The following is a 72,089-nucleotide window of genomic DNA, read 5'->3' on the forward strand; positions in this document are numbered from 1 at the left end:
GTTCAACTCTTACAATACAACATACAATAACATGGAGTAGGATTCATCCTTTCATGTACATTACAAAACTACAAATTTCCATAATACAACATATGTCACCTTTATTAGTTTGAAGTTCCCTAGAAGGTCCTCTTCAAAATATAGTGGTAATATGAGTTGGAGAACAACTACTGGCCATAGCTTGTTTGGTCCTCTTAATAGTATGTTTGAGTCACAGGAAGATGTGGACAACTTTTTTCATTTTGTGGTCCATTGACAAATATGTTAGATCCATTAATGGGAGTGAGGAGCTCCATAGGTAGCCTAAAAAGCTTACACATGTCAGGTGATAGTTGTGACTATTATGTTGACACTCCAAATTCACTAGAGGAAATCAAATCTAGCACACCTATTGTAAATATAGTTGAATTGTAGTCAACATTATAGGGCCACCATAATTGGATGTCCCATGTTGATATAGCACTAATTCTTTTAGTAGAAATAGCATATGAAAATGATGAAGACTTTTGAGATCATCTTCCTTTTCTATTGCATTTGATTTTTGTCTCTATGGATAACTCAGAGGATATAGTACTTGAGCATTGCCAGCATTTGCTTGTGAACCTATTTTAATCACTTACACAATAGCACCTTAAGCTTTATGATGTTGGGAATTATGGTGAAGGTGAATACAAGAAACAACTAGTGAGTTTAATTGAATATGTCTAGTCCAAAAAGTTCAGCATGAGGTGGGAGAGTGAGGAAATGACTTAAACCAACTCAAATAGAACTTTGAAGTGCTACATTATTGTTTATACTTGTACTTAGTGTTGTTGATGCATTTTTTTCAAGGTAATCTTTGGGAGCATTGGAGTGTAGAGGCATTGAAGTGGTCTATGGAATGTACCTCTCTGCATTTAACATGTCACTCTCATCAAATATATCATGCTTTACACCTAAGTGTTACAAGTTATACTTATGTGTCAGTATTGTAATGCTTATATTGATTTTTTAGCAACCCCACTCCACAAGTCCTTGGTTTCATTATGAAAATATTAATGAATTTACAAGTGGTGGTTAAGATTATGGAACCTAAGAAGGTCATTCTATACCCATAGTTTTTCTAGAGTTGTGTGACAATGATGCATATTGATTTTGTTCATGTTTATACACAATTCCTTGAGTTTTTTTCTTGTGTGGTTGACAGATTATCACTTTGGGACCAAATTGCTGAAAATGTGTTATTATCCAATATGCCTAGAGATGACTTTGAAATCAACTAGCAAGATAAATATTTAGGTAGGTTGGATTCCAAAGGCTTTGAAAGCCAAGGACATGTTGAGAATGGAGTAGAAGCAATGAAGGCTCTAGCTTTTGAAGAAGTTCAACCTCTAGTACTAAAAGGTCTTATTTCCATTGCCATCCATGCATCAACTATTGAAGTTATGTCATGCATAACACTTCAATCATGTGATTTCATATTTGGTGGTTTTGAGACCATATTACTCATGCATATTGTCAGTTTACTTCCCTAGCTTTGTTTAAAAATTTAGAAAGCTACCAATTTGTCCAAAATTCCTAACATGAAATTGGAAATCAGATCTGGTGCCATTAGAGAAAGACCTATATGAAGATGATGCTACCTCTCTAGATGTATAACTCCATAGTGGTTTTACTTGATCATGAGAAAAGATAGGTAGTTTTTAGGAATGATTTTCCTAAAGAGGATAAACACTTTTGGGCCCTTATACTGGCCTAACAACATGTGAACAACCCTTTGTGCTAGATCATTGATTTATTGGATACTAGGGATAACAAGCTGGGTTTTTCTCCAAAGGATTCTAGAATGGTATCAAAATGTGCAATTGTATAGTAGTAGTGAATATTTGAGGGTTAATGATGCACAAAAGTATAACATACATGGATCTATTGCAGTGCCTATCTTTGAGCCTGATGGTCAGTCATGCATTGCAATGGTGGAAGCTATTACAATAGTAAATAAAATTAGTTTCAAAATTAAGGTTGATAATGTTAGAAAATTACTTCAAGGGATCAATTTAAAGAGAAATAAAGAAGATTGGGATCATTCTAAGATGGAGCACCACTCATAACACCATGAGGCTTCTTTAGCTAAGATACTAGAAGTTTTAATAGTTGTTTGTTGGACACACAAACTTCCACTAGAACAGACTTGGGTTCCATGCAAACACTACAATATGCAAATAGATAAGCACATGGATGGAAAGAGAAGTGATACTTAAAGTGGCAGATTGAAGTAGACTTTCTTGTCACTTTAGGATCAGGCATGTTACATAAATGATCCTATTATGAAAAGCTAGAGAAAGGGCAAGGAGTCCTTGGGAAAGCATTTGAATCAAACCAACCATCTTTTTCAAAGGATGTAAATTCTTTTAGCTAGCATAATAGAGTACCTGTTTGTGCATTATGCACACTTGTTTGGTATGAATATTTTCATTGTTGTTCATTTACTAGAAATGTTGACTATGTTCTAAAGTTTTTTCTCCCAACCAATTGTAAAGACATTTCTGAGCAGCAACTCTTGTTGAACAATTTATCTATTACCATGCAGAGAGTAAGTAAAAGCTTAATAACTATAGGTGATGATGAACTAAAGGAAGATGGAGGTAAGGGGAAATAATACACACAGAATAAGTGTGAAAATTTCCCATCTATCAGCAATATAAAGAGGAATTGTAAACCATGCCAAATGCCTTCACTTGACACTCTAATTTTCAGGATAATTTTTCTATGGAGTGAATGGATAATCAAGATTTACATCAGCAGTAGGTGCCTAAATAAATTTAGTATTCAAATAGTATAAAGTATGTTAAATCTTCAAAAATTGGTTTCTTTAAAGAGAGAAACATAGTAAAATGCTACTCTAGTTATAGAAGCTATTTGTGTGCTTTTGGATCCTTCTTTCCAAAAACAAAAATATTAAGAGAGAAAGTCTCATATTCTAATTTCAATTTTTGTTCATTAATTTTTTGTATCCCTAAAGTTATTTATGTAGGTAATTACTCTAAGAATTGTAGGATTGATTAACAATCTGGTTAGTGAATTTGTTTCAAACTATAGAGTACAAAATCTATTAATGCTGTACTAAAATTTTATATCATAATAATGAAAATACTTGTAACAAAATTAGAAGTGGACAATGCATATTATGAAGCAACTATATACACACATTTTGGAGATTCAAAGCTTCTTAAGAAAGAAAAGCCATTTTCTCAAATGTTTTAGAAGAATTTTGCATGGAAAATTTTAGAATGCCATCTAAACTTGTTGAATGCTATTCACTAGGGTGGCTACCTTCCAGATAGTATAACAAATCTTATCATTCAGTATTTGAGCAACAACATTTCAAAATCAAATACATATACAATTTAAAAACCAAAACTTGATATATAATATGCTCCTTAAAATTATATTTCCTCTTAAGTTCTTCAATGGTAATGATGAAGTACTTTGGCATGAGGACCTTCATGAATATGTCAAAAAAGGTAATGATGTTATTGAAAATATATATAGTCCCCACACTACATCCATTGATTTTATTGCAGAGTTGGGTCAAAAATGTGGGAACAAAAACCTCCAAAGATTCCTTTCCTATGTTGGGAATTTTTTTGTTTTCTATGAGGAGGCAACTCTAGGCTACAAACCTTATAGGAATAAATATGGTGCTCTTTTAGCCATTAGGGTCTTATGTGATAAGATAAAGTAGGTTGGGCCTTACAATTATGTTAGATGGGTAGCAGGCCAGTATGCAAGTATCACATTTGCATACAAGAGAAATTTTAGTGTAGTGTTACATAATATTGTAGATGGATTGTAGGGTCCTAAGTTACTAGTATGTGTAGATTGTATTTTTAATTTGATATCTTTTGTGGAGGCTTATAAATATTTGAATGAAATTCGACCAATCCTACCACAATTTCTTGATAAGTTCTTCGAGATTACAAATGAAGTTGAGAATGATGATCTTGTGTACACTCTTAAAATTATTTTTGTGTTTTTTTCAAAAATGAACTCAAGCATTCAAAGTATTCAACTCCTAAATGTTGTGAAAACTAAGACAAATTACCCGTGGCATAGATAAAGTTTTAAAACACTATTAGAATCACAAGAAAATTAAGTAGAGAGATACATCTCCAAAACAATGTTTATTAATTCAAAAATGAAAATATTCAAAAGAAAACCCTTGTAGCTTTTAGGGTATAGAAAATCCTTGAAATTTCCAAGAACCAGCATTAGTAGGGGCATAAAGAGGCAATAAAAAGCCAACGAGCCTTTCCTACATCAGAATAGTGACCCACACATCTATAGGACCCACCTTTTCAAGTTGGTATACACATTAGCATGAATAGGGTGAGTGGATGTGAGGTTGGGTATCTAGGTTGCCATTCTATCATGAACATGGTATAGACACCCTACCCTACCTAGTCCTCATCCTCTAGCTTGATAACTAGGCATAGGTGGGGGTTTCACCTTCTTTCATGGTGGAAGTAGCCAGAATAGAGGTGGGAGAGGGAGAAATGACCTTGTTGTACCCTACTCTCATCTCTGATGGGGTCCACTCTTTTTCTTCTAGGGGAGTATGTCATCAATTTAGAGCTTGAATGTACCTAAAACTTAATGAATCTCTAAACAAAAAAGGCATGAAGTCATTCCCCAAACCCTTCCCTCTCCAGAGTGGTGGTATGACATAAAGGAATTCTAGGAAAAGTGCCAAATGTGAAGCAAGATAAAAAGATACATTGGGATTGTGAATTTTTTAATTAGGGTTTAACGGGTTTCATAGTTCTTTTCTACAATCTATTTTAATCATTCGTACTATATATTTTTAATAATATACATTATGTGTAAGTCACTTTATAATACTCAAATCATGATAATTTAAATATATTTAATTCCTATTTCTAATTTATATTTGATAGCTAACATAATTATCAATCAAATTTAACTTATAAATAACATTAAACACATATTACTAAAGTCATGATTCTATATTAATATATTTAATACCATTGTAAGTTTTTATTTATGAGTAGGAGATATATTTCCATGACAAGTCAAATTGTGATATTTCTATCAGAATCTAATTTTGTAGTTTTTCTATCAATGAGTTTGTCTCAAAAACTACACAGTTAAACCTAATAGAAATATCATAGTTTTTTATTAACTTAATATTAAATATTAAATAAAATTTGTGTAATTATGTTTTATATATTTCATATTGAGTAAATTTACAAAATATTAAATATAAATAAGGTATTGTCAATAAAATCTTGCAGCATAAAATATTTAGTAATAATAATATAGGGATTTATTGTTCTTGTCATTAGATTCATCTTTTAAGGATAAGGATTTTTTATTTTTTATTTTTTAGGCATGCATGAGGCCAAATTTATATGGGTGGAGCATTGCTGCAATCTAAGAGTTTATTTTTTAGTAGTTGGAAGCTGACTATTTAAGAGTGGAGGTGCTTTGACTTCTATTCTAGGTAAGGTGGGGTTTTATTTTCTTTGCGAATTTTAAGGGAAACTGATGTTAATTTTCAATTTCAGATTTGTTGAGATCATGACATTTTAGTCACTACTAGTTCTAATTCTTATTTTTAAAGGTTGTTTCTTGCAACTAAGTTGCATGGTCTTGAGGCTATTTTGAGTACATATTTGGTTATTTGAGTTGAATTTTAGATGCGCAAGACATATCAAATAGTTTTCATTGAGTTTCTTTATATTTTGTGCATTTTTCTCATTTCTTTTCATGCATTCTTGGTTCTATCTAAGTTGGGGTTTTTTAATCTATTTATTATATTTTTACCTCATTATTGAGGGTTCTCTCTTTTGGTATATTTTTGCACTTTGCAAATTTAGGTCAATTATTTTGAGCACACTAGATTGTAGAAGATTTCTTGATTGCTTATTAGAGAGACTGATTCATTCTTGGCCATCTTTTTATGTTCAAGTATTTATTGTGAGTTATTTAATTTAGATGTTTTGTATCTACCTTTGTTCAAATTTTGGTTTTTAGTTGGTATCTTCCTTAAAGAGGGAAAGGGACCAGTTAGGTGAATGGTAGAGCATGAAATCCACAACCCTTTCCAACTTTCATAGGAGTTTAGGAATAGAGCATGCAAAACCTCTTTTAAAGAACAAAGTAGGAATTTTTCTTGATATTGCAGCCGCAAATGGCTTGGAAGACATGTATAAAAATAATGGAGGCATGGACATGTATGCAGACTACCTGGAAGAGTTTCTCGTGAATTGCAATGCTTGCAGCATGTGAAAAATTGCATTTGTTGAATAAACATTAGAGATCTCAAGGAAATGCATTTAGTAGGTAAAAAGCCTAATCACCACAACATTTTTAGAAAAATTCACATGTCGAGTCCATAATAAATCCAATCTAGAAGCTACACAATCAAATCTAGAAGCTTATACTAAAAAAATTCTTATTGAATGTGGAAACCTGATTACAGTAAAAGTCACATGGTCATTATTCAGAACATCTTGAAGGAGGGGTGATTGGATTAAAATGTATGAAAATGGAGTTTTTTTGGGTGACTAAATATTAGTGACCACTTTTTCAGTCACTTATTTGATCATTTTCTTAGTCATTTATCTTTGCCTAACTTATGATTTTACCCAATGAAAAACTAAGTCATTTATTTAATCACTTATCAATTCTAAAACATTACTATAATTTGATCACTTTTAGTCATGTGACTAAATTTTTTAGTCTTTTGACTAAACATTTTAGTCACATAGTCATTTATTTTCCAAAATTCTACTAGTGGTAGGAGTTATTTTGAGCCAAGAAGGTAGACCTATTTCTTATTTCAATGAGAAGTTGAATGATGCCAAAAAGAAAATATTATGTTTATGATTAGGAATTTTATGCTATAGTTCATGCATTGAAGAAGTGGAGATAGTATCTTCCTAAGGAGTTTGTTTTGTATATGGATCATCAAGCTTTGCAATATTTGAATACTCAAGGAAAATTAAACCAAATGTGTTTGAAGTGGGCTAAGTTTCTATAGAGTTATACATTTATTTTGAAACACATGAGTGGGAAGTCTAATAGAGTTGTATATCTTCTCAGTAGAAGACAACTTTTGCTGATAGAAATGAAGATTGAGGTGGTTGGGTTCAAGAAACTTGATAATTTGTATCCAGAGGATCCTAATTTTGTAGAAGTGTGGGAAGGCTTGTATAGAACCTGTTACTCTTGATAGGATGAAGTGGTTAGATTTCAAAATCCAAGAAGGTACTTTGTTCAAAGGGAGCCAATTATGCATTTCAAGAAGTTCAATAAGAGAGAATCTCATCAAGTAGAAGCATATTGGAGGCTTGGCTAGACACTTTGGGAGAGATAAGACCACTGCTTTGGTTGCTAAGAATTATTTATGCCTATAGTTGTAATAAGATGTGAATAATTTTGTGTAGGGTTGCAAAGTATGTTATAAGGGAAAATGAGTGAAGCAGAATATGAGGTTGTAGCAGCCATTGCCTGTAATAGAAAAGTTGTGGGAGGATGTCAGAATGGATTTCATTCTTGGATTACCAAAGACTCAATGAGGGCATGATTCTATTTTTGTGGTGGTTAAAAAGTTTTCAAAGATGACATATTCCATTCCCTACAAGAAAACTAGTGATGTTGTTCATGTGGCAAAGTTGTTTTTCAGAGAAGTGGTGAGACTACATGGTTTTCTAAAGAGTATAGTTTTAGACAACGATACCAAATTTGTTGCATATTTCTAGCATACATTATGGAAGAAATTGAATATAGATTTAAATTTTAGTTCATCACATCATTGATAGACTAATAGATAGACAGAAGTTGTGAATCATAGTTTGTGAAACTTGTTGAGATGTTTGGTTGGAGATAAACTAAAAGGATAGAATCTGATTTTACCACAGGTAGAATTTGGATATAATAATTCTATAAACATGAGTAGTAGTAAATTTACATTCCAAATTGTATATGAGAGCAGTCCCAAAAATATTTTTGAAATGCAGTTGTTGGATAAAGGAGTGATAAGTAGTGTTGAAGCAGAAGAATTTAAGCATTTGAAGAACATCCATGAGGAGGTGAGGAAACATATTATAAAGATGAATAGATAGTACTAGGCTAAAGAAAATGTGAAAATGAGGTATAAGGAATTTGATATTGAAGATGAAGTCATGGTTCATTTGAGAATGGAGTATTTTCTAGTAGGTACATATAATAAATTGAAAATGAAGAAGTTTGGACCATGCAAGATAATGAAAAGGTATGATTTTAGAAATGCCTATGAAGTGGAGTTGCCTGTTGAATTGAATATTTCACCAATATTTAACATTTTAGATTTGACAAAGTATTATGAAGGAGGTGAGAAAGATGAAGTTCTAGGAGTACAATAGAGCATTCCAACATCTAGTTCAGCTACAAAGGAGATTGAGGAGATATTAGACAGTCATGTTGGAAAATGTACATGGAACAAAAGTTATGAAGAATACCTAGTCAAATAGAAAGGGAGGCTAGTAGAAGATTCATCATGGCTAGAAAGGGAGGAGTTTAACCATCTTGGTTTTCCTCTAGATACCTAAGATATGGTGGGGTCACTCCTCAAATTACCTTGGGGGTCTGATGCAGGAGCATCCTGGGTGTAAGAGAAATCTTGCATTAACCAAAAAATATTTCATTTTAGTTGTTTGAATAAGGGTTGTCTTAATGTAGAGTTGTTGTCTATGGAGGCTTGCTACTTAGTAAGGCAATCATACAAAATCATAATGTCCTAATTTTTTAGGTGGATGTTCATCTTGGATATATCAGTCTACCAATTGAGGCTCAATGCTATATCATGCATATTCATGGATTTATTGCATATTTTTGGTGTGCAATTTTGGTATAAAAACTTTAAGTTCACCATTGAAGTCTTAAATTTTCTTGAATGAGCCCTAAAAACTCAATAGATGGGTGCTTGTATGAACTTGAGCCTATAGATCAGAAGCTGAGGATTCTAAAAAGTGGTTATAATAGCCAATCATAGTAACAGTTTGAGAGTTATGGCCTCCCAAAGTTGGGCCAACCAAAAAATTCCAAATTAAATGTCAAAAATGAATTTGGTCAATTGTATATGTATTTTTAGGGATTTTGGGCCCTAGGTATTAAGTTTGAGTGTCTAGAACCTTCCCCAAGTGGCATAAAATTGCCTATTTAAGAAATACCTAAACATTATCTAAGATAGCTATGGGTGTTAATTCACAAGTTTGTCTTGCATATTATTGTAATTAAGGCACCCATGTGGGTTAGCATATTGTAATTCTAAATTTTGTAATTCTACATTTGTGGTAATAATAAGAATCCCATAATTTGTTCTTGCAAATTATTGTGATTTCTTTGTTTATGTTATTTGTTTATGGTATTAAGGGAAGCACCCATCATTAGCAAGATTTTGGAGGTCCTAAGGTTTTGGTGGAGCCTAGGCCAATGGAAGGATCATATATGATTAGTCCTAAGTTCACACCTCAACTAGAAAGGATAGAGATTATTCAAGGGATTCTTGTCCTGGGTAGTTGTCCAAGCATGGAAAAGAAGGTGATGGTCAACTTAGAAGATCTAAGATGGAAGTTTTGAGTATCCAATGTGGAGGATTTTTGGGGTCCAATCAAGAGGATAGTATTATTAGGGAGGTGGTTTTTAAAGATATTCAAATTTTTTCTGTCTAGGGGAGATGTCATGGATGATACTAGCAATGAAGGAGGTGAGCCACTTATAGAAAAGGAAATGGAGAATCCAAATGAGGAATTAGAGTTCAAATCCTTTGATGAGTAATTTTTTCTTTCCCCAAGAACACTCAAGAAAGAATAGGTTGGTAGAGGTAAAAGTACTAATGGTGGGAAGCAAAAGAGAGGTCAAATTTGGTTTAAAATTTATCGAAAAAAGTTGGTAGTATGAAAAGATTGAAATTTTTGAGATCTAGGAGGGATATTTTCCCTCCTAGGAAATAATGAGTCTCCTTACATGGAATGTTAGTGGTTGCAATACCCCTTACAAATGTCATTTGATCAAGCATTACTTTGATCAAACAAAACTAGATATTGTATGTTTGCAAGAGACTAAGGTATTTAAGGAGATGGTATGTTACAATATATAGTCTGCTGATATAACTAAGGGGGGGTGAATCAATTATCCAAATATCATCACAAACATTAACCTTTAAAAAAAAAACATGTGATTAATATAAATTGAAACCACAACAAGATACTCATATGCAATTAACACCAAATATGTTAACTAGGTAAACCCTTGATCAGAGAGAAAACCCTGGTGGGGAAGGTACCCACAAGATGATGTACTAATATAAATATTCCTTGTTTGAGGATAGACCATGTTAGGAGACTTTGAATCCTTTTTAGGAGATTCCAACCCTATTACAAGTTGTGCCAACCTTGTTAGGAGTTGTGGAAGATAGCTAGACCCACTGCCCAAATAGCTTCAAGGTTAAGATCAAAGAAACCCACTCTCCAAATGATCTTTGTATTATTCCTTGTAGAATAATAGAACTAAAATGTACTTCTTCCTCTATCTTTTTCTTATCAACCATACTTCTTCTTCTTTAGATCTTTTAACTAGATCTCATACTACGCATACAATGATCCATTAGATCACTTATTGTATTCAGCAAGCATTTCTCTCCTTCTTGCACTACTCAATAATACTTCATATTCCACTTGATCCTCTAATGTAAGACTCATTATAAATGAGGAAAAAAACTTTTCATTATATTTTATATTCATAATAATTCCTTGAGTTGGGCTTGAGGATTTCTCAATTAATTAAAATAATATAATTAATTAATTCACAATTACAACAACATTGTCAGCTCACAATCTATACAAAACTTCACACGTGTGAAACCATGTCTTGTGAACATGTTGGCATCACCACATGACTATCTCTATTACTATGTGACTATGTTTCTCTTCATTACATCTTAGATGAAAGTTAGCAATAGATCATTAGAACTTTTTTTTCTAATGCTTTGTTTCTACTCTACTTCTAGTAAATAAAGTGTAACATCTATAAAACATCAAATCAAACTTACTCCTTCAAACCAAATCATTGGGATGACCTCATCAAAATTTCCTCGACTATGTATCCTCTAAAACTTCCTCAACTTCTATGCATACTAATATTACTAACTGCAATTCTACCAGTCTTAATAGAATTACTGCTATGTTGACATACATGACAAAAATAGTTATGAATGCAACATATCAATACTCTCTAATGCTTAGGATACTCCCCCAATGTAGTAGCATCAACATTCATGCTAATAATATCCTCCTTTGGCATTGATGGAAACATGGATGAAACACATCTAAGTCCAAGTATACCAAACTGTACTCTGCTATTGTCATCTTCTCAAATCATCTTCATTAATCAAATCTTCTGGAATAATGTATTGTTCTTCTTCTTCTTTTAGGATTGGCAAAATTTATTCCTAGAAAATAACTTCCAATAATTTATGCTTGCATTTGTGCACTTACATATTCTTCTGTGCACTTACATGAATCTTTCTAAATCTCCCTAAAGAGATAACTCTCTCCCATTGACATCTCAACAAGTGCTTCTCTTTGCATTGCTTATGTACATTCTCTCAAAATGTTTTTCATGTACATTATCTCTCCCATTGACATCAATGTCAAAGGTGCCAATCATAATATCTTAGCTGAAGTAGGAGTAGCGTGAGCACAAAATAATCATGATGTAGCACTATTCAACATAGTATGCACTAATGTGTGCAACAATTTGAAGGGACTTGATCGAACATCAAGGAATTGAGATAGTGTATTTATGAAGGTAAGAAGATGTATGGACAGTGTGAAATGTCCTATACTTATGTATTTGATTTTAATGTAAAAATCAAAGGCCATATGAGTGAGCTTTAGTCACTCACTACAAGATTGCAGCAACTAGAGATCAGAATTAAAGATTTTGAGAATAAGATTACGAAGATCCATAATGCTATTAGAAGCATTGAATTTGACAAGGAGAAGGTAATAAGAAGATTCTCTCTTCTTAGAGAATATCTAGCACCCAAGGTCATAAATTTTTAGAGGAAATTGGAGGAATGCCTTTTAGCAAAGAATTCCAATAAAATTTTTGCCTATACTGACTTGAGTGCAATTGAAGTGGCATCCTATGCACTTTGTGTTAAAAAAAATTGATTAATTGTGTATTGTCTTTGATGTTACACAAAATTTCATATCATTTCCAATTAGTGTATACCAAGATCACTTGGGTAATGAACATAGTTTCCAATGTCTCACAAGCATTCCAACATTTTCCTAGTTCAAAAGAAAATGTCTACTGAGTTTACTCAGTTGTCAAAGGAAAATTTGTAGAAGTTTAGTGTTAACTAAGCTCACTCAGTTAATAAAGAAAATGTTGGATGGAACCAATGTTAACCAAACTCACTTTGTTACCAAAGGAATTTTATGAATATGTAGTGTCAACTAAGTTCACTTGGTTAACACAAGAAAATCATTTCTAAGTTAGTGTCTACCAAGCATGGTCAGCTAACGAAGGATTTTCTTATTTTGGCATATTAAGTTCAATTAATTTAGTTGTTGGTTCTAGCTAACTGAGAAGATGGATATTAAGTATTCTAAGTTATAATCAAGCTAACTTGACAATGTGTAAGATATAAATATAAGGTCAATTTGAGGATTGAATGTATGGAACAAAATAGAAGATTTGGTGATGCTTAGAGGAAGCAAATTGGAAGGATAAGAAGAATATCCTTGTTGACATAAAAAGATACATTTGATCAAGAAGGATCAAGTATACAAGCCAAAATTGAGATCTATAATTAGTAATTTAGTTTTATCAAAAACCAAGTCATCTTATTGTTACTTTCTAACCATTGTAGCAATGATCTAAATCTCTTAACTGAGTTGGCTTAACAGTTATTTATAAATCCTCTAACAAGGTAGCATTTCTATTTGAAGTGTCTCAAGGCCTCTAACAAGGCCACTCCTAATAGGATGATTAAATTCTCTAATAGGTCACACCTAACAACATATTTTGTAAGCTTTAATAGGGTTGGCTCCTAACAGGGCTCACTTCAAAAGAGTGAAAATCAGTAACTAGATGCAATTGGTTGATTTTCCCAAATTGGATTTCCATGTTAAATCTTGGTGTCAATTGTGTTCATGTTATTTCTTTATGTGTTTTGCAACTAAGTTAAGTGAGGATAAAAAAAGATAATATCTTAAGATTTTCATGTTAAGTAGTTACTGAGTTATTTCACTGTTTACCAAATTACAACATTTTCTAGAATATGTTGAGTGCATGTGTGTTTGTCGAGTTACAACAGAATACAATTTAATCAGAGTTCTTTTTGTTTTGACATCTAAGGGATTTGTGATTTATTTTTGTGGTAACTAATTCACCCCTCCCCTTTCAATTACTGCTCTTATATTTTCAACAATTGGTATGAGAGCATTTTTAAATTAAAAATTGATTAATTATGTGTATTATCTTTAAGCTTACAAAAGATTTCATATCGTTGTGGTCAGAAGCTAACGAGCTAGTGCCAGAGAAAACTAAGTCTAATGGACCCGAGTCACAGATAGTGGGACTCGAGCTTGTTATAGAAGATCATGAAGAGGTTAGTAGAACGAATTCCAAATCTAAAATACCTATATTAGTAAAATATGTCAAAAAGAACCATGCACTTGATTAGATCATAGGAGACAAGTCAGATGGAACAATGACAAGAAACAAACTGAAAGGTACATGTTTGCTTACTAAATTTGGACCAAGAAATGTTAAAAATGCTTTGGATAATGAAAGTTGGATTGAAGCTATGAATGAATAAATAGATCAGATAGAGAAGAATAAGGCTTGGAATGTGTCATGTCCCCTTTTCAAATAATTAAAAAATAATCTTTGCTAAGGCAGGCAGGCCCAAGAAAGTGAAGTTTCGAAAAAAGGGGGTTAATCTTTGGAAACCGTTGGACTAATAAATGAAAATTATTATTAAAATATGTTTCATTAACCTCTCTTGGATGTGAGTTACAATTATGCCCTCTTTTAAGGGGTTTGGAGGCATTTTGGGCTGGGGGAGAACTTGATTTTTGCTCATTCTTTGTTATTCTTCAGAGGCTGCCAAACCTGTGGAGAAGGAGACCCAAGAACGGGAGTTTGCAGGTTTCTAGGGAGACCCAAGAACAGGAGTTTGTAGGTTTCCAAGAAGGCTAAGCATGGGAGTTTGAATTCATTCCATGTGCATGCTCATACAGAGTTTGCCTTTGTGCTGAATAGTGCAAATTTGTGGGTTTTCGGGTGTGTTTTTGGTATGAATTTGGTGTTTACAGTTGAGTGTTTCATATCAGTTTGGGTTGCTGCTGTATTTCATACTTTAAGCTTTTAAAATAGAGCTAAATATATGTATTGGTTCGTGATTAAACTTCTGAGATAGTTTATGAGTGTTTTTGTGGTGTTTCCGGGCATTGTGTGTTAATTTTGGGAGCTCGATTGAGCATAGTTTGTGTTCTACATTTGAGAACTGTTGTGTAAAAGCTATACGGATCTGGAAATTTCATTTTGTAGGCTGTTATGCTGCTGAAATTTCTGTAAAAATGTCCACTTTCAGATTTATTAAGAATAGGTGAAGTTGTGAAGCTTTTGGCACTATTTTTGGCATACCCGATTTGGGGTTTCTTGAGAAATTTGGTGGATCTTTGTGATATTAGTTTTTTGATCTTAAAGATCTGATTAGAGGTTTGAAATCTCATACAAAATCAGAAAAGGGACATTTCAGAATGTTGTTCCAAGACCCAAGGATAAAAATGTAATTGGCACAAAGAAGGTATTTAAAAATAAGCTAAATAAAGATGGAAAATTCTCAAGGAACAAAGAAAGGTTAGTTTGTAAAGGTTATTCTCAAGATGATGGTATTGATTATGGTGTAATTTTTGCTTCTTTTGCAAGATTAGAAGGTGTTATAACTTTTCTAGCATATGCAAGACATAAAGGATTTAAAGTATATCAAATGGATGTAAAATCTGCATTCTCAAATGGAATTCTTGATGAGAAAGTCTACATAGAACAACCTAAAGGTTTTGTAGATCTTAGAAAAAGAGATATGATCTACAAATTGCACAAAGTATTATATAGTCTCAAGCAAGCTCCTAGATCACGGTATGAAAGACTTCATAACTACTTGATAAAGATTAGTTTTCTTCAAAGAACAAATGATAACAGCAATTTGTGTATCAAAGAAGGACCAAATAAGAAAATTGTGTTGGCGGAAATATTTGTGGATGACATTTTATTTATAGGAAATGATGACTTATGCAAGGCATTCTTAATGGAGATGAGTAAAGAATTTGAGATGTCTATGTTTGTAAAGATAAAATTCTTTGTTGGATTACAAATCCAGCAAAAGAAAGATGGTATCTACATTACTCAATCTAAATATATCAAGGAGATACTAAAGAAGTTTGGAATAGAAAATTCAAAAACTATTGAAAAACCTATGTCTACTGGACATAAGCTTTTCAAAAATGATGATTCCAAAGCAGCAGATCAAACCACATATAGATCAATGATTGAAAAATTGCAGTATGTAGTGTACACAAGGCCTTATATTGCATTAGCAGTTGGTATGGTAGCAAGATTCTCGGTGAATCCCAAAAAAAATTACATGATGGAAATCAAAAGAATCATGAGATATCTAGAAGGTACTAAAGACTATGGATTATGGTACAAAAAAGGAGGCAATTTGGATTTGAAATCATTCATAGATGTTGATTGGGTAGGAAGTGTTGATGATAGAAAGAGCACAAGTGGTGGAGCATTGTTTCTTGGTAAAAGACTAGTGTCTTGGAAAAGCAAGAAGAAGAATTGTATTTCTCAATCCATAATAGAGGTAGAATATGTGGCAATAGTAGTTAATTGTTCTAATATTTTTTGGTTCAAGCAATTGTTGACAGGTATGAAGATAGAGATCAATGATCTAGTGGTTATCTTATGTGATAACACTAGTGCAATTAATATATCCAAGAATCCTATGATGCATACAACACTAGTACATTTTCACTCATTTTCCTACCAAAATTTTGAACCAAAGCTATGAATCCTAGTCTTTTGTTTTCATTCTCGCATTGCTCACAAAAAAAAAAATCGCACTTTGGTCAAAATTTCAACCAACAACATGAGTTTTCCCAAGTTGAAAATATTCAAAGTTAAAATTTTGATAAAGATACTCAAGTTTGCATTTGAGTTTAATAAATTTTTCATTACATTTGGTGATTTTGCAGGAGGATGAACTCTGGTGATTTCGTGGGTTTTCGCATTAGCTTAGTGATTTTGACCATTTTTTCTCATGAGATTTCATGCCATAATTGTGAAGTGGGAAGTAGCTGGATGCTTTCAATGGTTCCTCCATAATGACTTTGTTATACTATTTAGCCTAGGAAATGAGAAGCGGTGGGGGATCTTCCTATAATCTAAATGGTTCAGAGCTTGGTCATCATAAACAATTAAATGCTTGATTTGTCAGCTAGTTCTTGATAGGTGTCTGGCCTAGTCCCTTCTTGGGTTCCCTATCTCTATGTGGTTGAGAAAGCTAGGTGCTTCACATGAACACTCATACTACAAAGGCCAGAGAAGATATAGTCAGGTAGGCCCCAATACGGCTATACTATGGTAGGCAGATGAACAATGTTTCCCTTATTAGATCAGTGTTACCTTCAAGGCTATTTCTCATGATACCTTCATATGTCATATTAATTTAGGCTAATCTAGGTGGCATAAAAAATAGGAAGGAATAGCAATTGGTAGATTTTTTGGGCTCATTAAGAACTACCATATTGATGGTAATAAGGAAATGATTGACATTGGCATGATGAACGTTATAGGTCCATCTTTCTCTTGCTACCTCACAACGGGTAAGTCTTTGGGCTTCTTATTTGTTTGGACTCCTAAACCTTTAGGTTTTGAACTTAGTATGGCACTAAAATTTTTTTGTTTTAGTACTGAATAGCCTTGCTTTACTATAGATGAGGTTTGTTCAGGTGTCTTTTCAAGGTCAGCTATAAACTTCAATGTTGGTTGCAAGACAATAGTATCAAACATTGTGACGAGCATCGGAGTGATGTTAACTCTCCTCTTCTTGACTCCACTCTTTCACTACACTCCCCTTGTAGTCCTTTAATTTCAGCCATGCTTGGCTTAATTGATATCCCTAGAGCTTATCATTTCTAGTAGGTGGACAAAATTGATTTCTTAGTCTACATGGGAGCTTTTTTTGGAGTGGTCTTTGGAGATATTGAGATAGGTCTTATCAAGGTGGTATGTTGATAATTCTTATTATTTCATTGCCAAGGACCCATAAAAAAAAGAAGTATACATTACATTTGTTTCGACAGTGTTAGTTTTGAATTTAGTACCTCTTAAAATAAACTGGTAAAATAAGTAATGAAGTGCTTGCTTTACTCAACAAAGTTTACATCCTTTCACTGTAGGTGGTCATTTCTATACTGAGATTGATAATGGCCATTTTAAGGCCTCGTATGTAGCTCTTGGAAATATTCCAAACACCACAATATACAAAGATACTGAATAGTATACAGATGCCATAAGAGTTCTAGGAATTATCATTCTACACATAGATTCTCCAACATATTTTGCCAACTCAAACTACTTAAGAGAAATGTTAGTTATCTATTTATCAAACAAAAATTGTAAATAACATCTTCAAGAATGAATTCATTTTAAGTAATTTTTGAATCATTCATAGTAATGATTTAAACCCACAAGTTTCCAATAAAACATAGTACATGATCCTACAGATTTCATCTTCATAAAGTATATTTATAGAAAAAATGGCCATATCATACATATTTACATGCCATGATCTGCCATTGAACATAGGCTAATAAGATGGTTAGAGGATGAAAAGGATCTTTGGGTTAAAGAAGATATTTTACAGTATGTTATTCTAGATATGTCTTGTAAGTTGTGAAATCCACCCATTTCTTCTACTTGAAAAAATCTCATTATTTGTTATCACCCCATGAAAGAGGCTGCCTTCATATGAATCAATTCCCCAATTCAATATTTAGTGTCATGTGGGTTAAATTTAATTGACTTGTTTAAGTAGTTCATATGAAATTATATTAACTTTGTAAGCTTCATCTACTATTTTATGTGATTTTAAATGGTCTAGTTGCACAAATGAAAACATGTTTAAATAGTTCATATGAAAATATGTTAACTTTTTCAACACAATCTACCTTTTGATGGGGATTTTAGACAATCTAATAAATTCTACATACTCTAAATTCTAGCACATTGAGTTTAAACTACATTTAAATGATGCACTCCTATGTTTTCATTCTTGAAGTTGTGGCTAACATTGACACCGACAAAATTAGAATGTTGCAAGAGCTTAAGAGGGTCCTTGATAACAAGCATCTTCAGGTGACAAATCATATTTATTTTTAACTTCAATTTATATATCAATGTTACAAGGTTCATGGAATTACATAAGAAACATACAATTGATTTTAAAGTTGGTAAATAAGTTTTTTCAAAAGAGACAATATTTTCATAGGAGAGTTATGTCCTTATATAAGACAATATTCTACTTAGTTGAGCTTATATGGGTTTCAGCTAGCATTGGCCAATCCTAGTGTGAATTTGATGGAAAAATTCAATAAGGAAAATTTAACAAAGTTTCTAGGCCAAAATTGGTTGTTTGTCACTGTTTCTGATGGTGTGACAATCTACAATTCACTCCTAAATTCTCCTAAATAAGAAATGCATGGTGGCAAAGATGAACTAAATGTTCTTAATACAACAGTAGCTTGAGTGATAAAACTTGATCTAAACTCATAGGAAGATAATATGTGAGACTTTTTAGTTTTTCCTTGTTCATTTGAAGACAACGAAAGAAAATAGTTGAGATAACAAGGCACTCCAAAGCATTACATTCAATTTTCATGGACCTTACCAAAAGATTTGATGAATTGTATATCCACTATCATACAAAAGTACCTTACTGGTCTAAATGTTAAAGAAGGAATGTTCATAACTTCAAAGAGGCTGAAATCTTCTTTGGTTTCATAATGTCAACTATTGAGAATCAAATGGAAGGACTCATATTTTTCTTCTAACTCCATGCAATAAATTGGGTCTTATTTCTTCAAGATTGATGCCATTTTAGGCAATCAAACTGAGTAATTTTGTTTGTTGTATGCCCATGTGTATTGGAGAGGTTGAGTGTGTATCTTCCATAGCCAATAAGTAACAAAAGTTTCAAAATTTTCTATGTTGTAATTATGCTAACTGAACTAAAGAAGGAGGTGGTATTTTCTCCATTCTCCAACTTGACCAATCAACCCAATGTTGTAGGAACTTGATGGCCTTAGTGGCTTTTGCAAGCTTGTCACCATAATCCTTAATGAAGTTCTCTATATTCACTTTCTTTCTAATCAATACCGTTAATGTTGCCTTAATGCCCCCATATTGTCTCTAAGAATGCTAACCATATTGTCTCTACTTGGTGAATGGAAAATAATTCAGTGAGACTAACATTGCATGTTTTCATTAGTAATTAGATCCTCTCTCATTGATACCAATGTTCGATAAAAGGTCTACCACCTTGTTATCTTCATGTAGCAATGGGCAATAGTTTATTTGAGAAAGCTACCTTAAATATCCCAAGCTTTTCCCATAATGTTATTAAACCTCCAACTTGTTGAATTCCTTTTGTGCATACAAAGGATGATAATAATCAGTAACTTTCAATATAAATCTTTTGAATGATACATGATTTAGCCAAAAGGAGAACATGGAGAAGAGTATTTGCCTCTCTTTTATGGTTTGTTCTAGGTGGGAGTTTCTTGGAAGCTACCTTTATTATTGTACTATGGTCATCCCTAATAACACTACCAACATTCAAATTTCATGAGTTGCCTCTTGCAGTTCCATTTAAAGTTTAGTGTGAATTCCCCTTTGGAGCCTGGACTCTATTTAATTTGTGCTCTATTGATGGAGGAGAGGAAGTTGAGGGAAGAGGCGGGCGATTTAACCCAAAGATCTCATCAACTGGAAAAGTGACATCAAATTCTATGTAGATTTTGAAAATGCAATAGCAAACACAAGATAAGCTCAAACAATTATAGAAAACATAGCACTAGTAAAAAACAAAAAAAATATCATTTAAATTCTCCAAGATTAATTACATTTTAGTATTTTAGAGACTCATAATATTTTCAATAGTGAAATAATGCATTGCATTATAAATGTTGTAGCCTTGTAAACAAATCGTTCTTTCCTACTAAATGAATGATTACCAAATATTATTATGGTTGATAACATTCCATGCATTCAACGTGATTTTTTTTGGAAAGTTGTTGTAACTAGTAGATCCAAAAATAATAATGAAAACTACCTCTCAACTAACTATTAAAACATCACATGACAACAAATATTAAAAGGCGTTTGCATGGTAGTGTACATGGCTTCCTTTGATTGGTAGAATGGGACAAGGATCAGATCAACATTAGTTACGCACATAGTCATCCTTGATTCTAAGACACACTTTGATTTTGAAGTTTTGAGAACTAGAACTTTGCAACTTGATGTGGTACAAGATAACTCAACGTGGTGTAATCCAAATCTTTGCAACTCATTGTGCAACATTTCCAACCAACTCACTATGCAACACTTTTTGTAGATGTCAAGGGTCCATTTACTCATTTTTCTTCTCCATGAGAGATTGCTAGATTTTCTAGGTTTTCCTTCTTAGATTAACAGAGAAAATTCATGACATTTTGACTTGCCAATCATAAGAAGCAGTCATCAACTACTTGACTCAAACATCCAAATCTTGACTCACCCCTATTTTTGTTTACATGCAAGCATTATATCATATTAATGAATGTTAGTATTATGCATTAATGAATTTTATATCATATTAATGAATATTATGTGATTGTATTGATTAAATGTTATAGTTCATAAATGGATGAATGAATGAATGAAGTATGTAATTAGATGATAATGGGTAATTTAGATTGGTGTTAGGGGGAGGGGGTGAGGCTAGATGAGCTTCCACCTTCATGTGATTGGCCTTGTTAAGTAGAGAATATTATAGCATTCTCAAAACCAAGTGAATCTCAAACTAACATACCAAGGAATCACAAAACCCAAATCCATCTACCTCTCATCTTCTCATCCCAATAAGTCATCTTTTTTGCCACTTTTTGCAATTTCAATATTCTATTATTCACAATCTTGATAATGATAGCCTCCATCTTGTCAGTAAGTTGTTCCTATCCTATCCTTTTATTTTTAAAATGTGTCTATTTCTCTCCTACCATAACTCCAATATGACAATAGATGGTCTTGCAGTCCACAAGCCACCATACAAACAGTCCTTATTTTGAATACATGTCTGTTTTTGGTCTTAACTATTTTGTAATTAGGTAATTATAGCCCTCCTTAGTGTTCTAGTTTGTAGTAGTCATTGGATAGTTTCTTTGAACAACCTTGACCCCATAAGAAATCCACAAACCATAGTGGATGAGGACTACTGGAGAAACCTTCATTACTACATCCAAACCAAGGTAACCCATTTACTTTGTTTTTGTATACCATGGAAAGACTTGTAAACTTATCTCCATATTCCAACTTTCTTAAAATAATTTCTCCTCTATCTCTTTCAGTGCTCAGAATTGGTATTGCTATTCAAAGATGGTAGCAGAGAAAGTAGCATGTGAGTATGCGATGTTTAAATGTAGCCTTCATTTGATAACAGTGCTCGAGTATGTTTAGTTTTATTTTTTAGTTTTGTATCTAATTTTAAATACCTTTCTAGGTTTTCATATATGTTTATAGAATTCAATAGAATGGTCTTACTCAAACATAATTCATGTTCATTTTCTATGGTTTCTAATTTCATAGTGCCCTTATAACTATGTTCAATGTCATAGATTTTGTAATAATAGGTGGGGATGTACTTTCTATAGCATGATCTTAAATTCTAGATCATGAAATCTCATCTTTATTGATGCCTAATTTACCCTCTTGCTTAGAATGAGCAGTCAACTATTAAAAGGTGCTACTATTAGATGGTTGTGGAGGCCATTAGTTCAAAGTTTTTATATGTGTTTGGTTAGTTTATTATACTTCTAATATTTTTCTTCGCATATTCATTTTCACAAGTGGCATTGGTACTATTGATGGGCAGGGATCTATTTGGTGGGATTGGTACCATAATGTGAGTTTTTCCCTTCCTAGTTCCCTTTCGACGTAGGTCTTCTTTAGAATCCTCCAATAGAAAGGCCTCCACCTCTTTTGTCTCTATTTATGAGTCACACATAATTTTAGGTTATCTTTAAATCAATTATCATTCTTGAGCTTTCAGACATCAAGACGAAACATGAGGAAGTCTAGGTTCCTTTGAATGGTTTACTTGTTTGCCCAAAATACATGAGTTTTCACAAACTAGAATTGGGTGGGTCATAATTAGTATACTTTTTTTGTCATCAACATATGGTATATTGGTTTGGAGATTGTGAGGTCAACTTCTATATTTATCTATTTATCCAAAATCCATCTTAGTCTCTAGGAATTAGATTTGGGTGGGTCATAACTACTGTATTTATGATGATGAACACATCATAGTATATTGGTTTGAAGATTGTGAGGTCTATTGATATATATACCTTGGAGATTGTCAAGTATACTTGTATATTGACCAGGATCTAGTCCAACCAACTAACATCATGACCAATCTATTATTGCATACTAGAATTTGCCTCAACTTCTCTATCTAATCTTCTTGTCTAGGGCCATAATATGCCTTTTAACACTACCTATTTTATTGGAGTTCCCATAGCAAAGAGAAAACACTATTAAAAGGAGATAGACAAATGATATTAATATCTTCATGATCCACCCTCACTATCATATAATGGTATTTATCTATAGTCAAATATTTCTTTTTTCAAATAAATAACATTAATGTAAGCATGGTATCATAATATTTGTTAACGTGTAGTTTAAGTTTTATGTCCACAATTTGAATCAGCTATAGTTACTCTAGTTCTCATCTATATATCCTTCTTTGTTATCCTTCAACATTTCTGGATGCATTTGAGTAGGGTGGTGGTATTCAAAACACAATGAAAGTTGGAAATTTCAGAGGTTTAGGTACTCTAGCCTATTAATCATATCAAATACTTCAAGGATCTGATTTGTCAAGATTATCTTCAAGACTCCTAAATGAATGGTTTGGCTTTATAAACTTTAAAACACTTGGACTCAAGGGTTCTAAGGTTCCAATTCAATTTCAATGCCCCCAATCCACACAACTCTTCCTCAAATTATTAAAAAAATCTAGTAGGATGTTTAGTAGACTAGCAATAGAACAAAAACCCAAATAACTCATACTTTTTCCAAGACACCTGACAAGGTGATGGTATTTATGGATACCCTTTTCAATGTTCCATGACATAAACAAATTTCATATGCTTGTTTTGGGTCAATAGAATTATATATGACTATACCCCTATTTTTAGTGCATGGAAATGACTAATTTTCCAAAGGATGTATCAATAAATGACATCCTATCAAACCCAATTACTAGATAGTAACTAGTTATGCATTAAAATGGCCATATGCAAAAGGAATTAACTCCAAAGGGTCTACAGTATCAAAACCCCCAATTTATGCCTTAACACCCTTGTTATCTAAGGCTTCCAAAATCTCTTAGTTCTACACTCTCCTAAAACAAATTGAAGATGGATTCACCATCTAATTAACATCACATAATGTTCCCAAACATTAAACACACTCCTTGTTTGACCAATTTGGCCACTGCTATACTCGATCCACCATGTTCATTATTTTTGCTTCATTGTTCTTCACTGTGATCACTTTTATTCAATCCAACTCTACAAATGCTTGCTCAGTAATTTATAATGAAAGTTAATAGTTTTCAATCCATGAATTAGTTTTCTGTATTCATGTAATGACTCTAAATTATTCCTAAACCCTACTACAACAGCAAATTTCAAACACAAACAACTAGTTAACAGTAATTGGTGTGACAATTAGTCACTACAATGTTTGGAAGCACATCCAAAGTAAAATAAAATGATTTAAGAGCCCTATCAATGAATTTAAAATTCAATCAATCAAAATGAGAATTAATAGATCAAGGAAATTGCAAAGTTTGAATAGTTTATTGCTTGTTGTTCACCCAAAACTGTATACACTAATTTCAATACCTTTTCTCCTATCTCGTTATAGAGACCCTTTTCTATTAAAAAGACTCCAATATAACTCCTAAAACTAATCCAACCAACTCTTATTATTGAGTTGAATTTTTAAACCAAAACATAACAAAACAATAGTTCGCTGAGATAGCCATTATTATTTGAAATTTTGAAATTTTTTTAAAACCATAAATGGCTTTATTTAAAAATGTGACTTCTTCGTAATTGTTTCCTAAAGTCCTAGACTCATCCCCAACCTATCTTAGACTTCTTAAAACTTTATTAAAAACATTATTGAAACTTGGACAACTTTGGTCCATTACAACCAACCATTAGTCCTTTTTGCATCCATAATATCTAGTTGTATTATAACTTAATAGAAGGAGATTTATTTTAAGGACTTGATACTATAACATTTTTCTGAATCATTTTAGCATTTCATATACATAATAGAAGGTTAAAAAGATGAAGGTAGTTTTTAAGGTCACCTCCATGCAAGACAACAAATTGGTGTATGAGACTCTCTTTATCTATTCATTCCACAGAGCGATTACTTCTTCAATTTACCTTATATATTGTTCATTAAGGTGTACAGAACTGCCCTCTTTGATTTATCACCTGACCTCTAATAATAACTACATGTATGCAACACTGTCATATTGAAAACTTTGAAATCCTATCCTAGACTAAGTGCATATTTTATTGACAACTCTGTAAGACTACTGAGAAACATGCTTCACAAATAGTGACTAGAGATATTTTAATCAACTCACCTTATATTTAAAAATGCCACAAGGCCAATTCTTTTGAAGATGAATTGCATTATTTTAGTTTTATTATAGGTCTTAAGATCCTCCAATTCATTTGATGACCCTACTTATACACTCCATCTTCCTAATTTGTATTGAGGGTCTTTGAGGTCTCCATAAACTTCAACTTTGGCTTGGTTGTGTGTGGTGCTCCTACACCATTTCTTCTATTGGATCCTTAAAATTTTCAACATTTCTTCTATTGGATCCTTCAAAATAAAAGGCACATGAGCCATTTTGTTGACTTGATCTAATCTTTTTGCTTTACTGCATGGATGTTAACATTGTTGGAAAATTGTAGCCAGCTAGGCAATTGACTTGTTAGGGGATATCATCTCTCTTAGCATTCCCATCAATGGACTAAATAAAGGTAATATCATGGAACTCTAAAGGGTTATAGATCATTTTTTGAGTGGCTGTTAAAAAACAACTTGCCCTAGAGAAGCCTAGTTGGATATATTTTGCAAGAAAGAAAAGTTGACAATGTGAATTTGTTGCACATACTTGTTAGATCATTGGGATTTTATAGCCAATTAGGTTGTTAATTTTTTATTAGTCAATAGGTTTGTAGATCTTTGAAATTTTATAGCCAACTAAGCTATTATCACTCTTTGGAAGCTCTCCTTGGTCCACTTCCAACTGAGTGTATAGGGCTTAGGCTAGCTAATTAACATGTATACAAAACCATAATCATTTCTCTGGATAGTGTTTGTGGACATTTAGGGTTGGACAAGTAATATTTTGCTTGGAATCTTGAAACAAAAGGGGAAAATTGGAAATTTGTTGGACAATAAATGCTATGGTTAGAATTTTGAAACAAAAATAACTGAAAAAATAAATAATGGGACTGACAAAAACCATAAGCTTGAATGATATCCATAAAATCATTGTAATATAGTTACATAGCCTAAAATTAAAGACCATGTACAAAGGATGCTTAAGAATGAACCTTGTATCTGATACAACCATATGTCATTAACAAATATCTAAGACAAATGGTAATAATTTCTTAGGAAAAAGACAATTATTTGAATGTACGAGTCTTGTTCAGATCCTAGTAAACAAATAAAGACAAAGAAATTTATGTTTGAGATATTATAAACATTTCCTCATATCATATCTAGCATTCATAAATTATGAAATTCCCCTTTCCATAAGGGAAATATTGATAAAATGCTTTTATAAGATAGAAACAACTTTGAAACTGATATGCTCATTTGTCAAAATGACAAAATCTTATTTGCAATAAGAACATTATCATGTGGTGTCAAATCTTTATACACAATGATTCAAGTGGCATATGAAGGAAAGTAGATTACACAATTCCCATATTTTACATAGTGTAGCTGATTATGAATTTATATATGGATCAAATGCCTTAAAAACTTGCTCATAAACTAGTCTCTTGTTATCTACAGCCTGATCCAAAACACAAAGGAGAAATATTAGTACTCTTCAAATTAAGCCAATTAGAGATCAACCACAAGCCATTCCTCAACTAAACTCTAGATGTCTCACATGTTCAATAACTTGCTTGGGTTGCATCCATTTCCATTCAAAAAACTCAGTTGCTTCTATCCCATCACCTGCTAGATTGATCTCATTTTCATTGCCAAAAAATTTTAGGAGGAACCTACAAAATTCTCTCTAAAGGAATCAGAAGGTATTTGAAATAAATTAAAGCATAATAAATTCAAGAAACTAAGGGTTATAAAGGATGTTTTCTATGAATTGTGTGATTTTTCAAACTTTCAGTGCTAACTTCAATAAACAAGACTTGCAAATCAGCTTATCTCTTGTAAGAGATGCTACATTTAGAAGTAAACATCCCTAGCACTAGATCATGTGAGTATGAAATTCACTACAAAAATTTCTAAACATTTAAGTCCAAAGCTTCCAACCAAATGAAAATTATCCAAAACTTAAAACTCCTCCAAGAGATGGAGTATCTAACATAAACCCAAGATCATAAGAAAATAATGTATGGTTGTACCTAGGTTTCTATCCAAGTGCAAATATATTAATATTGTTTAAACATTTTTGGAGCATTTCCCTACAGAACAAAAAGCTCAATTGAAACATTATCCAAGACCCCACATTACAGCTAGCGGATCATGACATGCCCAAAAATTTCAAAATCATAGCAAAGCATGGATGGCAGGATTCGAACCTATGTGGGTAGAGCCCACATGATTTCTAGTCATGCCCGATAACCACTCCTACACGTCCACCTTTAAAAATTTCAATACATCTGTTGTATCATGTTCTCTACTAGATGGAACCAATACATCTGCTTCTATGCAGGATAATACTATCTCGTCTTCAACTCAATGAATACCATCAGTGTTGATCTAATTGCTACTAGAGTATAGGAAATTATAGACCTGATATGTTACAATAGAAGAATTAAACACAAATACTGAGCTTATGTAAATAATAGGGTAAATCCATTAGTTAGAGGATAGTTCTGTAGGTTACATCAAACTAATCCTTCTTGTTTATTTTTCTGTTGTATTCTATAAGGAATTATTTATCTCCTTTAATGATGGTTTTAGGAAATAATCACTCACATATCTATAAAATGATTAGATGGTGGATGACTTGTAGAAGGTGCCTGACTTGTATGGTTGTATTCATTTTGCATTGAATTTATCTAGTTAAGAAAAGTTAATGATAATACTTTCTTTAATCTTCTTGCTAATAAATGTCTGCTGACATTAATTTCCTTATACTGATTGAACATTGGATTAGTAAGTGAATTACTTTTTATTTTATTTTATTATACTAGACCTAATGGTATAAAAGGAATTGTGTGCTTTACAACTTATTCAATAGATGTTCCATTGACTGATTTGCAAGTTGAATCAGTTGAATAATAGTTCAGTAAATATTTAACTTTTTCATATAAAACATGGCTTGCCGGCATGTCCTCCTTTGTGCCTTTGGCCCCCCTCTGAGAAATCTAGGTATGGACAATTAATAGTCATAAAACTTTAGGACTACTAAACATTCATGTTACTTAGAAGTGCAGAAATCATGATAACATGACTTTTAGGTATAATTCAGCAATAGAACTTTTAGAAAGCTAGTATTTTCAAGTTATCAATGTGTAGACAATTGTAATGGTTTCATATTACTTTGTAACAGGCCTTGAAATAATCCTATTGGATTAGAGAAAGATTATGGTGCTTAGAAGTTCATTTTATGCTAGTCTCAAATGGACTTTGTACTTTAATTTTACCTAATGAAAATTTTATTAGATCTTTTGGAAGAATAGAAATCAGCATGATCTCCTTCTTGTAGGCTCCCAACACCCCAATCAACAAATAAATGTTATGGTGGAAGAGAGTGTGAAGCTGGCCAAAGAATTTAGTGGTCAGAAATGGACAATGTTGGCATTTCTTGACACTAATTATTCAGACAAGCCAAAGCCTCCTTATCCTCCTCATTACATAGTAGGAACTGATGAAGCAAATCTTGTTCCAGATTTGATTTAGCTTTTTAGTATTAATATTGTGGAATTTCTTTTCTTGTTGAAAAAAAAGTTTTTCTACTATTTGAATTGTTCTCTACTAGTATTTGACCATTTCAAAATTTTTGATTGGTTTGAAAATATTTGGTTTGGTTTATTTGCATCTTCTAACTAGATTTTCTTTAGCTTTGTGAATAAACTATCATATGGCAACCTCATTTGTTGCATATATAAGTGCCCTCTTTAGTTTTTCTATAATTATCTTGATAGGTTCACTAGATAAACCATTCTTTGAGGGCACAAATCATGTCTTTCCCTTTGGAAGTTTTGATGATAATTGCACTAGCTATGTTTAGTTCTTTTTTGCGGTACAATTATGAGGTGGAATGGTGTGGCACTGTTGGCTCTTGATGGCGATCACACCACCTAAAGTTACACACATTTGTTTTTATTTTTAGCCTATGGAGATATACATTGACGATGAGGAAAAATTAACACTTCATGGTTTAGTTCAGGTAGTGAATTTATTTGAGTTTAATAATGTCTAATAAAATAGTAAAACATTATCTCTTTTGTTGTGTCTGGTATTTATGTCTAGAGATTCATCCAACAATACATCAAACTAAATGAGTTGGAGAAGAACCGAAAGCTAAATGATCTGCTTGATGCACTGGACTTCTTCAATCAAGTTGTGATATTTGTCAAGAGTGTTAACAAAGCTGCAGAGCTGAACAATCTTCTTGTGGAGTGTAGATTTCCATCAATCTGCATTCATTTTGGAATGCCACAAGAAGAAAGGTATGTTTGATGTTTTTTTTATTTTTGAATCTATCATGGTACTTAATGTAACAATTCCCTTTGCTCTTTAATCTGGGATATGCAATTGAATTTAATTTGCATAATTCTATTGTCTCACATTGCTAGCTGCTTCATTCATAAAAAAAGCTTTTTGTAGTTGTTGCATATACATTATTTATGGAAATATTTGGGATTAAAAGGATTGTTCTTTTTTAAATTCCTAAATGGTTCATGAAAATATCTCTTAAGCATTTGATTTAATTATGTTTAACAAATACTAATGTGTTTCTTGTGATAGTTTTAGAAATAAGATTTTAATATGTGATTTTTCAAGTAGATTAACTCAATACAAAGGTTTCAAGGAAGGTCATAAGGTAAAATGAAGAACTTTGACTACTAGAGGCCAATGGTTCTGTGACATTGGTATTATGTAGGAGCTTTGCTATAGTTGGTGTTAAATTAGTAGTAGCTAGACCTCCTATCAATGATTCCTTGAGGTTCTCCAATGTCCTAGCCACATCTCTCATTGAAGATCATTCTCTTGGTGATTCACTGCTACAAAGAAAACCAACATTCTTTGTAACGATCTCTAAACTCTCCTATCTTTTTAATAGTTATCCCCTAAAAATTGGCCTTGAACCAATATCCCGACTGGTAAAGTTGTTTTCTTTCTTTCTTTTCCATGCACTATAAGTATTTTACTGCTCTTAAAAAAAACATAGGATGTAATGCACATCAAATATTAGCATTTTAAATTTTCAACTAAATATCAATGTTTTTAATTTTCAACTAAATATTAGCATGTTTATTTAGAATGGCAAGACAATTTGGTATTTTAAATGTTCCACATCATTTTCTATATTGGTTTCTAAATGTACAATGATACATTTGTAAATTCATGTGCCTACAATATGACTTTTATTCTTAATTTTTTCATGTAAGCATTTTATGTTTGCAAAATAAGAATTATCTAGTAAATCTGACTGCTACATTTGTTTTATTCCATAAATGTCCTATGCATAAATGTCCATTTGTTCCATGTTGTATCAAGCAATTATTTCTTATCCAAGCCATTTAATTTGCAACCTTTTAAATCTCTGCAAAGATAAAGTTGGAGCAGGAGATTTTTTCTTCTCAAAGGTGTCCTCTAATTGTACACATCAAGCAATTATTTATTATCCAAGCTATTTAATTTGCAACCTTTTAATCTCTGTAAAGATAAAGTTGGAGCAGGAGAATATTTCTTCTCAAAGGTGTCCTCTGATTTTACACCTTTGAGAAGAAAAATTCTCTTGCTCCAACTTTATCTTTGCAGAGATTTAAAAGGTTGCAAATTAAATGGCTTGGATAAGAAATAATTACTTGGTACAACATGGAACAAATGGACATTTACAATTAGAGGACACCTTTGAGAAGAAAAATTCTCCTGCTCCAACTTTATCTTTGCAGAGATTTAAAAGGTTGCAAATTAAATGGCATGGATAAGAAATAATTTCTTGATACAGTATAAAAACAAATCGACAAAATATTGGTGGAAATATCAACCAATTCTTGATAGTTTTCTACCAAAATTTGGTCAAAATTCCCACCAATTATAAAACATTTTCAACCAAACATTGGTGAAAATTTCAACCAATTCTTGATAGTTTTCTACCAAGACTTGGTTGAAATTTCCACCAATTATTTAAAAAAATCAACCAAACATTGGTGGAAATTTCAACCAATTCTTGATAGTTTTTTACCAAGAATTGGTCAAAATTTCCACCAATTCTAAAAAATTCAACCAAACATTGGTGGAAATTTTGACCAACAATGACAAATTAGAGCTAGCAAAAATTAAAAAATTTTAATGAATGTATTGGTAAAAATTTTGACCAACCTGTAGATTGGTCAAAATTTTGACGAGAAATATTACCACGAATGGCTTGGTCACAATTTTGACCAACCTGGGTTGAAATTTTGACCAAAATTCATCAAAAATTGAGTTCAAATTTACTAGTACCAAAACCAAGCACATTGCTATAAAATATCATTTTTTAGGAGAATTGGTACAGGACAAAGAGGTAAATTGGAATATATGAATACAAAAGAGAAAATTGTAGACATATTCACTAATCCATTACCTAAGGATGCATTTTTGTATCTAAGAGGTAAGTTAGGGGTCATTACCCTATTTGAAGCTCACTAAATGAAGCTTAGTGATGCATCAACCAGGGCATGTTGAAGATCAGACAATTGATGTTGTATTGACAAGGCACATTGATATCCACTAAATGTTGTCCTTTGCATGAGATGTCAAAGAGGGAGAGTTTGGTTGTCATATCATAGAAATTTTTTTAGCAATGTCAAAGAAGAAGAACTTGGTCTAATATCAAAAGGGGAGAGTTTGCTATCAGAAGATATTGAAGGCAGAGCTTTGCTAATAGAGGGAGAAACTAAAGGTAGAGGGAGTTCTCATGGATGAGAATCAAAATAAAACTAAGGATATGTTCCTTATTTTATTCTTACTCTAAAATTTCATTTTATTATGACATGTTGTGTTGCCATCAATGTCAAAGAGGGAGATTGTTGAAAATAATTGATTAATTGTGTATTGTCTTTAGTGTTACATAAAATGTCATATCATTTTCAGTCAATGTATGTCGAGCTCACTTGGGTGATGAAGATAGTTTCCTGTATCTTCTAAGCATTCCAAAGTTTTCCAAGTTCAGAAGTCAGTGTCTACCGAGCTCACTCGGTCATCAAAGGAAAGTTTGTAGAAGTTGAGTGTTAATTGAGCTCACTCGGTTAATGAAGAAAATTTTGGATGAAACCAATGTTAACCAAGCTCACTTGGTTACCAAAGGAAATTTTTGAATATGTAGTGTTAACCAAGGTCACTTTGTTAATATAGGAAAATCATTTTTGAGTTAGTGTCTATCAAGCATAGTTGGCTAATGAAGGATTTTCTTGTTTTGGAATATTAAGTGCAATTGATTTAGTTGTTGGTTCTAGCCATCTAAGGAGATGAATATTAAGTATTCTAAGTTATATTCAAGCCAACTTGAAAATGTGTAAGATATAAATATGAGGTCAAGTTGAGGATTGAACGTGTGGAACAAAATAGAACTTAGAGGAAGTGAATTTGAAGGATAAGTAGAATATCCTTATTGAGTTGCAAAGATACATTCAATTAGGAAGGGTCAAGTATACAAGCCAAAATTGAGATTTTTAATCTTACTTTCTAACTATTTTAGAAATGATCTAAATCTCTTAACTGAGTTGGCTTAACAGCTATTTGTAAATCCTCTTACAAGGTGACATTTCTATTTGAAGTCTCTCAAGACCTCTAACAAGGCCACTCCTAATAGGGTGATTAAATCCTCTAATAGGATCACACCTAATAGTGTGTTTTGTAACCTTTAACAGGGTTGGCTCCTAACAAGGCTCACTTTAGAAGAGTGAAAATCAGTAACTAGTTGAAATTGGTAGTTTTACCCAAATTGGGTTTCCATGTTAAATCTTGGTGTCAATTATGTTCATGCTATTACTTTATGTATTTTTTAACTAAGTTAAGTAAGGATAAACATAGATTATTTCTTAAGATTTTCAAGTTAAGAAGGTATCGAGTTATTTTAGTGTTTATCAAATTAGAACATTTGTTAGTGTAATTTGAGTGCATGTGTGTTTGTCAAGTTACAGCAAAATACAGTTTAATCAGAGTTTTTATTTGTTTTGACATCTAAGGGATCTAGGATTTATTTTTGTGGCAACTAATTCACCCCTTCCCTCTTAGTTATTCCTCTTATATCTCCAACACTTTGTGCGCTCATTTGTATATCAGATATAGTCAAAGGTAACTAGAAGAAGGAGTTTGACAGACTGAAGATTGATTTTGCAGATTGCATATCCAAAATAATGAGCTAATCAATAGAAAGTAACATTTTTTTGTGATACAATTTTATTTTTATTTTTCTACACCTTTGCCATTGATGTCAAAGGGGGAGTATTATCAGAGGAAAATTGTATAGATATAGATGTATATGTAAGGGGAAGTTTATGTATGTATCAAATGTAAAGAAGTGATAAGGAATGTAATGATTCATCAAAACATGAATAAAATTGTTATGTTTTGAAGGCAATTTGTCTGTAGTTATTTTATTTGCTTTTGTTTTGTATGACATCATTTTGGGACTTAGCCAATTTTTTCAAATGTTGTCATCAATTCCAAAAGTGGATATTATTGGAAATATGGTCAATTATATGTTTTGATGGTTGTCATTTATGACAGCATATACTCAACATTTCATTTATGTATTCAAAGCCAGAGAATTGTGTAAGTATAAGATAGTTTATAGGAGTATAGTGAACGGATCTTAATAGTATGGATGATGCATAAAGAATTAGCTTATGTGTAGTTGAGGAAAGGTGTGTAAGATTTTTATGATGATGTGTACTAGTGTGCATGTGTATATAGTCAATACAGTGCAAGCTACAATAAGTTTAACTGTGTTGGTATTTAACAGTGTAGAACAAAACATAGCAGAAAATAAAGTTGTACAACTTTAGGAATTGTTATTATTTCAAAATAATTACTATGTCATGTTAAACTAACTATGTGGATATTATTTTATATTATTTCAATGATGTGAAGACATGAAAGCTGACTGAGAAACAATTTGTGAATGTGTAAAGTATAAGTAAAGATCTTATGTTGCACAAATAATGGGAAAATGTGTTCTACAGTGAATGTGTATAATGCGTAGATATTGTGAAAGTTGCATGGTTAGATGTGAGATGTGAACTATTGTGAGAACCATCTACAATCCTTATGTGTTGTGAAATCTGATATAAGATTAGAGCAAGTGTGAGTTACAACAGTAAGCAAGTATTGTATGTATATCTATTCTATGAAGGAACTGAATTATATAATTGCATGTTACGGTAGTGGGCTATTCTTGCATACTTTGTAATTGATCTACTAACTCCTAATAGGGTTGTAGAAACTCCTAATAGGGTTTAGGCTTCTAACAAGGCCTAGTCCTCTAACAAGGACTTGAGACACTAGAGACACTATGTGTACTTCATAGATTCCTAACAAGGTCAATATCCTTAACAAGATCCTATTGTTTAGTGAATCATCTAGTGGGTATCATTGTTAATCATCTTCTTAAATTATCAACCACCTTGAGTGTCCAAAGGCACTATTCAATACCAAGCACTAATTACCAAGAGTCCTTCATGACTTAGTACATATCAAATACTCCCCCATATAGGAGAGATTGGCATTTAGTCTAGTCTAACCATAGTTCTCTGTACCACTAGACTAATGCACTCCTGGCATCAACTACTCTAAAGTAGGTAGGGGCATAACCCCTAGCATACCTCTTACATACTAAAAAGTATCTTTAGACAAAAGGCTTAATAAAGATATATGCTATATGATCTTTAGTGCTTTCATACTCCAACCTTATTTCTTTCTCTATTTTCTTCTCTCTCAAAACATGATACTTTATGGATATGTGCTTTGTCTTAGAATTCAATACTAGATTCTTAGACATGCTTACTATACTTGTTATCATAGTAAATGATAACAGGTTTTGTAAACTCAATTCCAATATCCTTCAACATTTATTTCATCCACATAACTTGATTACAATTTTTATTTGTTGCAACATACTCTGCCTCAGCTATACTCTGAGATATACAATCTTGTTTCTTGCTTAACCAAGAAACCAATCTTCCTCTAATAAATAATGCTCCACCATTGTTTCTCTTTCTATCATCTATACTTCCTACCCAAGTTGCATCAGTATATGCACACAAGGTGAAATCATTTTATCTATCATACCATATTCCATAATCAAATGTACCCTTCAAATATCAAAATATCCTCTTTATTATTACATAATGATACTCTTTTGGATTAGCTTGAAATATCCCATCTTTGTTTTCCACAATCTGCAATCCTAGAAAAAACTTCATTTCTCCTATCATGCTCATTTCAAATTCATTTTTCATCTCTTCAACAAACTTGTCACCTTCTTCATCATCTCCTCCAAATATTATGTCATCCACAAATATTACAAGATAAATAGATCATCATCAATTTTCCTCAAATACAAATTACCATCTGTTGTACCTTTGATAAATACCTATCCAACCTTGTATACCAAGTTCTAGGTGCTTGCTTCAAACCATATAGTTCTTTCTTTAGTTTTCATACAAAATCTTTATCTTCTATTAGAGGGAATCCATCAGGTTGCTCGATGTAGGCTTCTTCTTCAAGTTCTCTATTTAGAAAAGCTGACTTGACATCCATCTGATAAACCTTGAAATTCTTGCTTGTTGCATAAGCTAATAACATCCTTACTACTTCCATTCTTTCCAGGAGTGCATAGGTTTCTTTATAATCTATGCCTTCTTGTTGTAACCTTTGTAAATAATTTTGGCTATGTTTCTCACAACTTCACCTTGCTCATTCATCTTATTTCTGAATACCCATTTGGTTCCGATCACATCCTTGTCTTTAGGTCTAGGAACTAATTCTCATGTCTCATTCTTCTCAATCTGATATAGTTCTTCTTTCATAGCTTGCATCTAGTGATCATCCTTGCATGCCTCATCTATGCTTTTGGGTTCCACTTGAGAAATTAGATGCAATTCCTCATTCACTCTATTCCTTGTCATCACACATTTATTCTTGCTCCCAATTATATACTCTAGAGGGTGATTCCTTATCATGTTTTTGCAAGAAGTAGGAGTTGACATCTCAACTTTGATCTCTTCCCTAGGTTTAGATCTCTGATCTTCTCTATGATCAATAGATACTTCATTCTACAAATCATTATTAGTCTCAAAAAGAACTTCAACATTATGTCTAACAATTCTAGAATTATCCTCTTCTTCATCAGAATAATAATCTACCATCTTCTCTTTAGTACCAAACTTTTCATCAATCCCTACATTTGTGCACTCAACTATTGTCTTAGTTCTATAGTTGAAACATCTATATGTTTTTCTTTTCAATAAGTAACTAGGAAACATACCTTCATTGCTTCTAGGATCAAACTTGCCAATATCATCATCTCTCTTTATGTAACACTTAAATACTTCCAAATATTTTGAAATATTTGATTGATGATGAATGACCAAACTAGAACTCATAGGGTGTCTTGCTCATACCTTTTATGATATGTACTCTATTTAGAGTATATATTGTAATGTTAACTACTTCTCTCCGAAATATCTTTGAGACATCATTCTTAAATAATATCTCTCTTGTTGCTTCTGCTACTAAATTGTTTCTTCTTTTAGCAATCTCATTTTGTTTAGGCATTCTAGGTAAAGATAATTGTCTTTTGATTCCATTCTCTTCACAGAACATGTTGAACTCTCTAGAAGTGAACTCTCCTCCTCTATCTAATCATAAACACTTAATATTGACACCAAATTCATTTTCAACTCTATTCTTGAATATCTTAAATAACTCAAATGTGCAAACTTCTCTTTAAGAAATGCTACCCACATCATCCTAGTGAAATCATCAACAAAAATCATAAAGTACCTTTCACCATAGAATCCTCTGGTTCTTGTAGGACCTCTCAATTTCTCTATTTTAGAGAATTTCTTGCTAGAAAAAGATACTTTCCTCTGCTTAGCCAAAATACATTCCTTGCAGACAACATTAGTAGGCTTAATAATTTTAGGTAGATCTCTCACTACAAATATACTACTAACTTTCACAATATTATCAAAGTTTATATAACAAAACCTTCTATGTCATTACCAACAGTTATCAACCTTTGCAACCAAACATGTTATTAAGTAGGATTTAGCTGAAATGCATTACCTTTGGATCTAGTTCTAGTACCAATCATCTTACCATCTTTGTCTTTGATAATACAAGTCTTCTCTATGAACTGCAATAGATATCCCTTGTCTACCAACTATCTAGCACTTAACAAATTATGTTTCAAACCATCAACAAAGTAAACATCATCAGTGTTAGTTTTACAATCAAGAGTAATAGATCCAATCCATGTAATATGAAATGATGCATCGTTACCAACTCTAACAATACCTTCATCATGATTTCTAAACTTAACAAATTTGTTCCTATCACTAGTCATGTGATGTGGACATCCACTACTAATTATCCAATCTAATTTCTTCTCAACTTGGGTAACTAGAGTTCTCTCTTCTCTAATTTCTCTATCAATTTTATCTTCCTTAATAGCCACAAATCCTAATTCATCATCACTTTCACTCTAATCTTTTTCATTAGATTCTTCATCCTCATTAGCATATAAACAATTTCTATCCTTATCCCTTCTAGGCTTAAATTTTCCTCTAAATTTTTTCTCTATTTTAGGACATTTAGATGCATAATGACCATATTCATCACAAGTCTAACACTTAAAATTTTTCTTACCATCTTTTTCTCTTCTTACTAGAAGGTCTATTCCTTCTTTAATCTTCTTATTTTCTTCAAATCTGATACTACTGGCAAAGTCTCCTTGTGCACTTGTACTTCTTAACAAATTAGGTTGAATGTTCATAGCACTAAAAGCTATATCAACTCTAGTTGATTCTCCAAACTATCTCATTTCTACTTCTACAGATTCTAATCTTCCAAGCAAATTTTTCTTTGTGAAATCTTTGGTGCAGGGCATTACTAGCTAAATCATCTAAGTTGTTTTCTTGAATGGTGGTGATAAACTTTTCAAGATCTTCCATATAACCTCATTATCTTGTTTAGTTCCACCAAGAGATTGAATACCTACAATAATTTCTAATATTCTTCATAGATAATTTATGATGGATTCATCTTCCATCATCTTAGCATCTTGAAATGCGCAAATTCAAATTTGTAATTTTATTCTTTTTGCATGATCATCACCTTCAAAAAGTAACTTCCAATGCTTTCCAAATTTCATGAGAAGTTTGAAATGTATTTACCTAATTGTATTCATTTAGCTAATAGTTGGGCTTCTCTAGCTCTCATGTTACACATGAATAGATCTCTCTCTCATTTATTTCATTCTTCAAGCTTTCCTTCTTCCACAATTGTCTTCTCACTCTTTCTCAAGATCCAATAACCTAGAACCATGCACAACAAATGAATCTTCATCTTTTCCTTCCAACTATCATAGTTGGCCCCATCAAATCTTGGATTATCTTTCCTGGAAATATTTTCCATTGATCTCCCAAAGTTGTTAAGACTTATCTTCGAGGACTTGATGCTTTGATACCAATTGTTAGAATATATAGTCTACTGATATAACTAAGAGGGGGCGAGGAATCAATTATCCAACTATCATCACAAATATACCTTAAACAAAATTAAACATTTGAGTAATGTAAACTAAAACCACAACAAGATACTCATACACAATTAACACTAGATATGTTAACTGGGAAAACCCTTGATCAAAGGGAAAACCCTAGTGGGAAAGGTACCCTCAAGATGATCTACTAATGTAAATATTCCTTGTTAGAGGATAGACCTTGTTAGGAGTCTATTACAATATTTAGTACATATGATTCCTTGTTAGGAGACTTTGAATCCCTACTAGGAGATTTCAATCCTATTAAGAGTTATGCCAACCCTATTAGGAATTATAGAAGATAGCTAGACCCACTGGCCAAGCAGCTTCAAGGTTAAGATCAAAGAACCCATTGTCCAAATGATCTTTGTATTATTCCTTGCAAAATAATAGAACTAAAATGTACTTCTTCCTTTATCTATGTCCTATCAAGCGGACTTCTACTCCTTTAGATCTTATAACCAAATCTTATAATATTCATCCAATGATCCCTTGGATCTCTTACACACATTCAACAAGCATTCTACTCCTTGCACTATGTACTAATACTTCATGTTCTACTTAATCCTCTAATTCAAGACTCATTACAAATAAGGAAAACAACTTTCCTTTATGTCGTATCTTCATAATAATTCCTTGAGTCAGCCTTGAGGCTTTCCAAATTAATTAAAATAAGATAATTAATTAATTCACAATTACAACAACATTGTCGGCTCACAATCTATAAAAAATTTCACACATGTGAAACCATGTCTTGTGCACACACTAGCATCACCATACAAATTTCTATATTATTGTGTGACTATGCATCTCTCCATTACATCTCTAATGAAAGATAGTGATAGATCATCATAAGTCTATTTTCTAATGCTCTATTTCTATACTAATTCTAGTAAATCAAGTGTAACTTTCGTACAACATCAAATCAAACATAGTCCTTTAAACCATGTCATTCGGACCACCTTGGGAACATGTCCTCCACTATACATCATTTGAAACTTCCTTAGCTTCTATGCATACTAAGATTATTGACTACAATTCATCCAATCTTAATAGAATTACTATCATGTTGACATCAATGACAAATACAATTATGAATGCAATACATCAATACTCTCCAACACTCAGGATACTCCCCAATGTAGTATCATTTGAATTCATGCTAACATGATAGCTATATTTTTTAGAGTTTAGGATTATATGGTTAGGATTTTTTTGTGGGTTTGATTGGAGATTTAGGTGGTTTGGGGATTCTATGGAATCCTAGGATAGTAAGGAAGAGTTGGTGGATCAAGGTTAAAATTTAATTATTATCAAGGCTCACTTATTCTTGCAAGATGCCAACCTTTTTTAAATCAACATCTATGGTTCAACTAAGAATAAGGAGAAGAAGGTTATATGGAGTAAGCTCACTTCTATTATTGAGTCTATTCAGAAAGAGAATTTCATCTTAGATAGAGACTTCAATGCTATGTTGGAGTTAGTTGATAAGTAGAGTGGAGAAGGAAGGCTTAGAAGAGTACAATATCATTTCCAAGATTTAGTGGAGATTAGTGGTCTCTAGGAGATTAAACCAAAGCATAGCAAGTATAATTGGACAAAATTGCATGCAAGGTTCTCAGGTATTGCTAAAAAATTAGACTATTTCTCTAGTGATGGTGACTATACATGACTTTAGCTTTTGTTTGAATCAAATATTCTCACCTTTTTGGCCTCAAATCAATTCCCATTTTCCATCAAAATGATCAGGTTTTTCACTCCCCCAAGAAACCTTTTTAAATTTAAGCAAATTTGGTTTAGGGAGGAAGGTTTATATGACATGGTTAGAGAGTGGTGGATCAATGCCCCAGAAGTTAAAGGTAATAGAAGTTTTGTATTTTTCAAGAAATTGCAGCATATTAGAAAGTTGTTTAAAATATGGAATAAAGATCATTTCAAGAATATATTTGAGGAGAAGGAGATCTTAGAAGGTTATTTAGAATATCTTAATGAAAAAATTATAGATGAGGGGATGGATGAGACAGACTCTGAGACAAAAAGCACCTCAAGTGTAAGTATAGGGAGATCCTAGCTAGGGAAGAGATCTTTTGGTACCATAAGTCCTAGGAAGTGTGGCTTAGAGAAAGGAACAAGAACACTAAGTTTTTCATTGATCTATCAAAATAAGGAGATTAGTTACTACAATCTTAAATTTATGTATTCCAAATGGTGGTGAGCTTTCCATGATAGATGAGATTAACACCCATGTGTTATAATTTTTACTCAACTTTGTAGTGTAGGAGATGTTGGTAGGGGTTTGAATAGAAACTAGACCCTCAAAATTATTTAGATAGCTATTACAGAAGAGGATTGTCACATTCTTATGAGCCTATTAGCATAAAATAATTTAAGGTAGTTGTCTTTAGGTTAGCTAGAGATAAATCTTCAAGCTCAAATGATTTTCATGCATTCTTCTATTATAAATTTTGGAAGGTTATTTTTTAGGAATCGCTAGGGGTGGTGGAAGAGTCAAGAGAATGTGGTTTTGAATTTCAAGACTTTAACAACACTTTGGTGGCATTAATCCCATAGAAAGAGAAGGTGGACAGATTAGAGGACTTCATGCCAATTTCCTTATGTAACACAATATACAAGATAATTTGAAAGATTCTAGCTAATAATTTGAAATTGGTCTTGGAGAATCTCATCTTCCCTAAAAAAAGTGGCTTCAAGCCTAGGATACATATTTCTATATATATACTTTCATATGAGTTTTGAATTTTAATATTTTAGACATATATATGTAAAATTTGTAACTCACAAGGTGATTCACTAAATTTCTACAAGCAAGATAAGCACAATGTTACAAAAATTGAACATTAGAAAGGCATATGATAGGGTTAATGGGGATTTCTTGGTGAAGACTTGGAGATGTTTAGATTCAATAGCAAATGGATAGCCTGGATTAAAATTATGATGGTAGCTTATAAGGTTTCAATATTAGTTAGTGGTAGTCTGCAAGGATTTAACTCGACTTCCAGGGGATTGTATCAAGGCGATCCAATTTCTCCTTTTTTATTTATCATCTTGGTAGAAGTTCTAGGTAGATTCATTACTAAAAAATGCATTAGTGTCATTGGAAAGGTATAATGATTGAGAATGGTTTGGACCCTTCCACTCGCTCTTAATTTTTTGATGATATATTCTTAGATGGAGAAGCCACAATGAGGGAAGCTAGAGTTATGAAAAAAGTTTTGGATACCTATAGAGATGTTTTATGGTAGTACATTAATTGAGAAAGGTAAAAATGTTATTTCTTTAATATGGAAGATAACCTTCAAAGGGACATTGCATGAGTTTTTGGTGCTCACAAGGGTGTTCTCGAAAGTGAGCTTTTGGGTGTTCCTCTATATGCATGGGAAGGTAGATCTAGTATGTGGAATCATTTATTTGATAGATGTTTCAAGGTGGTGGAAGGATAGAAGTTATACCGGTTGACTTTGGAAGGCAGGATTACTCTACTCAAATCAATGGTTTCAACTCTCCCAATTTACTCTATGTCATGTAATTGTTCACCTCAAAAGGTTTTAAAACAAGTAAATAAAAGAATGAGGAAGCTCCTTTGGATTGTAAATAAAGAAAAATATTAGGTACTACTGTTAGCCTCAGATAAATTTTACAAGCTGAAATAAAATGATGGGGTAGAGCATAGGAAATTTAAGAAGATGGATGAAGTGTTGGGAGATAATTCAATGTGGGAAATGTATAGAAAACCTATGTTGAAATGAGTTGGAATACTTAACATGAAGTATTTAGGGGGAGGAATCTGCAGAGGTATTTTGGAAGTGGCATATTCCCCTAAGGGGCTCAACTCTTTAGAACTTTGTAATTAGTTGTAGATCTATTATTTTAGATCATGTGTCATGTCTTATTAAGGATGGATGGAAGATGGATTTTTAGGGAGATTTATCGGATGGAAAGGAACCTATATAACCATCATTGAATGAAGAGATGGTGATTAATGTAGATAAAGAGAGGTGGTCATGCAAGCTGAGATATTGCATAGACTTGGATGATAGCGTAGATAGAGAGATGGTGAGATGGAAAGATCTGCATATGTTGGGGCTTGATGTTGATTTTTCCCTTCAATTTAAGAAGGTTTTGGATTAGCATGATATCTCTTTGATAGAGGTGGAGGATAATATTATTTGGTACTTGTCTAAGAGTGGTGAATATTCAATAAAATAGGGATATAAGTTTTGGAACTACAATTGGAACAATTTTTATGTTGTCATTGATGTCAAAACTTACTAGTAAGACATTTTCTAATAGTGCAAAGTGCCATGTGATTTGATTAATGAGGAGGATTTGAAAAGAAAGATAAAAAGAAAAATTATTGAAGTGGTTGAGTTAAAAAGAGTATGTACGATGGAACTACAAAAGGAACTTGATCAATTAATATATGACAAGGTAATATGTTGTTAGATCATTGTATTAAGTGAAGAAGGAAGGAGAGCTGAAGTGTGGAAGAGATGATTGATACAAGTCAAGAAGTTAAGTAAAACACTAGTTTGACTGAACAATAGGTTACTAGGTCAATGAAAAAGTTAAGAATTATCAAGTAGAAGATTAAAGAACTTATCAAGTAGAAGATTAAGGAACTTAAGTATAAGTTGAATGATGATAATGACCAAGAAAGTTGAAGGAGAAATTGAAGTAGCAACCAACACAAAGATGGATGAGTAAGCTAGTGTAAGCTAAGTGAGATAGACCAGTAATGGCCAATCTACCTATTGATGATCAAGTTGAAGAACATAGTGATGACCAAGTGTCTGTAAATTAGCAATTTGAGAAATAATCAACATTTAAGGTTGACCCAGTTGAATTTATGGAATAGTCAAAATGTGTTAAAGATAAGGATTGTTGAGCTGACATATTTAATGCATGAATTGAGTTTGTTGAGTAATCTAAGCAAAAGATTCAATGAGGAATTTCTATAAGTTTCAAGGAAAGAAGAAGAAAGACAAAATGATGTATAGATTGTTAATCTCATATTGGTTTTGACATATGAGTGACAATATACTTAAGTCATTTATGTAGTTCATGCCAAACAATTAATACATGTTGAGCATAAGTTGTTAGATAGTATATGTCAAACAATAGATATTTAATATGAGTTGAGTAACTAGTAAGTGTCAAGTCATTGAAGTGCCAAGAAAATGGTATGTGCTAAGTTATTCAGATGTCCAGTGATTAGTGGATGTCAAATCATTTATAGGTTGAGTTATAGCATTGAAGTTGTAGTTGATGCCAAGCATCAGGAACTTTAAGTGTCAAGTTACACAGTTTTGACATAGTTATTTGTAATGGTATAAACTTCTATGTAAACCATTTTTGGGCTAACTTAAAGATTGTTTTATGATCTTTTGATGATGAGGATGAATCTTAATTATGAATCCCTATGCATTATATGCATCCAATTAGAAAAAAGGAAGGATTAAGCAGCAATATTGGTGAATCAATGTCATTGATCATACCTAACCCTAAGTCACCTAGGGCTTCTAAAGGAGGACAAACCCTAAACTTTATATGAATACTTAAGGAGAATTGAAGAGAGTTTACATGCCCAAATAGAGCATTCATGGTAACTAAGGTGTTATGATTTGAGTTACATTGCAGAATTAGTTAGAGGAGAATAGAAGAAAGGAATCAAAAATCACCAAAGATACATCTAATCAAAAAAGATCATTGCTGAGACATTCTAATAGGTGAATCAATTAAATCTCTTAACTGAGTAGTCCTGGCATGATGTTTTAAATCTTTTTATAAGGCACTTACTTCATTGTAAGTTAAAGCCATTTTACTAGGCACACTTTTAACAAGGTACTGAAATCCTTTAATAGGGTAAAATCTAAAAATCTTGTAAACCTTTAATAGGTCAGACCTTTCATAGGGTAGATCATGTTTCATGATAAAATAGTGTAACCTTCATTGGATGCACTTTATTACAATAGTAGTAAAGATTTGTGGGTGTCATCCCCACCCTAGTTTTACCTTCTCCTTGGAGGGTTTCTGGGTAACCAAATATCTTGTGTCATACATGAGTTGAATATTTTACTTTCATACTATGAATGTATATACTTAATTTAGTATTTTAGTTTATATGAATAGATTGTTAGATGGATGTGTGGTGAATGTTTTTTGAGATTGAAATTTTTAAGAGATTATTCATATACACCCCCCCCCCCCCCCCCCCCCGCCCCCCACCAGAGTTTACTTCCCTATTGTATTTCCAACAATTGGTATCAGAGCTAAGTTCTCTAAAAAATAAAGCTTTGTAGCTTTGAGGAAATATATTGGAAATGGAAGTCTACAAGTTGGGAAAGACTATTGAGAACCAAAAGATTGAAATAAAACTTTTCCTACATCAGCTAAATGAAGCAAGAAATGAATTAAATAAATCACTAAAGAAAAGGAAGGAAAATTCTATTGAAGAGAATGGCACACAATACCAAGAGATTGACACTACTAAAGTGTTTGTAGATGGAAACACCAATGAATTTGATGTAGTAGTTTTAGATATGATGGAAAAGAATAGAACACTAACTAAAGAAGTCAAAAATCTCAATAGAAAACAAGAAATCCAATCAGTATTACTATGTGAAGTGACCAAAAAAAAGAAGAAAGATAAAGAGGACAAAGTCATGATTGAAGATGACAAAAAGATTTTGACCAACAAACTAGACGAGAAAACATTAGAGGTAAGTAAGATTACTAACATGGAGTTAGAAACACTGGGTAAAATGATGATTGTAAATCATGATCTAAATGTAAAGGATATTGAGATCACAACACTAAAGTTGCAGAATGAACAACTAAAAAATGATCTAAAATGACAAAAAGAGTTTGCTAAAAAATTCAACAAACCTAGTGAAGCCATCAAGTACTTTGAACAATTGATGAGATCCCCTAGATCCAACAATGATACTTCTAGATTCGGTTACACTAGTACTAAAGAAGGAGAATCATCCAAAAGTGGTGAAAAAAGAAGTAACAAAGGTAAGAACTCCAAACCTACTTGTCATAATTGTGGTAACATAGGTCATACTACTAATATTTGGAGGAGCAAGACTACAAATCAAAATCCTAAGTAGAAATTTATGGGTCATCACCACAAATGCAACAAACAAGGAGATCAGGCACATGAATGCAAAAAACCAAGACCATAAGCACACAAAGATTTGAAGGATACTGCTATAACTATCAAAAGTATGGACATGGAGCATATGAGTGCAGATCCAAGCCTAAATGGTCATCAAATAAGTAGACAAAGGTAAAGCATAATGATAGCTCTTATAATTGGGATTATAATACTATGTATAGTTGTCATTATTGTCAAGAATATAGATATGTTGCTGAAAATTGTATAAGAACACATTTCAGAAGTGACTACAAAAGATAGTTGAGTCAAACTACATGTTTTAGCTATTTAAAGATTAGTCACATAAGTAGGAATTGTCCAACAAGGTCAAAAGCACCAAGCAATGAGTTCAATAAAGGAAAAGGAAAGGCAAATGTTGAAAATGTCAAAGATGAGATAAACAAGACATGGAAAAGAAAGGAAGATTGTAGAAAATCAAGTCAGATGGGATCAGGTTACCTAATGGGTCATGTGATCACACCTCCTCCAATTAAGCAATCAAGTAGTATGTGTGGGACTGATATTTAAAAGATATACTATACATCAATTCAGAGGATTTAGTTCCAAAAATATTATATTTACATAAAGAAAGATGTAAAGTGTTGTTAAGAATCTAGAAGAAATATTTAAGTTTTATTAGTTTTCATGTTACTGTCGAGCATGAAACGTTTCACTATGGTTGTTGAGTGAAATGATAGTTGATATCAAGCTATCAAAGGTGATAGTGTTGACTGAGCTTGTAGTAGTTGTCAAGTGTGAAGAAAACTTCATGGAAGCCAAGTTAGTCGAAAGCTCTATCGAAGTTGAGCTTACAACTATGTAAGCACTTAGCATTAAATTGAGGTTTTAAGGTCTATATGATCAATTTCTACTCATTTAACATCATTCAAATTTGAAGGAGAGCATGAAGAGAAAACGGTAAATTGAAAGAGATTATTCCAAGAATTTTCCAATAGGATTCAATAGTCACTCAATGCCATCACAACAAATTTACAATGGTATTTATCATGTGTCGAGCTACGCAGTTTGAATTTTTGCAAAACCATAGTTTACATAATGGTGTCTGGTTCTTCAACTCATAAGGTTAAAGAGGGCAAACAATTTTTCAATGTGAATTTGATAAGCAATGAGATCATACAACCAAACTTTAGAGTCATTCCTTATATTGCTTACAAACAAGATCCATTTGGTGCATCGTCAATGATACCACTTCAAGTTTTGTTGATTTAAGATGTAAGATGTTCCTACACATGCAAGGTGGGTAGCATAGGAGACATGGAGATTAGGGAAACCTATGGTAAATTATGTGAAATCAGAGCATTGAAAGATGAATTCAAAATTGTAGAGAGAAAAGGGTTGACCTATGCTCTAGATTTTCCCAATGTTTTCAAGATAGAATGGATAAAGATAGTTTTGAGTAGAATTCATGATAATTCTATATGGTTGGATAATGGATTGGTGAAAATCACAAAGAAAATTGTGCATAGAGTAACAGGGTATCCAACACTTGATTGACCTAAAACCATTAGGAGTGAATCTAAAGAGGTCATTGAGAAGAATATAGGGGCGGTGTGGAACAAACAAGGCATGACAATTGATACTATCTCAGATCCTTTAATTTCTTTTTCATTATGGGTTTATTATAAATTCTATCAATCCAACAAGTTCAATAGTATACCATGTATTGTTGTTGACATGGGCTATAAGATAGTTAAGAAGGATCATACATATGACCTTGCTGAGTTGCAGATGCAACAATTGTCAAAAAAATTAGGAGCAATAAGGAAGACCAAAAGTGCACAATGTAAATTTGGTTCAGTTCTTATATTTATATTCTTTTGTGTACATAATACATTCCCTACATTTGGTAAAGTTTCCTAGATAACAAACAGATCTATTGTAGTGTCGATATGTGAATTTATTGAGCAACTTGGAAATAATTTTGAGTCTATTATGACTAGCCACTTTGAGGATTTCAAGCAATCAATAAAGAAAATACTGAGGAAGTTTCACTAGTTGAGAAACATTTAAATGATGTTTTCTTTCTAGTTGACACTAATTTTACATATGTTCAATTTTTTGTTCCAAGGGTAAGGTGGTTGAGACCACTAGGCTATGAGATCAATGTTGATGAAACCTCTGTAGCAATAACAACACTACTTGTAGAAGATTTAGATGCTAAGGCTACTGCCTTTGGGAACTATGATGTGGCTAAATCTAAGATAACAATGTATTTGAAGACTACCTTATTCATTAGAAAGAAGAACAAGATTGTCAAGAAACTTAAGTAGAAATTTGGTGAAAGAACAGATGATGATGATGAAGAAGAAGAAGATGAAGAAGAAGTTATACTTGTTCAAGCACCACTGATCTTAACTAAAAAGGTAGAATTGGAAGAAGGTGTTGAGGGAGAACCCGGTGAAGAACCTAAGAAAAGAAGAGGAAAGCTAGGACCCTAGCAGTTAGGAAACCAAGTAAGGTTGCAAAACCTAAGCCTGTAGTTCCCTCTACTAGAGTAAGAAAAAGGGCTACTACCAAGAAGGCTCAAGAAGCATATAAGCCAAAAGAGAAGAGGGCTAGATTAGCTAGCAATGAAGAGGAGCCTTAGAAGAAATCAAGGAGAAAGTACATAGCTCTAGCTGAATCTAATTAAGAGATGACTGAATTTGATGGCAACAACCAATTTAAAGTAGTAAGTCATCGTCCCTCCTCAGATTTAGACAATATATGTGAGAACATAAGGAATAATGTTGATTTATCTAGTCTCACACATATTGAATTTGATAATCTTAAAAAATTTGAGGTGAACCAAGTAGAGGAGTCAATATATGCCATGATAGCAATATTCAAACAAACTCCATTTGAGATTGCCAACTTTCTACCAAAGGAATTATCTGATAGAGTTGAGAAAAAGTGGCAACATAGTTTTAATATAGAAAGATAAATCATAGAGGCTACACATGCACAAGTGATAGCTCAAATGATTCAACTAGAACTACCCTACACTAAGGATTTCATAAAGGAAACATTGCTTGGACAAGGAGTGCAAGCACACGTAGAGATTTTGCTAGTAGAAGAAAATCTCATGAAGACAAGAAGATTGGGGAAGGAATAGCCCATCTTGTGAAAAGATAAAAATATGGTAAGAAAATATTTAAATGTTGGACTTGTGATTATGCATCTAAATGTCCTAAAATAGAGAAAAATTACAAGGAAAAGTTTAAGCTTAGAAGAGATAGAGATAGAAGTCGTTTGTATGCTAATGAAGATAAAGAATCTAATGAGAAAAGTCAAAGTGAAAGTGATGATGAATTGGGATTTGTGGCTATCAAGGAAGATGATCTTGGTAGAGAGATTAGAGAAGAAAGAGCTCTAATTTCCCAAGTGGAAAATAAATCTGATTGGATAATTGAGAGTGGTTGTTCACATTACATGACTAGTGATATAAATAAGTTTGTAAAGTTCAAGAATCATGATGGAAGTATTGTTAGAGTTGGTAACAATGCAACATGTCATATAATAGGAATTGGATCCATTAATCTTGATGGTAAAACTAACACTGATGATGGTTTTTTTTTTATGGATTAAAGTGTAACTTGTTGATTATTGGCCAGTTGGTGGACAAGGGTTATCAATTGCAGTTCACTGAGAAGACCTGCATTATAAAAGATAGAGATGGTAAGATAATTGGAACTGGCACTAGATCTTGAGGTAATATATTTCAGTTGGATCATACTGAAATGACATGTTTGGTAGCTAAAGTGGATAATAGTTGGTTGTGGCATAGAAGATTCTAGTACATAAACTTTGATAATATTGTGAAGGTTAGCAGCACTTTTGCAGTCAAAGACTTTCCTAAGATTACAAAGCCTACTAATGTTGTGTGTAAGGAACGTATTTTGGCTAAGTAGAAGAAAGCATCATTCCCTAGCAAGAAGTTCAATACCATAGAGAAGCTAAATATTGTTCACACAGATCTGAGTGATCCCTCTAGAACAAGGATTCTTTGGTGAAAGACATTTTATGATTTTTGTTGATGATTTCACTAGAATAATGTGTCTAGCATTTCTTAAAGAAAAATATGAATCTTTTGAGAAGTTTAAGATATTTAAGAATAGAGTTGAGAATGAATCTGGTGTTAAGATAAAGTGCTTGAGATCTGATAGATGAGGAGAATTCACCTCTAGAAGTTTTAACATATTTTGCGAAGAGAATGGAATCAAAAGGCAACTATCTTCACCTAGAACACCTAAGCAAAATAGGATTTTTGAAAGAAGGAATAAGTTAGTAGTAGAAGTAGATAGAGTGGTGTTGTTTGAGAATGGTGTTTCTAAGACATTTTGGAGAGAAGCATTCACTACAATAGCACTCTGAATAGAGTACAGATCAAAAAAGGTATGAACAAGACATCTTATGAACTATGGTTTGGTCATTCACCATCAGTTATAAACACCTTATGAACTATAGTTTGGTCATTCACCATTAGTTAAGTATTTTAGAATATTTGGGAGCAAATGTTATATTAAGAGAGATGTTGATATTGGTATGTTTGATCCAAGAAGTGATGAAGGTATGTTTCTTGATTATTCATTGAAAAGCAAGGCATACAAATGTTTTAACTATAGAACTAAGACAATAGTTGAATGCCAAAATGTAAGAATTGATGAAAAGTTTAGAACTAAGGAAAAGGTGCAAGATTATAATTCAAATGAAGAAGAAGATAATTCTGGAATTGTTAGATAGTTTGATGAAGTTTTCTTTGAGACTAACAATGATTTGAAGAATGATATGCTAACTATTGAGCAAAGAGGAGAGTAGAGATCTGAACCTAGAGATGAGATAAGAGTTGAGATGTCAACTCCTACCTCTAATAGGAATATGATAAATAATTACCCTCCTAAGAAAATAATTGGAAGCAAAGACAAAGTCATGATGACAAGGAACAGAGTAAATGAGGAAATATATTTGATATCTCAAGTTGAGCCTAAGAGCGTAGATGAAGCATGTAAAGATGATCATTGGATTCAAGAAATGAAGGAAGAATTAGATTAGATTGTGAAGAATGATACATGGGAGTTAGTCCCTCAACCTAAAGACAAGAATGTGATAGGAACCAAATGGGTATTTAGAAATAAGATGAATGAGCAAGGCAAAGTTGTGAGAACTAAGGCTAAACTTGTATGCAAGGGATATTCATAGAAAGAAGGCATAGACTATAAGGAGGCATGTGCACCTATAGCTAGAATAGAAGTAGTAAGGATTTTCTTGGCTTATGCAACAAATTAGAAGGTCAAGGTTTATCAGATGGATGTCAAATCAGCCTTTCTAAATGAAGAACTTGAAGAAGAAGTATATATTGAGCAGCCTAAAGATTTTTCTTTATCAGAAGACAAAAGAAAAGGTATGCAGACTAAAGAAAACTTTATATGGTTCTAAGCAAGCACCTAGAACCTGGTATGCAAGGTTGGATAGTTATTTGGCAAAGCTTGGATTTACTAAAGGTATGGAAGATGGTAACTTGTATTTGAAAGAGGTTGAAAATGGTTTGTTGATTATTGTAATATATTTTGATGATGTCATTTTTTGAGGTAATGATGAAGAAAGTGATAATTTTTTTGAAGAGATGAAGAATGAGTTTGAAATGACCATGATAGGAGAAACGACATTTTTCCTAGGATCACAGATTGTGCAAAATAGTGATGGTATTTTCATTTCACAAGCTAAGTACTTGAATGATTTGTTGAAAAGGTTTGGTTTGAAAAGTTGTAAACCTGTTGGTACACCTATGATAATTGGTCACAAGTTATCTAGCAAAGATGAGACACCTATAGTAGAGAAGAAGAAGTACATATCCATGATTAGAGGTTTGCAATATCTAACTCACAATAGAATAGAAATAGAAAATGTAGTTGGCATTATAGCTACATTTCAAGCTGATCCTAAGGAGTGTCATTTTGTAATAAAAATATAATATTCGTATATTTGAAAGGGACATCTGACTATGGAATTTGGTATGATAGATCGCGTAATTGCACTCTATGTACATATACTGATGTGGATTGGGTAGACATTATGGATGACAGAAAGAGAACCAATGGTGGAGCATTCTTTCTTGGAGGAATATTGGTTTCTTGGTTAAGCAAGATTGTATTTCACAGAGTACTGCTAAGGCAGAGTATGTTGCAGCAGCAAATAACTATAATCAAGTTATGTGGATGAAGCAGATGCTAAAAGATATTAGCATTGAGTTTGAAGAACCTATTATCATTTACTGTGATAACACAAGTATAGTGAGTATGTCTAAGAAGCTTGTATTGCATTCTAAGACTAAGCATATATCTATTGAGTATCATGTGTTGAGAGAGAAAGTAGTAGAAAAGGAGATTATATTGGAGTATGTGATATTAAAGATTAGATTGTAGATATCTTTATGAATCATTTACCTAAAGATACATTTGAATACTTGAGAGGTATGCTTTGGGTTATGTCCCTGCCTACTTCTGAGTAGGTGATGCAAAGAGTGCATTAGTCCAATGGTACAGAACACTATTGGTAGCCTAGACTGAATGTTGATGCTTCCTGTATGAGGGAGTATTTGTGATGATTTGAGTCACTGAGAACTCTTAGTATTTGGTATTGAATAGTGTCTTTGGACAGTCAATCTGGTTGGAGAGTTGGTGCAACATATTAGCAATTGGTATTTAACAATTGGTATGTTCCAACATTATGGATCAAGAACTTTGACATTGATGTCAATGGGGGGGAGTATGCATGAAAAAAATCTCCTAAGGCTAAGGAATGGGGGAGAGTATGCATGAGAATAACTCCTAAGACAATGGGGGAGAAATATCTCTATAGAGAGATTTAGAAAGATTCATGAAAAGAAGCAAGAATATGCACCTAAAGTATTGTGAATTGTTTAGTGTGAAGTAAATAATTGATATCTAAGAAGATGGAGCATGTACCTATTGTTTTGAGGTTCTTTTTAGCATGAGAATAGTTGATGTCAATCCTAAAATCTAGAGGATTTCAGACCTACTTGATGGAGAGGATTTGAGAAGATGAGAATAGCAACAACAGCAGAGTATTACTTAGTATTCTTGGTGTACACTAGAAAAGGTGCACTTCTCTAAATCATTCTATCTGAAATTCTCCATAGATTGGAAAGCTTGAATGCTGACTTAGAGCTCCCTAGTCATGGAGTGCAAGGGGCATACAAATGAGTATATAGGAGCTCTCAACTGAGCCTTAGAAATACAGCCCTTGCTAGTAAACCACAAAATCGAAGATTCTTTAAACAAGAGCAAGAGTGCTAGTGTCAAAGAACTCTTTAGATCATGCAATGCAAAAATGAAACTAAATTAGGATGAGATGCACAATTCAAGCTATGCTAATAATGAGATGGGAATGTTACAAATCCAACTATTAATCTATGTGATCTAATTATTTGCAAAGGAATCAAAGTTAAACTAAAATGCAACTATGCTAAGAATGCCATATGATCTTATGCTAATGTGATGGAAATGAGAGAATGAGACAAGAAATGAGAAGTTCTCCACAAAGCTCCAAAGAAACCTATTAGAAAACCTGCAGCATAACAATATTCAAAATGAGGATGGATCCCTTGAGGGGGAAAGCTCTCTCCTTTTTGAAGATGTACGGATGGTGGAGATCAAGATGAAGATGGTGGATGATCAACGGTTGAATTTGAAAATAGGAGTGATCCATGTGCACACACAAGTCAACCAATAGAATATAAGTTGACTTGTCATATAAGACAAAAGTCACAAAGCCTTTTCTTTTAATTGCAAAATAGAAAAAGGATTTTATGTGTGCACTTTAAGTGGGTTAGAAGAATGGGGTCTTTTATTTAATTAAAAGGGGACATGTTCTTTTAATCAAATAATGAACTTAGGATAGCATAGTCAAACTATAGGTTATAATCAAATAAATTGATTATTAGCAATTTGGTCTAGGTAAATGATTAAATTAATTTAGCCAAAACGCTGAGAAGGGGGCTAATAGTCTAGATGACCATTTTTAGGTGATTACATTTGCCCCTCTTTGACTAATGCATGATTGATCTGGGAACACATTATGTCAAATAAAATTGAAGCCAAGTAGGTGATGATAGATATAGATATCTGATTCCAAAAAATGAAATGCAGAAATAGATAGCAAGTCCTAAATGCACAGCCTGATAGCGATAGTACTGAACATTAGGAAGATGATGTTAAGATCCAAAAAGAATTTAGATGTGAAAAGGTGAATAGAAGTAGATATGAAGTATGGAAATGATGAAGACATGAAGGAATGAAGATGCCCCAGTGATGATTTAAAGATTAGACCTCAAATGGTCAGCTAACTACTCAAAAGAAGGTAGAATTTTAAAAGATAATTTTGACCATCGAGACGAACTTGGATTTTGATTTTGATCCCGAAAATGGATCCAGGACATCGAAATTAGCTAGGGGTACAATTTTTGCGCAGTTCTAAGGAGTAAAAAAATTAGGTCAAAATGAGGTTGGAGGCTATAAAAGGGGTCCAAGTGCCATTTTCACTATTCATTTGTCTTTTTGTGATTTGAGAGATTTTTTGTGGTCCACATAGCATCATGGCTCAGGTGAACATTCCTCTTCATCGACACCATTTTGAGCGCAGCCGGTTGCACAACCGGCCAGAGCGATATGGGGCGCCGGTAAGTGACTATCTTTTTGTTGCTTTTTCGAGCTTTTTGTGAGTTTTTTGCATGTTTTCAAGCTTTTTTGAAAAAAATTCGTGCGATACTTTTTAAAGTATCGCACGGCTTCAGAAGTATTATTGCGCGATACTTTTTTCGAAAAAAAAATGTCGCACTGCTCAGGAAAATGTGTCGCCTGAAAGACACCCAAATGTCGCACGACGTGGTGCGAAATGTCGCACCATGTAAAAATGTCGCACTACTATTGAAAAAAGTGTCGTGCGACACTATTTCAGAAAAAGTTTCGCACTCTTATTTAAAATAGTGTCGCGCGACACTGTTTCAAAAAAAGTGTCGTACTTTTTTTGAAAAAAATGTCGTATAGATAGTTTTGTTGTTTTTCTAAATGCTTTTTTCTTCGTCATGTGACTATTACTGATGATTGCTTGTTTTACCTGGACAGGAGGTATTCCTGGAATTACAGATTAGAGCTTTCAGGGTGGTTGGTTTACGCGTTGTGCAGCATTTGAGCGATGAGGAGCAGACTACGGTAGTGGCTATGGGCTTGCACTGGGTTATACGGATGCCCCATATTCGGGCAAACCACGGTTTGATGTCTGCACTGGCAGAGAGGTGGCATAGCGAGCACAACACCTTTCACTTATCGACTGGCGAGGCGTCGATTACTTTGGAGGATGTATATCGCATTCTGCGAGTGCCATGCCATGGCGAGCCGGTAAGTTACTTGGTTAGTAGTTTGTTGATTTAGCCATTTCAATGTTGGATGCCAGGTGTACTGATGTTAAGTTTTCATGATGGTACAGGTGTACTATGATATGACCCCGACAGAGGGGTGAGCGCGAGTGCAGGAGCTTTTTCAGGATGTGACCATTTTGGATCATCACCTGAGTTGGGAGAGATTGATGACTAAGTATGGATATGATTATCCTTTGCCCAGCTTATTATGTTCTTTGGTAGCCCAGGCCCTGGTAATAGACCAAGGCCAGAAGGGCTTTCCACTAGGATGGGGTCGGCTGGTATATGATCTAATCTCCCAACCACGTAGGATGGCATGGGGGCCTACGATATTGGTAGAGATGTACCACGAGCTTCATGAGATAGTGTATCATGAGGGTGGATCATGGGCATGCGGAGCAGTGTTAGCACAGATCTGGGATTGGGAGCACATTGTTGTGATCCGACCACGAGTGCAGCCACGAGAGCGCAGCTAGCCATACATTTTTTGTTATAGCAGTTTCATCCCACAGAGACATAGTGGAGATGTGACCTATTATCGACGTGTGTTTGATGAGCTGACAGCATTCACATGGCGACCATACCGGGAGTGTCAACGATGGTTAGATTCATGGGAGTTAGATTACATGCGGTATAGCAGACCACTGGTGGGTCGGAGCACAAACATTGTGGAGCAGTTTGTGATTAGTCGCGTATGGCGACAGTTTGCAGAGCAATAGGTGGTATTAGTGGAGACTACTACCTATGCCCGGATGCACATAGATGAGGGATTAGGATGGTTCCTGATGTTGGACTATCATACAGCAGTTCAGGATACCGCAACACTAGTGGCGACTCCCTGGGATTATCGCCCAGATGTGGCAGATGCAGGGGCTGATCCGGGGTATCTTTATGAGATGCAGAGGCACCCATTCCCCCAATTCACACATCCAGATGCAGCACCTGCAGGAGTGGGAGGTGGAGGTGGCGACGGAGGAGGAGGAGGCAGAGGAGGAGGGCGAGGGGGGAGGCAGATGGAGGGGGAGAGTTCCCGAGCAGGGTGGAGGAGGATGCGAGCATAGGCGAGGCATGCGGCAGAGGGGTCCTCGAAGTCAGAGGAGGAGGGGGTGCCCTTGAGGAGGCGACGAGCGGTGGGGGTGGAGGCACCTGCAGAGCAACCGGCAGGAGGAGAGGAGGAGGTGCCCTTGAGGCGGCGACGAGCGGTGGGGGTGGAGGCACCTGCAGAGCAGCCAGCAGGAGGAGATGAGCAGTGTGCGAGGATCCGTGCCTTGGAGGCAGAGATGCAGGCACTTTGGGTGACTATCGTAGTACGGGATCAGCAGCTGATGGACGAGCGAGCATGAGCAGATGAGCTGCGCCAAGAGCAGGATGCTGCGAGACGAGAGGCAGCGCATCATGGTGCCCAAGCTGCCTACTATTATGCCGCCTATAGGAGTGTGGTGCCACCAGGACAGGGTCTTCCTGATTATTCAGAGCGAGCAGGCAGATCAGAGGGTGCAGTGCAGGCACCAGATAGGAGACAGGCTCCTCCACCAGGGCCAGCACCAGCCGTGGAGGGTGGCAGTCAGACATGACATTGTGTTTTGATTTGTACCTTATGTATTTTTGAGACATATATCCAGATTTTGGATCTCACATTTGTATATGTACCATGACACATTTGATATATATATGAGATACCGGGTTTATTGATATTCTTGTGTACTTGTCTCAAAAATGTATGATTTCAGCTTTCATGTGATGTTTCAGTTTTTTTGTTTCCATCTCATGCATGTGTATATGCTTATGTGTATTGTTTTTGATCTCTCATGTGGGTGGTAAAATGTTTTCATGAAAATGTGACACGTGGATAGATCGTATGTGATGATTTTTTTTTTTTTTGATTAACCCCTTGTGATGACAGGTAAATAAATGTAGCGAAAGATTAAGAGGGTGAAAAGACATGAACAGGAAGAAAGAAATATATGAAAGGAGTTAGCTGATATGTCAATAAAAAAGATGAAGAGAGAGCTCTCCCCATATGCAAGAATGCAAGACTAATCTAGAAAATGAACCTAAAATGCAAGCTAATATGCAAAGTGGTTTACCAGCAAGAAGTGTATAGCATTTAGACTCTTAATTTCATCATTGAGCATTTATTAGGGACATCATGAGATCATACAACCATCACTAGTATAACTATGAGGATATGAAAATGATCGCTATTAGATAGGTATGTGGAAATCCAATCTAAGCATCAAAGACATGGAAGTCAAGATAACTACATGATTAGATTCCCTAAGTTTAATTTAGCAAGATTACACCTATATCAAGGCATAAGTGCCAGGATAAACCCTGAGTGCGATCTTGCAAAACAGTCAAGGATGATACATTTGTAAGTCAACGTGTTGGATAGGACAAGCATAAATGCTTACAACACTATAGACAAACAAAGTATACCCATAAGCAAAAATCAAGAAAGTATGCCCCATGCCCCCAGTCTTCTAGTCAATGACATCCTCGAAAGACTATTAGGGAGGGAACACATGGAAAACAAATCATCATAGATAGCACACAAAGTAGATAAAGGTTAGCATAACTTAGTTGTTTAAGTGTTAAAGTGTGTGTGTGTAAGTCACTTGGCCATTTCTTCAAGACTTGATTTTGATAGTGAGAAATATCGCGACATCAAAGACCGTAGGTAAACTATCTGTAAAGTGTTGAAAAACACTTGATGTCAAAGTGGGGGAAGTGTTGAGAAACACTATTTTGTGAGTTGTCAAAGAAAACCTAATGCACAAGAATACCTCAATAGGCTAAGTAGCTATGCCCCCAAGATGAGGACAAGAAACAATTCCAAGGTAGGAAATGTGTAGCGAAGTGGATGATTGAGATTGATAGACATAGGTGCAAGGGTTTCAAGTAGCGCCTGTTTCCAGATTTTCACCACTTTGACAGATTTTTTTTTTTTTTTTTCAATTTTTTTGTATTTTTGAATTTTTTTGGTGATACATCAAAGTGCCTATTGCTAGGTTTTCACTAAGATGATCATTTTTTCAGGACTTTTTTTATTTTTAGGATTTTTTCAGCATCATATATGATTTTTTGGATTTTTTAGAATAATTTAGAGATCACTAGTTCTCAAGCAAGATCACATCATTTTCTCCCAATGTCTAGCAAGGTATAGGACACGATGGAGAAACAAGCCGATAGATAAGAAAAGATGCATAAGAAAGGAATGTGAAGCAAGTGAAAGTGATCCTCAAGGACTGACTCCTCAAGAGTACCCAAGCTAGGGAAAGAGGTGAAATAGTCATATGAAGCATGTTTTGGATAAGCAATGGAAGTAATGAGCAAGATAGCATGTAGGATAAGCGGTGAAGCCAACAAGTGAGATAGCATGAAGCATGTAGTCCAAAAGAGTAGCCATGTCAAGAGACCTATGAGAACCATGATTTATTTATTATGATCAAGACCAAGGGGTCAACTAGATAGTATAGCAATGGGATATATAACTAAGAATAAAGCTCAAGATAGAGGCTATGAGTGAATCGGAGAGCACAATATAAAATCTCGTGGATAAGATAGCCAATATGCAAAGATAGCTCAACATTGTCAAGATCAAAGAGAGAAGAGGGGATAGATGGATGATGGAAGAATTACGCATGATTCCTGTTTGCCAGGTTTTCATCATGGTACTTATCCAAGGTGCCACAAGAAGTAGTTTTCACCATAGGATAAATTTATTTCTCTTTACTTTTGCTACCAAGGTGCCACAAGAAGTGGTTTTCACCAAGGCACATTTTCAATTTTTTTTTTTCTTTTTTCTTTTTTTTTTTTCTTGAATTTTTAGAAAGAGCTGAAGCTTTTTGAATGTAGATAGTGCTCCTATAGGCAAGATAAGTCATGATAAGCCAAGACCATAGAAAGGTATGCTCAAAGATGTTGATAGGGTGATGAAAGGGAAATGGTAGTAGGAAGAATATATGGAGGATAAGAGTTCATGTATAGAAAGTAAGTGTAAGCTTTAGAGGATTTCATGAGGGTAGCTGAAATATTGGACAAGATCAACATTGAAACACACCTTGAAGGGTATTGGAATGATGGAGGAATCATGGATGAAGTAGCTTGAGGTTTAGATGTATGAGGTGGTAGAAGAGATTTGAAAAAAAGTGGAGTGGAAGGCTTTGGAATATTTTTAGAAAGATTTTTGGAAGAAGATGGAATGGAAGCCTTTGGAAGCTTGAATGTCAACTTTGAAGTATTTTCAATATTCAAGTCTTTTAAAAGAGACTTGGGAATCCATATAGCTTTAGATTTTCCTTTGGATACTTCAAAACACATTTCTTCAATAATGGGTTTACGAACCCATATTTTCTTTGATTTAGCTTTTTTAATAGTGGACCTTTGCAATCTCTTTTGTGCATTCTCCTTCTTAGCATTCACATGTTGATTAGATGGGACATAGTGATCTTTCTTTTTCAATGGATTCTTATGTTTATTCTCACTTCCAAAGGAATTGGGATTTGTGGATGAATAAGGCTGATATGACTAGTTCAGATGTATAGATGGGTGAAAAGTCATCAAGGATGAGTGTCTTTGTTGATCTTGAGGTTTTATAGGAGAGCCAGGGAATGAGCTAGGAGTGAATGTAGGAGATGGAGGAACATAAGGCCCCAAAATGGATGGAAGGTTTGAATGCTTTAGCTTAGATGGATAAGGACCAAGGATAGATTTAGAAGATGCAAAGGGATAGTGGGAAGGGATATCAACATCTTTAGAATGAGCAACATGGTCAAAGCCATCAATAGACTCATGAGTACCTTTGATAGGAACAACATTTTTAATTGTAGCACTTGAAGCTTGAGCACAATTTTGAAGTGGATGTGGAGAAATAGAACATGAGGGGATGCTTTGATCTTGACAAGTAGCTTTGGATAGCATATGAAGAGAACTTTTCTCATAATTTTCAGTAAGTTCAAGGGAGACAATGGAAGTGGTATCTTCATCATACTTAGGAGGTGGACAAGATATAGGATACGAAGGGGTGAAATTTTGAAAGAGATGAAAGGGTGCTTGATCTTGATATTTCTTGACATTTATAGCTTTTTCTTTTTGAGAGTCCTCTTGACATGGAGCCACTTCTAAGGACAAGGGAGAATGAAGGGTGAATGGAGTAGTGCATGGATTAGGCCTAATAGTGCATGAAGGTTGAGGATGTTTAGGATTAGTAGCATGGAAAAGGTTTTTAGGCAAGTGAAGGTTAGCTTGACTTTCTTTTAGAGATAGCCCTTGAGGATACACATAGTCAATGTGGAAAGCATTAGGTTCTTTATTTGATGGAGGCATGTTGGAAAGCTTTGAAGCATTGGGAGATGCATGAGTGTTGGGAGAAGTGGAGGACGTAATGGAGCCACCACTAGACATAGGTTCATCAACATAATCTTGCTCAAGAGAAGTATCCTCAACACATGAGTCACTAGAGGTTCCAATAATTCCATTATCAATAAGATCTTGGATTTTATGTTTTAGCTCAATGCAATCTGAAGTACTATGCTCATTATGTTGATGATAAGCACAATAGATTGGAAAGCTCGAATGCTGACTTAGAGCTCCCTAGTCATGGAGTGCAAGGGGCATACAAATGAGTATATAGGAGCTCTCAGCTGAGCCTTAGAAATACAGCCCTTGCTAGTAAACCACAAAATGGGAGATTCTTTAGACAAGAGCAAGAGTGCTAGTGTAAAAGAACTCTTTAGATCATGCAATACAAAAATGAAACTAAATTAGGATGAGATGCACAATTCAAGCTATGCTAATAATGAGATGGGAATGTTACAAATCCAACTATTAATCTATGTGATCTAATTATTTTCAAAGGAATCAAAGTTAAACTAAAATGCAACTATGCTAAGAATGCCATATGATCTTATGCTAATGTGATGGAAATGAGAGAATGAGACAAGAAATGAGAAGTTCTCCACAAAGCTCCAAAGAAACCTGTTAGAAAACCTGTAGCATAACAATATTCAAAATGAGGATGGATCCCTTGAGGGGGAAAGCTCTCTCCCTTTTAAAGATGTACGGACGGTGGAGATCAAGATGAAGATGGTGGATGATCAACGGTTGAATTCAAAAATAGGAGTGATCCATGTGCACACACAAGTCAACCAATAGAATATAAGTTGACTTGTCATATAAGACAAAAGTCACAAAGCCTTTTCTTTTAATTGCAAAATAGAAAAAAGATTTTATGTGTGCACTTTAAGTGGGTTAGAAGAATGGGGTCTTTTATTTAATTAAAAGGGGACATGTTCTTTTAATCAAATAATGAACTTAGGATAGCATAGTCAAACTATAGGTTATAATCAAATAAATTGATTATTAGCAATTTGGTCTAGGTAAATGATTAAATTAATTTATCCAAAACGCTAAGAAGGGGGCTAATAGTCTAGATGACCATTTTTAGGTGATTACACTTGGAACTCAGATACTTTCATCTATTTTACCATCAATGCCAAAGGGGGAGATTATTAGTATGAATGTTGATGATACTACATTAGGGGAGTATCCTAAGCATTGGAGAGTATTGACATGTTGCATTCATGATTGTATTTTTCATTGATGTCAATATAGCATGGTTTCTGTAAAGAATGGCTAAGTAGTAGATAAAGATCTTGATGGTATAGACAATGGTTTGATTTCCTAGTGATGCACAATCATGGACATGTTCAGGCCAAATGTCTTGATGATGTGGTCAAGTGCACAAAGTCTAAGTCGAAGACATACTAAAGTTGTACCTAATTTATAGAGAGCAGTTCAGAGATAGAGTATTGGGAAAGTAGTTTGTGATGTTTGTTGGCTATCTTACATCTAAGATGTAATGGAGAGATGTGCAATTAGGCAGTGACAGAGGACAATCAGCTAATGATATCAACGAGTGTGCAAGCCCTAGTATCACATGTGAAGGTTTGTATAGACCATAAGCTAACAGTGCTATTGCAATTATAATTATTAATTATCTTATTATAATTAATTTTGAAAGCCCCAAGGATGACTCAATGAACTATTATGAAGATATGGTATAAAGGAAAGTTATTTTCCTTCTTTGTAATGAAAAATGTATGTATCCATTGTTGCAAGAAGTGTGAAGTGCGAAAAAAAGAAGAGTGCTTGTTGACTACATGTAAGTGATCCAAGGAATTATTGGATGTGAGATTTTTGATCTAGTTACAAGATTAGAAGGAGAAGAAGTTTGGTTAATAGGATAGAGAAAGAGGAAGGAGTAGTATAGTACAATTCTATTATTCAAAAAGGAATAATACAAAGATCGTTTGGACAGTGGATTCATCGGTCTTTCCCTTGAAGCCATTTGGGCAGTGGGTCCATCTGTCTTCCACAACTCCTAACAAGGTTGGCACAACTCCAAATACGGTTGGAATATCCTAACAGGGATTCAAAGTCTCCTAATAGGGACTCATATGTACTGAATGTATTCATAGACTCCTGACAAGGTTCATCCTCTACAAGGAACATTTATTAATATTAGTACATCATCTTGTGGGTACCATCCCCACCAGGGTTTTTCCTCTAATCAAGGGTTTCCCTAGTTAACATATCTGGTGTTGTTGTGTATGAGTATCTTGTTGTGGTTTTAGTTTATATTACACATATGGTTAAGTTTTTTTAAGGTTGATAATTGTGATAATAGCTGGATAATTGATTCACATGCCCCCCCCCCCCCCCCATTATATCAATGGACTATATATTCTAACATATTCTTCATTTATAGATGAACAATCTAGAAGAATTCATCTGGACAATGTCATCTACCTCTTTAGAAAAATTCTAACAAGAATCTTGGCACCACCAACATTGCATATTCATGAATAAGGTCATTAACCAGGCACAAAAGGAACTTGAATATTTGCAACAAGAGGATACACTAGAAATAACAATTGAACTCTCTCAATACATTGAGGAAAAGAAAGTAAAACCATCATCTAGTCACATGTCCTATCAAGAACCTTCCCCTAAAGAAGCTCATATCTTAACAAATGAAGATTTTTTATGCAAAGAAAAGCCTTACTCTCCTTTATTGGATAAAGCACTCAAGGCTAAAATATCAGAAGAAATGAGCTCATCAAAAAATATGCACAAAATACATGTGGTTTCTTCTAGAGCTTGTCCTCACATTGCACTTTTGGTCCATTTTCCATCTATCAGGCCATATAATCTTTACTTTTTACTTCACACTAGCACAAATGTTAATATTGCTTTTTACCAGTATTTCCTAAAGGATCAATGGTAAACTACTCAGACTAAGTTATGTGTTGGAAATTGAAATCATACATCTTCCTTGATTTACACAATTCCCATTGCTTTGTCTGCCAATCAAGTAGAATATGTTAATTTTGTATAGTTTGAGATTGATGGATATGGTGGACTTATAGGCAAGTCACACTTTGGCTACATGGGAACCCTTTACTATTACCACGGATTGTTTTCAATTTAAAGGAGTTTATGTCCCATGCCTGTCTCAAGTAAAATTTAGCACTACTAAAGAAACTGAGCTATTTCAGAGAAAAAAAGATGATAATTGAGTATGGTTCACCAAGAAATTTACTTTAGTTCAATCTCAATTTTATGAAATACAAGAAATGTTCAACGAAAAGGTATTTTCAAAAGATTTGACAAAGCTTCAGTGAAATTTGGAATGTTCTCTATTTCTCAAGTCAAATGCAAATGGTAAAGAGATTATGCCACGAGGACATGCTAATTACTTTCTTCTAAGAAAATCTGAACATGAAATGTGCAAAAAAAAGATTGTAGGTTTATTGTCCAAAGTGCTCATCAAGTCCTCATCCTCTCTATTCTCTTATCATGCTATGTATATTCCCAAAAAAGATGAAAATGGAAATGAGCTATTGGAAAAGTGGTTAGTGGTTAATTGTATACCTTTAAATGTTTTCGGATTGGATAATCAATATCCTCTTACCTCTAAAGAGCACATATGGTAGTCTATTTCTAGTGCTAACATATATTTGAATTTTGATTTGTCAAAGGGGTTCTTGTAGATAAAGCTCAAAGAATCTTATTAGTATAAGACTTCTTTCTCTATACCACAAGGGATCTCTACCAATGGATAGTTCTCCCACTTGGCATCAAGATTGCTCCATCTATCTTTTAATGGGCCATGAATAATTAGTTTTTTCCATATTCTAAATTTTTGATTCCCTATATAGATGATGTCTTTTTTATCCCTAAGAATCAAAAGAGTCATGTTGAGCACTTGAAACATTTTCATGAAGAGAATCTTATTAGTATAAGACTTCTTTCTCTATATGACAAGGGCTCTCTACCAATGGATAGTTCTCCCACTTGGCATCAAGACTCCTCCATCTATCTTTCAATGGGCCATGGATAATTAGTTTTTTCCATATTCTAAATTTTTGATTCCCTATATAGATGATGTCTTTTTTTCTAAGAATCTAAAGGGTCATGTTGACCACTTGAAACATTTTCATGAAGTTTGCTTCCAGAATGGTATTCTACTAAATATCGAGAAGTGTCAATTTTTCTCAAAATCCATTATATTCATAAGTACCAAACTGCTTCCCCATGGGAAGATGGAAGCTCAAAGTCATATTTATCTCAAATAAAGAATCTTGACCAATATCAAAGAACTCTAGAGATTTTTGGGGTTGGTTAATTACATTAGTAGTTTCTATCAGAATGTTTCTTCTAATAGGGCCTTATTAAATAAGCTTCTAAAAAAGAATCCTCCTCCATAGACCAAAGAACATGATGTCACTATCCAACACATCAAAGCCGAATGTGTTGAACTCCCTCATCTTTCTCTACTTGGCTTAGGTCTTAAAAGAAGTTAATCTAATATGAAAGCATGAAATTGTTAGATATGTCTTTGGATCATTCAAAGGGAGTTAATTGAACTATCACAATAGCCATAAAGAAATCTTGGTAGTGGCTAATACATTTAAGGCATTTCATTTATTTAACTAACAACAAATTTATTTTGCAAATAGATTTACAAAATCTGAAAGGTTTCTTCAAGAAAGAATCAAAGAATAAGGTTGTGCTTAGCAGGCTTCTTTGGTGGGTACAATTTTTAGACACCTTTGAATTTGATTGTGTTCATTATTTCGGCAAGAAAAACCTGATGTCTGACTTTCTTTCTCAAGAAGTTTGTCAAACCAAAGAAAAGTACTGCTATATGGTCATGGAATCTCACATTCACAATAGGTGTATTGTTAATATGAAGGGTGATGACCTCAATGTAGTTTGAGAAAAAATTAACATTGAATATTTTAGTTTCAGATCATTTCTTTTGGAAAAGGGATTTATTCACATCAAGCCACCCTCTCAACTAGAAGGCCAAATTTTTCATGATCCATGCCCTAAAGAATTAGTAGCCCATAATTGGAAAGAACCCTGGGATTTAACTTTTATGATCCCCATTTTTTGAAATGGGAAATCCAGACTATTTTTGGATTCATGATAATCTTCTTGTATGACTTTGAGGACTGAATCCATAGGGACATGATGATTTCAATCGCTAGATTGTTGATGAATATGGCCCTGAAGAAATTTTTCTCACCAAACTAACATTATATGAATGAATACCTTTTATTGTGGAACGTTGTATTCCCACTTTGGTACGAACAATACATTATCTTCATAAGATTCAAATATATGATGTTAATCATCTTGATGGAGAACATGTGTAGTGGAAACATTGAACTATAAAATATATTTATTGGTGGGATGATCTTAATCTAAATTATCATGACATCCATAATGAATTTTTTAGAGAAATAAAGTTTCCTTCTTATCAATTAAATCATATTGATTTAATTATTAAGCCACTTATTATCTCTAGTTTACTTAAGCTAAACTTTGGGTATATAATAATTAATTATTTTATTAATTATTATCATGCAACCTAGGTTTTACCTTTTAGGGTTTTTTTCTCCTTTATAAGGATTGATCTCTTTGTAATAATTCATTCATTCAACACAATTTGCACTTTTTTTGCACATCAAGAATGTCTCATCTATGGATCTCTGAATTCCAGCCTCCATAGATTTTACTTCTTTCTTTGTTTGCATGCAGGTGACTCTTGGGAGCTGTGGGGTTGATCTTTCATCAACTTCAACATGGTATTAAAGCTCCAAATCATCATGCCCCTATTCTATTTATGAGAGGTTTGGATTGTCTTTTAGATCTGTGGATTTTCTTTCAAAAGGTTTCTTTTTCCAGAGGTTTTTTTAATTGGATCTAGGGGGTCATTTTTTGATGCCCTTTGAGCCCAAACAGACCTCTCCATTGGATTCGTAGCACCTAAAAACCCCTCATTTTCATATAAATTTTATCCAATTTGGACACAGTTATAATCTGAGGCAAAAAAATTGCTCCTAGACTTGGGCACGCTTCCTAAGGAGCGAGGATTTATTTTTTCCAAAAAAAGTGATTTATTTAAAAGAAGTGCATGGTCATTGTTTTTAAAAAATTTGAAAAACAAATAAATCAAAACTCTTGTTTTATTAAAAAAAAAAATGCACTTTTTGGCATTTAAAGTGCTAACATCGAAAGAGTATGCATGCATAGTCCTGACATCAAAAAAGTGTTGACACAGGCAGGTACATCTAACAGTAGTGCAGGTCATAATGTGAGCCAAAATTTGACGTTCTTCAAACCCTCACCTTTTTAAGTTTTTTGTCATAAAAACTAGTTGGTGGTATTTTGGTCATATCTTTGTCATATGAAGGTATTTTTGGACAAATCATATATCATCAAAAAGATCTTTTTGAGCCTATCATGATAGTGTAGGTTATTTTTATTTTTGATATTGGTTGGTTTCTTTTTTATGCAATCAAAGATAGGGGTTCTATTTTGCACTCCAAGAGATATGTCTTGAGCATCTGATCTTTGATTTAGGAATTAGTATATCATTGGAAAGGTATTTTAGAGATATTTCTAGAAATGCTAGGTTTTTTCTAGATTCTACTCCAAGAATATTCTATTCTCTTTTTTGCAATTTTGCATTATGGTGGATATCTTTCTTGTTTTAGGTTCGAGGATCAATTTTATTTATTCTACTAATTTTTCATGGGTTGTACTATCTCTTATATCAGCCTTATGTCTCTTTTGATCTTTGTTGACATCATTTTGTAATATTTTTGCAAATGCATTGAGATAAAGTGTCACTCTATGGCATTTTGGGATCTTACAGATCTTTTTGTTTTGTTGTACTTGTACTACATTATAAAGTGACTTGGGGGATTTCAAGTTGGCCATATTCTCCATCTTCCTTTGTCGAGTATTCCTTCCATGACATTAGCCTCATGATGTGTCGATGACACATGCCATTATAGGTGTTTGTACTTCTTTTGCACTCTCGATGTTCCTAGTTCTTCTTTCTACAAGAGATATTGCATTCAATTTTAGTGAATGTGACTTACATCTCAACACTATATGGAGGTTATGTTGGTTCTATTATTTTCTTGGTTTGAGGGAGTGAGCTATGTATTCAGCATTTGATCCTATGTACTAGGAGATTACAGCAGTTGGATGCCTATGCATTTCAGTGAGATGGATCATTTACCATATAGACATTCTTTCATTCATGGTTATGGAGGCCATGAAGATACCTTCCATCTTTGATTGATTAGCTCTTTAGACTTAGTCTTCTATTCCTGGTCATGTTCTATATAGTGGAGGTTCTTCAAATCAACAAATTCACAATGTGTGTAGCTTCATGCTTCAATGGTGTTCTTCACGATCATCCTTGTGTTCCTATCTTCTAGAACATTCTTTCTATCTCTTTTTTGGAGTAGGATTTTTCTCATGTGGTTTTCTCTATTTCCCCTATTTTCACAGATTTGGTTGTTCTTGGGTATCTCGTCAGGCTTTGTTGTCGGAACTAAAATTTACTTTTAGTAGTAGTTTCTAGGTTTTTAACTTAAGGGGGGGTGTTAGAGTAATGAATTTTCTAAGGGACCCTAAGTTTATCTTAAGGGGGGTATTAAAGTAATAAAAAAATTATTGTTAATTAAATCATATTGATTTAATTATTAATCCACTTATTATCTCTAGTTTACTTAAGCTAAACTTTGGGCATAAAATAATTAATTCTTTTATTAATTATTATCATGCAACCTAATGTTTACCTTTTAGGGTTTTGATATCCTTTATAAGTATTGATCCCTTTGTAATAATTTATTCATTCACTATTACAATTATTTTTTGCATATCAAGGATGTCTCATATGTGGATCTCTTATTTCCAGCCTCCGTATATTTTGCTTCTCTCTTTTTGTTACAGGTGTTTGCATGCAAGTGATTCTTGGGAGTTGTGGGGTTGATCTTTCATCAACTTCAACATAATTATTAGGGGGTATTCCTTATGATTCAGATGAATATAACTATGATACTAATTAAAATCATAAAAGCAAGGATTGAAATTGCCTACCATATGGTATGATATTCCTCCTTACACTTATGATGACTAGCATGAGGGTATGTCTGTGTCGTGGATGATATCCATGTAAAAGATCCATGTATCCACTTACGGGTGCTAAGTAGGTCATTCTCACTTCACGATAATGGAAAAAGTGAAAAAATAAATTCTACTAGGATATTAGAATATTTTAGTAAAAAATAAAATAAAATGTCATCTTGAGCTTACACCTACCTTTTTCATTTATTCCTATTCATTTTCCACTTGTCATAATACTCTCACATCTTATCTCATCCTTTCCACAAGATATCCTTTTTCCTTATCTTATCCTATCCTTTCCGCAAGATATTTTTTGTCCTTATCCTACATTATCTCTTTCAAAAGATATTTTTTTTCCTTATTCTATCCATAGCCTTTTAATCTCATTGGCCCTCTGGATTTCACATCTATATCCCATATCATCTAGCACCTTCCCATGACCTTTATAAATACAACCTTTTAATTTCATTTGAGGACATGAAGTGTTGGAGTCCTAAGTGTCTTAGAGTTTTAATGATCTAAAGTCTAGTTGTGAGTGTCTAAGTTTTTAAGTACTTAAACTTTGTGTATTCTCTCTACACATGGGCTTCATGTGATCATCCCTTCAGATAAAAAACAAATTTTAAAGTCCATTATGTTATTCATGTATCCCTTTTTCAAGGACTAACTTATCAAATGCCCATTATATTTCCATGATACTTAACACATCCAACTCAACCTTTCACTAGGTCTCCTTGTGATCTCATCTTTTCAAGTCCTCGTCATCAATCAAATGATATGGTACTCTACATTGTTAGTAAGATGTCTCTCCATTAGATTTGACACTCTATCTTACCAATAGGTTTGACATCAATGACAACATAATAGTTCCTCCAATTGCAGTTTATAATAGTAAAGTGAATTGTAATTTATTCTATCAACCTAGTTGTTACTTTCTAACCATTGTGGCATTAAAATCCTTAAATAAAGGTTGACCTAATAGTTATGTTGTAAATCCTTTAATCAAGGTGGAATTTCAATGGGATTTTTTAAATACCTCTAACAAGGTCACTCCTAATAGAGTGATTAAATCATTTAATAGGGTTACATCAAATAGTGTATTTTGTAACCTTTAACAGAGTTGGCTCTTAACCAAGCTCACTTCAGAAGAGTGAAGAAGTGGTAGCATGTTACTTGGTGGTTTTTCTTGAATTTATTTTCCACATTAAATCATGGTGTCATATTTATGTGAATGTTATTATATTGTTATATGTTTCTGCAATTCAGCTAAACACTATAACAAAGAGCTAAGTGTTGATATAAGTAAGTTGGATTATTGATGAATAGCTATATTGGTTGAGTGGATTTATGAGTTTGATTAAGTTGTTTAAAGATGTTAAAATTGAAATGGTACATCTGGACCCAAGGATAACTAATTCACACCCCCCCCCCCCCCCCTCAGTTATTCTAATCATTCTAACATGATTTGTTAGAAAATGAGGAGTTTGAGGAGAAGTGTGATTTGCCGATTTGTTGGCATTGGGCTTGTCTTCCTCAGGTTAGAGTGTTTACTTCATTGGAAATTAAGGGAAGAATATTTACAAGTGAGAGACTTTAGAGGATAGATTTTGTTGGACCTTTCAAATATTTATTGTGTCATGAGGTAGAGGAAAATGTTGATCATTTTCTCCTCATGTGCAAATTCTCAAAGATATTTTGGGAATTTCTTTTGAATAACTTAGAATGTGTGGGTTCAATTCTTTAAAAAAGTAAAGATTGGCTTGTATCATGGCCAAGTATTAGATATAAATTGAATTTTATAGCTATTTGGGTGGTGACTCCTTCGATGGTGCTATGGGAAAACTCAAATCAGCAAAATAGAAGGGTTTTTTAGGAAAAGGAAGAGGATTGGGGGAGGTTATTGTAGAGACTAGAGAGAGCCATTTTGGAATTGGTAAGTAATCTAACTTCTCAATTCAATATTTCAAAAATTCCTTTCTTTGACACTCATTCAAGTATCCATGCTAAGTGGCCCTTGATTTGGCTCAGGATCATAAATGGGCTTTCAAGGGTTTATCCTTTGGTTGCAAATCAAGTAAATGAGAAAGCACTAAAGGTGGAGGATGGATGGTTTAGAGTTCACTTTGATGATGAATCAAAAGATAATTCAAGATGTAGTAGCACAAGGTGTGCTATTTTAGATATAGAAAATAATATTTTGGTTTTAGGTGTGAAGGCATTACTCGAGTGGACGAACAATGTGGTTGAATGTTTGGGATCAAATTGTGATTAATGAGATTACCAATAGAAAGATCAAAATTTGGTTTCTAGATAAGTTCATCAAGAGAATTCAAAAAAATTTAGATGGATTTGAATATTTTCATGTTAGTCTCACTAGAAGGGATGGGAATGTGTTAGTGGATAAAATAGCTAACATTGGTGTGAACTTGGGAGAGAAAAATGAGGTGATAGAAGACTTTAGACATTATTCAATTGAAAATTCCTCGTGTAATGTCTCTTGGTTGACTCCATGTCTAAAATTGTCCTAGTAATGATGAAGTCGAGAGGCGGTTAGTATATGGTGGAGGGGATGTCTATGGGCATGTGATGAAGCTTCAAAAAGAGGGATCTAAGCATAATGATGAGAAGGTGTCATTCCTAATGTCACAAGTTGTTTCAGAGAACTTTCCAGATTGAGGAAGATTTATAAATTGGATTAAAATGTAGAAGTGGTCTTTCTATAGTGAGTGTAGTTAATTGAAAAAGGGGAAAAAGAAGGAAAATTTCTACTTGTTGACGCCTAAGAAAAGAAAAGTTTGGGATTCCATAATGAGATCACACCGTGGAATCTTGCAGAGGTGTTCTACATTGAAGAGGAGGATTTCCTCATAATTATTGGGCATTTATTTGGGAAGGAGTTTATGGGTAAAGATTTTCATCCACAGATGAATGTTGACATTTCATCTGTGTTCTATGCATGGGCATTTCTCCTAGCTTAGAACAAAGAGGAGGTTGTGAGGGGTTAGAATTGTGCTTATAATTTTAATGAAATTTGGGAAATCAATGATGGGTGGACATGGTAGAATTGTGTGTTGTCTTTTGCACGGTTGAGGGCCATTGTAGATGAGTTAATGGGACAAGGGATGGTGTTTATCAATTCATTTTCTTTAGCACTTTGATTGTAGTTTGGAAAAGGGTGGTGGAGGCATGGTCATCTTGGATGGAGCTACTATACTTTATGGCCTAGTGGGGGTAAAACTAGAAGCAAATGATAGAAGAGAGAAAGGGGAAGAAGAAGTTCACATTGAGAAAAGTTA

General features: G+C 33.6%; 1 long non-coding RNA gene across 1 annotated transcript; it reads right to left on the bottom strand.

The window, feature by feature from the left end:
- Nucleotides 1–26,279: 26,279 nt before the first annotated feature.
- On the bottom strand, nucleotides 26,280–26,737 carry LOC149562111 (uncharacterized). Its single transcript, XR_016363479.1, has 2 exons — nucleotides 26,621–26,737; nucleotides 26,280–26,521 (listed from the first exon to the last, which is right to left on the bottom strand). It is a non-coding gene; the product is annotated as an uncharacterized LOC149562111 (long non-coding RNA).
- Nucleotides 26,738–72,089: the final 45,352 nt, after the last annotated feature.

The sequence above is a fragment of the Cupressus sempervirens genome, chromosome 4 (genome assembly GCF_028749045.1).
Source record: "Cupressus sempervirens isolate cs-2001-9-10 chromosome 4, ASM2874904v1, whole genome shotgun sequence".
Lineage (NCBI taxonomy): Eukaryota > Viridiplantae > Streptophyta > Pinopsida > Cupressales > Cupressaceae > Cupressus > Cupressus sempervirens.